General features: G+C 38.2%; 1 pseudogene; it reads right to left on the bottom strand.

The window, feature by feature from the left end:
* Window positions 1-28,802: 28,802 nt before the first annotated feature.
* LOC149153196 (putative pentatricopeptide repeat-containing protein At3g23330 pseudogene) lies at window positions 28,803-31,724 on the bottom strand (annotated as a pseudogene).
* Window positions 31,725-72,089: the final 40,365 nt, after the last annotated feature.

The following is a 72,089-nucleotide window of genomic DNA, read 5'->3' as shown; positions in this document are numbered from 1 at the left end:
CATCAGATCATGCACTACCTACGCCATCGTCAAACTGACCATCAAGAAACAAGGCCTCTATACTCCACTACCCACCCCTATTCGACCTTGGTAATCCATCTCCATGGATTACATGTCGAGCCTTCCTTCTACTAAGCATGGAAATGACTGTGTTTTTGCGTTCGTCGACAAGTTCTCAAAGATCGTCATTATGGCAACCTGCAAGAAGAATATCACAGAAGAAGCCATTGTTAAACTCTTCTTTGAATGAGTGTGGGTACACTTTCAGATCCCACAATCTATTATCTCAGGTTGGGACAGTAGGTTCCTCAGTACATTTTGGTCCAGTCTTTGGTCGATGCTAGACACCAAACTCACTAAGTCCACAACCTTCCATCCCCAAATTGATGCCCAGATAGAGGTTGTCAACAGGATGATCGTACACATTCTGCGAATGTACAACTCAAAGCATCCACGCACATGGGATGAGAGCCTCCCCTATGTTCATCACAGTTATAACTAGGCTCTCCACACCTCACCTGCCCACAACCCTTTTGAGGTGGGCTTGGGATTCCAGCCACTATGTCCCATTGATGTGGCCATGCCATTTGCAGCTACTCAAGAAGATTCGACTCATGTCCAGTCCGAAACAGGTAAGGCAAACATATTCATTAAGCACATCCAACATATCCACCAGCAGGTCCAAGACATTCTAGAGAAATCAAATGCCAAGTACAAGAAGAGACATGATCAACATCGGGTGCCACACAAGTTTCAGGTGGGCGACAAAGTCTAGTTGCATTTGCAAAAGGAATGCCTTACCGGAGCCTATCTGAAACTCATACCACTCTGATATGGTCCTTATACCATTATGAAGGTTGTGGGAGACAATTCATTTGAGAACAACATTCCCCCATTCCTTGGCCTGCACCCAGTGTTCAATTTGGATCGCCATTGGCCATACTTTCCACCATTACTAGACACATCCGACATTGCAAAACAACTCACACCAACAGAGTTAAATCGAGATTGCATGGAACAAGTTGCAACTAATTGGATCTTGGAAACGCAGATCAAGAACACTCACCAGCAGAAGATCCAACTATATCAAGTTGTCAAAGCAAGTCAACTCCTTCACCAGGGCAAGTGGCTCACTAGGGACCAAGTTCAGCAAAAGTTTCCTCATCTCATGGAGGAACTTAACGCAATAGGGACCATCACTTCCTAAGGGGGGAGGAATGATCCAGGTGGATATTGGTGGCCACCAGCCAATTCCACTTGGACCCCCACCATTATTTCTTTCATTTTTTCAGTTTCCTTATTTGTAGCACAATTTACTATTTTTGGCAGTTTTTCGAGTCCTGAACTTCCATAGCCGTTTTGAGGCCCTAAATGACGTATTTTTGCGAAAACTAGGAGAAACATGGGTCAATGGACCAATGTTGCTCATCCTAAAGTTGTAGTCCTCGGATAGATCTTTCTGACAAGGTATTGTGCGCATCAAACGGAGATCGTATGCCAAAGTTACGACCCCGGGAAGTTGATGTACCAATTTACCCAAAACGGGGCCCATAGTTTGGCGCTTCATCTCCTAGGGTTAGGGTTTTGGATGTTTAGGGTTTTCCATTGTTTCTCAACAATAAATAGGCCTTCGAGCCTCATTGTAAGATAGTTCAGAGGCATGTTGCTGCCACATCTCTCCTTAGAGATAAGCTGCCATCCCCCAAGTTAGTTTATTTCCATTGTTGTTTGTAAGCATATTTCAGTATTTTATATTAATAAAATGAAGTATTATTTATGTTGTATCCCTGTATTTATGGTTATATCTGTAATTTTTTGCATTCCTGTTTAAATACAGGTTGTCAATGGAGCGTCGATAGATTGGTCCATTGGGCAGCGGCACACCTGGTGTTAGATCGATGGAGTGTTTGACCTGACGGTGCAGAGAAACCCCTACGGGGGAGGTGAAGATGTCCTTGTACTCCTCCATGATCTTGTCCATCTATAGTTGTCGTGTGGAGGGGCCCTGTCTGTAGGTCATGGCCACCATCTTCTTCTTTCCTTGAGGGCATATCATTAGGAAAACAAATTTCCCGATTTTGGAAATGAGCTTATTGCATTGTTTTGCAGTAACCAAAGAGATGGTGGTAGGCGGTGCTACCTCCGGTATCCTGTATAACTTATTTCCCAAAGTAAAAATAACAGCACGAGGCCTTGACTCATATATAGCATGTCTCTTCCACAAGTATCGTTGGCCTAATAATACGTCACAAACATCAAGGGGAGCAATGTCACACAATACCTCATCTGTGAAGGTTTTATGTTGTATGGAAGGTGACCCTGCTGGCTCACGCGAAGATCCTGTCTTTAGTGAAGCCACCCGATGGTGTACGGTTTTGGATGTACTGTGGTTAGTAAGCCCAGTCGCTTCATGACCTCTACCAAAATGAGGTTCTTTTGGCTCCCACTGTCGATAATGAACTGTAGCGGCTACATGCTATTAATATTCAGTGGTTCTATTAAGTCGTGGGCATGTTTTATTGAGAGGTTTTACTAGATGTTGAATCTAATTCAGTGGTTTTTCTCTAGCTCATCAATTTTGAAGGATTTTACTACAAGAGTTTTACTGGATGTCAAGTCCATGAGAGTGAGTCTACTCTGGTTAATATGTTGCAGTGTAATTTATGAATGAACAATATGTGAAAGCAATTCAAACCTAGGCCATTACTTATCTTAAGGTATGCCTCTGGTTGTTTCTTTCTTCTTTTGTTTGTATGTATTTGTTTGTTTTCAAAAATATGATATGAGTAAATAGTCTGACATTTCTACAAATTTAGTTAGTAGGTGTAACATCCCTAATCAAAATTCCATGTAAAAATTTAATAAAAGAAAAATATATAAGACCAAGGTCATGGGAAATGTATTCCAAGTTGAATGTTGGGAAAGGCATCCTAGTGTGGGTGTTCATAGGTTTATTATGGCTAAAGAAATTGGCAAAGGCAATGACAAAGGCTTTGGAAAGGCAAAATGGAATTTTTGGCAATTTATTTATGAAAATAATGGAAATTAGGAGAAAAGGAAGGTGAAAGGTCATAGGTTGCATGTGAAGAGGAAAATGAAGTAAAATAATGGAAATTTAAGAAAATAGAGGCCTCATTAATAAAAGGCTTCTACAGATCAGTGGACAGGCTTGGTCAGTGTAGGCTCGGTCAATGTAACCTTTTGTCATTTCAGTTTTGGACCTCTCTCATTATTCTCTCTCTCTCTTACTCTTGGACACTTAGTTTTCAAGAAAGGCAAAGAAGGCAACAGGAAGGAAGGAGCCAACAAGGAAGAGCAGGATCAAGCTATTATAGCAAGATTCTTTGTGGGTATCAATTTGCATGTGTGATTTCCTTGCTATATTTTGCATGCATGGTATTGCATGTGGTTCTCTATTGTCATGGCATGGGTTTTTCCAAGTGTGGCAGTGTTTTCAACCTAGCCTTACCATTTCTAGATAGTCATGATGTGATGGGATTCTCATGCTTTGGTTGAGCTAGATTGTCGGATGGATTCGAATCTAAGTGAGGTGGATCTCTGAAAGAAAGAATGCATGGCCTTGTGATCCCTGGCTGAGACTGTGGATTGTGATAAATTCATTGGTCTGTTGACCCATGAACCAGACTGTGGGTTGTGGTAAATCCAAGTATTGTGCGCCTCAGTGGGCCTAGGAATCCTTGACCGGTTAATGGCGGGATATACGATAAATCCTAGAGGTGGTTACCCTTGATTAGGCCTAGGAATCCTTACCGGTGAATGGCGAGATATATAGTAAAGCTTAAAGGGTGGAGTCCGGTGTGGATTATGGTAAAGCCCAGAGGTCGGTGTCTCGGTTATGGCCTAGTGATCCCTCGATCAGACTGTGGATTGTGGTAAATCCTAGAGAATAGGAGACAGGAAAATTCCTCACAGTGTAGGTGGAGAAATCCAGTGGCATCCATGCTTGCTTTCGCCTAGTGAACCATTGGGGATTGCGGTAAGGTCGGGTATTGTATTTTTATGGTTTATGGCCTAGTGATCTAGTGTGTATTACGTTAAATCCTAGTTCTATTGATGAGATGAGGTGATGTAGCCTCAAGAAGCCATGGTTGAGTTTGGTTTTAAGTCCCACATTCATGCTTGGAATATGACACAGGGGTGAGTGGCTGAAAGAAAGATTTGATTCAACCAATCTATGGTCGGGTGGTTTGTGGAAGTCCCAAACCTAGTTTCATTAATATGAGGCCATTCTCCTTATTATTTCATGAGTATTATACTGTTTCAAATGTGGATTATATGGCTATTGTTTCCTCGGTATTTCTATTTTTATTATGTTGGTTATAAATATGTATTATGATAGTGGTGATGTATGGAGCTCATCATGTTTTTACTTGTAAATGAATTAACAATGTACCTATGACCTAATAGATGATAATGTAGCTAATGGGATAAGGAAACAATGCCTCGTAGCGGATCTCAGATAAGTATGAGACCCCTATGCTCAACTCTATTGTTAAGACTTATAGATTTTATATTTTTATATGTTTTATGAAATCCTTATCATGGCTAGTAGGGGTCAAGTCTAGTCCTTGTTGATGTTTTTGCAAATTTATCTTTGTTATGCTGTGAAATTTCATTTCTGAATCTGTCATTGAGTTCTTGGCAGTGACCTGAGCTCTGAGCTTGAAAAAGTGGCACAAATCTCGGAGTCACAAGCACATGACTGAGGAGAAAAGTCCCCAAACACACCCATCCCTTGTTGTGGGAGAAGCTAGAGCCTCCTAGATCCACCCTTTTCCATATTAAGAGTCCAAGGGTTTAATGGTCTAAAAAATCAGTGGAACCCAGGGACTAGTCATGGGGATGACTGGGAAGGCTTTTGGGATTCCTATAGCAGGCATAAAAGGTATCTATTGTGGGTTTCCATCGATTCCAATTTATTAAGGTCACCTAGGAGGTTGAATCCCATGATAGTGGCCTTTCATCGCATATTTACCCTGATTGGACGGTTACTTGGGTAGATGTGGGATGAGGGTGTTACTGTTGAAATATGGCAACAAGAATATTCCAATTTAATTTGTCCTTGAATTAAATTGTGAATTAAAATTAAATTTAGTCTTAACAGCTACTTGGAAATAATTAATTAATTTATTTTAAATTAAATAGTTGGAGAAATTCAAGTTAGAAGTCTTTCTGAAGTCATGCAAGAGTTATCCCTTAAATTAAGGAGATAAGATTGAGTTATATTTCAGTTGTAATTAGTTAACTCAGTTTACTGAGTTAAGTCCAGTTAAATTCGTTCCAAACTGTTTGAAGAACTAATAGAGAGTTAACAGTGAGTTGATGCATGCATGCACTCAACTAGTGCTACTCTAGTTAACTGAAGATTCCCTCATCAGAAACTCATGCATGTTTATTCTGATAAATACCCAGTTGAGATAGAGTCAAGGATAGTCTACTATCAATTGCATGTGTTTTCTCATGGAGAAAACTCATGCATGCAGTCAAGGATTTTTCCTTGAGGATTGCGCAGTTTTGGAGGTTCTCCACTTAGTAACAGGAAAATCATCCACAAGGAACAACGCAAGGAAATAGGAGCTTGGAGGGTAGAGAGGAAGGCTAGAGAGAAGCCAAGATTTCTTGTGAGCATCTGTGAGAATTGTACTGAGAGTTGGCTAGTTGTGAGAGCTAAGGCTTTGTATAATTCCTATGTATTTCCACCATGTATGATAATACAATAGTGTGGGGTTTTTAGCTGAGGCTTTCCCCAAAGCATTTTCATGTGTATTATGCCATTGATTCTTATTCTTTTGGTTATATTGTTCAGCTCGATCTTTAAGCTTCCGCAAATTGATAGTAGAAGTAGGTTGTAGTATTCTGCTTTGATTTATATTGCATTATCGGGTTAACCTACCATCAGATTTTCTACATGGTATTGGAGCTAGATTTGTAGAGATTTTCTACATGGTATCAGAGCTATGAACAGTATACTGAGAAGAGAATTCGAAGTTTGAAGTTCGGGGTTGTAGGTGCAAATCGAATTCATATCATACTTCAAGGTTGGCCAATGGCATTCTATGGCTTGAGACTTGAGTATGCCTTGGAAGGTAGCTCGAATTACATAGCATGGAAAGATAGAATGGAGGCTATATTAGAAGACAATGGCTTGAAGGAATTCATTGATCAAGAAATCCCAAAGCCAGCTTCAACTAATGCACAAGAGTTGGCTGAGTGGAAGAAGTGTGTGGCGAAGGCGAGATGGATCATCCTTGAGGAAGTTTGAGACCATATTGTCTCGAGTCTCCATGGGAAGGATACTGCATTTTCAATGTGGAATACATTGAAGGACCTCTACCAGAACAATAGTGACCAGAGGAAATTGGTGCTCAAGGAGAAGCTTCAAAGAATCAAGATGGAGAAGGGCGATACTATTTCCACATATCTGAACAAGCTCACCACCTACAGAGATGAGCTTGGCAGTGTGGGAATAACAATTGTCGATGATGATATGGTCAACCTCGCTCTCCTTGGCCTTCTAAAGAGTTGGAATAGCTACCAGGACTCTGTGAATGGAAGGAAGAAACTGTCGGATTGGGAACGACTGTGGTCGGATCATATGTAGGAGGAGATTAGGAGGAGCACACGAGATGGTTCTTCATCCAAGAATGATGAAGAAGAAAATCTGGCCTTAGCAAGTAAGGTAAGGAAAGGGAAGGGGAAGGCTTCCCATTCCAAATCGAATTCTTCTCATGGAGGGAAGAAAGGTGACATGTCTAAAGTAAGATGCTTTAATTTTCACGAGATGGGACATTATGCGATTAATTGCCCATCAAAGAAGTCCAAGAAGGGATCCTCAGAAGGATCAGAAGGTGAGGCATTAGCCTCTCAGTTCGAAATGGACTTTACCCTCATCGCATGCATGGTGTCATCGATGATGGGTTGTGTTTGGTATCTCGAAAGTGGAGCATCATTCCACATGACCGGTGATAAAAACTTCTCCAGTGCCTTGGGGGAGAAAGACCTCAAGATGCGCATAGAGATGGGTGACGATGGAAGGTATAGTGTTTCAAGAGTGGGCACGGTTGCTTTTTAGAGGGAGCATGGAGCTCCTCTCACCTTAACAGATATGAAGTATGTGCATGGACTAAAGAAGAACTTGGTATTGGTCACGATGTTGGAGGAAAAAGGCTACGATGTTGTCTTCAGTAAAAGAAAGGTGTTCTTAAGACACATAGCCACAGGTCAGACCAAGAGGATAGGGATTCGGGTGAAGAATCTCTATAAACTAGAGGTAGATGATTGTGCAGCATTGGATATGAAAGCAGAATTGGTGCAAAGCCAAGACATTGGCGAGTTGTGGCACAGGTGGTTGGGCCATTTGCGTCATGGGGCTTTGAAGATAATGCAGCAGATATCTACAGGATTTCCCAAAGGTAAACTTGAGCAAGTTGACACATGCAAAGGTTGTACCTTGGGAAAGTACACCAAGTCTTCCTTTCATGGTCGAGACAGTCGAGCAAAGGCTATCTTATAGCGAGTTCATATTGATTTGTGTGGACCATTCTTGACAGCATGCACAGCGAAGCAAAGGTATTATGTGATTTTCATTGATGACTATTCTCGTAAATGCTGGATTTATTTCATGCAAAAGAAGGACCAAACCTTCACAAATTTTTGTGAGTTCAAAGCTTTGGTCGAGAAAGAGTCAGGGAAGAAGATCAAGGCCTTGAGAAGTGACAATAGTGGAGAATATGTCTCTCAAGAGTTTAAGGACTTCTGTGCAGTGGAAGGAGTTAAACGAGAGTTAATGGCACCTCATAACCCACGACAAAATGGGGTGGTCGAGAGAAAGAACAGAACTATTGTAGGGGCAGCACGGGCAATGTTACATGACCAAGGCCTACCACTTCACTTGTGGGCTGAGGCATGCAACACATTGATCTATTTGAAGAATAGAAGCCCGCATTGCATACTTGGGATGAAGACACTAGAGGAATCTTTCTCCGGTAAGAGACTAGATGTGGGTCACTTCAAGATATTTGGCTCATCGGTATACTGCCATGTGACAAAGGATGCACGGAAGAAGCTTGAGATGACAGCAAAGTTGGGAATATTTGTGGGGTACACTGATGCACCTCACAAATATTGGATGTACTTGCCTACCAGTCGGAGGACAGTGGTTCACAAAGATCTCAAGTTCGATGAGCAAAAGGCCATGTGAGTTTTCCTTGAGAGGAAACTCCAACTACAGGTTATGGAGGAACTGTTGGTTCCTAAGGAGGAGGAGCCTCAGACTGATGCAGAGCAGCCGCATGCAGAGGTTCCAGGAGTGGAGACATCTACTCAAGCAGAGTCTTCCAGAGATGGACGGAAGCGCACAAGAGAAGCTGACAGATTGTTGGAGGATGCAAGAGAGAATGTGGGAGCACCATCTTCTCAGCACAGACAGAGGAGGTCACCTAAGAGGTACACTGAATACATGGACCTTACTGGGGAATGTGTTGAGACCAAGCCATCTTCCTTTGAGGAAGCAGTGCAGCAGCCAATTTGGGTTGATGCTATGGTGGAGGAATATGACTCCATAGTTCGTAACAGTGTTTGGGACGTAGTTCCGAGACCGAAGAACAAGTCAGTTGTGAGTTCCTGTTGGCTTTACAAGGTAAATCAAGCTGCTGATGGTAGTGTGGACAAGCATAATGCAAGATTTGTTTCCTGTGGCTTTTCACAGGTCGAGAGGATCATGTTGCTGTAGTATATTTCAACAGAGGAGCAATATGTTGACATTTTGACAAAGGCATTGTCAAAGTGTAAATTCGAGTTCCATAGAGACAATATTGGGGTGGCAGATAATCCCTTTCTTATTGAAAGGGAGTGTTGAAATATGGCAACAATAAAATTCCAATTTAATTTGTCCTTGAATTAAATTGTGAATTAAAATCGAATTTAGTCTTAACAGCTACTTGGAAATAATTAATTAATTAATTTTAAATTAATTAGTTAGAGAAATTCAAGTTAGAAGTCTTTCTGAAGTCATGCAAGAGTTATCCCTTAAATTAAGGAGATAAGATTGAGTTATATTTGAGTTGTAATTAGTTAACTCATTTTACTGAGTTAAATCTAGTTAAATTAGTTCCAAACTGTTTGAGGAACTAATAGAGAGTTAACAATCAGTTGATGCATGCATGCACTCAACTAATGCTACTCCAGTTAACTGAAGATTCCCTCACCAGAAACTCATGCATGTCTATTCTGAGAAAGACCCAGTTGAGATTAAAGTCAAGGATAGTGTACTATCAGTTGCATGTGTTTTCTCATGGAGAAAACTCATGCATGCAGTCAAGGATTTTTCCTTAAGGATTGCGTAGTTTTAAGGAAGTTCTCCACTTGGTAACAGGAAAATAATCCACAAGGAACAACGCAAGGAAATAGGAGCTTGGAGGGTAGAGAGGAAGGCTGGAGAGAAGCAAAGATGTCCTGTGAGCATCTGTGAGGATTGTATTGAGAGCTGGCTAGCTATGAGAGCTAAGGCTTTGTATAATTCCTATGTATTTCCACCATGTATGATAATACAACAATGTGGGGTTTTCCGCTGAGGCTTTCCCCAAAGTATTTTCATGTGTATTGTGCCACTATTTCTTCTTCTTCTAGTTATATTGTTCAGCTCGATATTTAAGCTTCCGCAAATTGATAGTAGAAGTAGGTTACAGTATTCTGCTTTGATTTATATTGCATTATCACGTTAACCTACCATCAGATTTTCTACAGTTACAGAGTGGTATCAGAGTGGGTTGCACTCTCTTTGGGTCATATCTGATACCACATAGTGGTATCAGAGCGAGGTAGCGGGTTCCATTCTCTTTGATTGGTTTCTAATTTTTGTCCTCCTTGTGTGATATCTGATACCACAGAGTGGTATCAGAGCATGGTTTTGTTCTCCTTTGTGATGTCTGATTTCTATTCTCCTTGTGTGATATCTGATACTGCAGACTAGTATCAGAGCATGGTTTAACCCTTGTACTGGATGGGATGAATGTGTTTTTCATGCATGCATGTCAGTTGCATATGTTTTCTTTATGTTTTAGGACAATGTGTTTGCTGTGTATGCATGGTGGTGGTAATTGTTGTCCTTTTGTTGCCATGTTGGAGTTTATGATGTTTTTGTTGGGATATGTTTGTCATGAATGCATGTTAATTGTAAATGCATTTGATATGCATGATAGTGTCTATAGGTTGTTGTGCATGCATTGTTATGGTTATTGTTATGCATGCATAATAGGTAAGATATGAATTGTGAGTTCATTATATGTAGTTATTTCATCATGACGTAGTTGTTATGTTATGATTATAATGTGTTGACTGAGATAGAGTAGGAGATGCAAACCATCAGAGTGGACTTTGGGATAAGAGAAAATTGTCATACAAGTATTGTATGTTTGGCATGCAGGTATGTTAGTTAATGGATTGTTATATGCATTAGGGTTATATACATGTTTGTCATTTTATTGTTGTTGTGGTTACATGCATGGTAGATGCTAGTGAATCAGTGTGGTCATATAGTCATGAATGATAGTAAATTGTTGTTATATGCATTGTTGTTGTTGTTTTATGTTAGTTAACTTGATGATTATGTTATATTTTAACTTGTTGATTATTATATGATAGTTAACTTGATGATTATGTTATGTGTTGTTGATGAGCATGTTATATGTTAACTTATTGTTGTTATATGTTAGTTAACTTTATGATTAGGGTTATAGAATTAATATCTTAATGTTATATTTATCATTCTAAATTGGATTGGCCTATGCAAATGGTTAGGGTTATGACATTCAGGTATGAGTCAATTTATTTGTGACATTGTGTTGTACTAATCTAGATTGATCATACATATGTGATTGTTATACATGAGTGACAAACGTTTATGAGCTTATGATGTGAACATATTAATGTATGAGCTTGATGGTGTCATCTACTTTGTGCTTGAATGTTTGATTATGTTTTTTATTTGATGTTTGAGTGTTGGTTTCTATTATGTCGTCTATATGTTGTTGAATGTTTGATTAATCGCATGATATGAGTACGTGTCTATAAGATTGCATCAAGAAATGATCTTGTTTTAAGATGGTTTTTCTTACACATATGTGTTGAGATAGTTGACATGTACTTAATTCTAATAGGTGACCATTGTAGCATTATGTCTAATGTCTATGAGTTGAATATGGATTATGACATGATTGTTAGCCTTGGTAAAGGTTTGTTGTCGCATAGAATGATTGTCTTGATATTTACTTATGCACTTACAATTATGTGTTTATGGCAGTATGATGTAGGGGATTGCATGGAAAAAGAGATTTCCATGAAATATTAAAGAAGGTTCGGGTTGACCTTTCACTTAGACACACTGTGAACCATGGGGATGGAGTCATGGTGTTTGTTGCTATTTTTGTGTTTTTAGTATTTTTGATTTGGTTGCACTTGATTGCATCTTTGTTATGTCTGGTGCAAGGTGTTGCCACTTTGTTTGTAGTGTCATATTGTTATTGATTTTCATGGCTTTCTTCTTGTTTGTTTCTTGTCTTGCCTTTTATGTTTTGAGTCTTGCGAATTCGTTGAGAAAAGAGGAAAGTTAGTGGAGCTCGGGGAGAGTTGAATGAAATCTAGTAGGTGATGTAAGGCCTGGATGAAGCTCAGTGCATGTATAACGGTAGTTGAAGGCAAGAGTATGATAGCTAGTTCAATTGGTTGGGTCCATTGAGGCAAATGGATGGTGATAGGACAATCATGAGAAGGTAACAGAAAGGGTAAAGTAAATCAATTTGAAGTTTCAGACGTCTTGGCTATGTTGGGAATTGTTGTTCTCAATGTTTTGCATGTTGTGCATGAATAAAGGAAGTTCTCTTAACCTTGACCTTGAAATCTATAATTATGGTGTGATCATGATTGCTTTATGCTAATGTTTATATGCATATATGTATGTACGACGTTGTTATATGGCAGGTTCATCAGGGATCATGATTGTTTTATGTTGATATTTATATGTATACATGTATACATGTATGTCATTGTCTGACAAGGTCACCAGTGACCAATCTTATGGGAAAATGATTTCTTATGCAAGTGAATGGCATTAAGAGGTCCCCGCTTTATGAGGATTCAAGTGGGAAGAGTAGTCATGACAAATATATGAGGTTAGTATCATGTGGATATGAATTGATATTGTATGCTTGTATTATGTCTATGCTTATGTTATGAAAGGTAGTGCTAAAGGATACATCAGTGGAATGAAAACAATGTGTTTTGTGGCACGTTATGATAAGCATGGATGGCAGAGAGACACTCAAAGCAAGGTTGCTTCGTAGACGTAGTATGGTTTTGGATGTGCAATTCTATTGTTGTGTATATGTTGTGCGTGTTTTATATTCAATGATTATACCTATGGTGATGTGTAATGTTGTATTTGTAGTATTGTGTACATATGATGTTGTATGCCTGTTGTATATATGGTGTTGTGTGTATATACATATGTAGTGCTGGGTATAGATGGTGCTATGTACATGTTGGATATGTGGTGTTGTGTACATATCGTACTGTGCACATTTTGTATATGCAGTGTTGTGTGCGTATGGTGTTGTGTGCATGTTGGATATGCGATGTTGTGTACATATCATACTGTGCACATTTTTTATATGCGATGTTGTGTGCATGTTGGATATGCAATGTTATGTACAAATGATTCTATGTACATGTTGTATATGTAGTGCTATGTACATATGATGTTGTGTGTATGTTTTACATATGGTACTATGTACATGTGGTGTTGTATGCATGATAGTACATGTGGTGTTGTGTACATGTTATACATGTGGTGTTGTGTGCAGGTGGTGTGGTGTGCATGTCGTGCATGTGGCGTTGTGTACATGTGGTGTCGTGTACATGTCGTGTATGTGGTGATATATACATGTGGTATTGTGTACACATTGTACAGGTGGTGTAATGTACATATGGTGTTGTCTACATGTTTTGTAGGTGGTGTCGTGTACATGTGATGTTGTGTACAACTTGTGAAGGTGGTGTTGTGTACAGGTGGTACTGTGTACATGTTGTAGATATATTATTGGTGTAAATGTGGTATTGTGCATATGTCATACATGTTGTGTTATAGGCATGCAGTACTATGTATGTGCATTGTGTAGTCGTGATATCATGACATGTGTATCCGTTGTGTTGTACTATGTGTACGTATATGTATTTTGTTGTACATCGTGTGTAGGTGTATGTATTGTGCGGTGGTGTACACCAATTGTAGGCATATGCATTGTGTTATGTTGTACACTGGGTGTAAGTGTATGTGTTGTATGTTAGGTGTAGGTGCATGTATTTCATGTATGTCTTGTGTGGTTGTATGTGTGTGATGCACGCTATGTGTATGTGCACATGGTTGAGGAGAAAGCAATGAGCATTTTTCAGATGTGGCAACCAATCTGGAGTGTGTACACAATAAGAACAAAGGTAGAAGCTAAAGATTGATTAAAGGATAACTATCAATATTTTATTTCAATTTTATTATGCATCTAATTTATGATTATAGTTTATGATGATTAGATGTAATCTATGATAATGGTTTATGATGGTTACATGTGATTTATGATTTTGATCTATGATGGTTGTGTTTTGAGCTAACATGATGTGATATGTTTATACATGATGATTTGGTCAAAGATGCTAGTTTGACTTGTTATAACAAGAAGTGAACAAAATTGCAAGTATACCATATTGACGGGCCACCAATGAGGTATGATTTGAAGTTATTTCAATTTATTTTGAATCTAATGGAAATTATGTGCTTTGTACAGGAAAGCATGAAAATGCCTGGTTGGATGATTGAAACCTATTGCAAGCATTAGCAACAACAGCAAAAGGAATTGGAATAGGCAACATTATGCTGGTAAAACATTTAGGAGCAGGGCCATTGTGGGACACTAGTACCCAATAGTGTCCATTGATTTCCATGAGTATGATATGACCAATATGATGGGATTAAGGCAGGGATATGCCTTGGTTTCTATACCTTCCGATACAGGGAAACCTTGTCGAGGGATGGACTACCCGGGATGGGGTTGCCAGCGAAACTTGGAAGGTGTGTGACTGCACAAAAGGGGGTGACCAAATTGCCCGAGGGAATGTGTAGAAAAGAAGGGAAGGTCAGGGATATATTTGTTTTGGTCATTAGCATTTCCAGATGGAATCAAATTCTTATTGGAAGTGTTCCTTGGAACAATGAGACAGTAACTATTCACTGAGAGGACAAGTGGCACAGGATTATAGCACTAGACATTAGATGCAAATTTGACCTTGCAGTGGATTCTGGACTTCCTTGGAAGGAGGTGAATCCTGGTATTACTTTGAGGGTGGAGGTGTGAGCCTCTGGATTCCCTTGTTGCAGATGCAAGCATCGTATCCTTTTATTTGTTGTTTTAAAAAATGTGCATATGTGTATATATGGTTATTGTAAATATCGTAATGAGCTATGTTATAAAGCTCCAGTAAATGGTATGTTTGCCATGTTTCAGCAATGGTCATTGTAAATATGGTAACGCATTATGTTATAAAGCTCCATGGGAAGTATGTTTTTCTTACAACAGTCTTGTTGGTTGTAGGTGTCATTGAACATCGAGGACGGTATTCCCCCAAGTGGAAGGGTTCTGTCATAGCCCTGGTCAAAATTCCATGTAAAAAGTTAATAAAGGAAAAATATATAAGACCAAGGTCATGGAACATGTATTCCAATCTGAATGTTGGGCAAGACATCCTAGTGTGGGTGTTCATTGGTTTATTATGGCTAAAGAAATTGGAAAATGCAATGACAAAGGCTTTGGAAAGGAAAAATGGCATTTTTGGCAATTTATTTATAAAAATAATGGAAATTAGGAGAAAAGGAAGGTGTAAGGTCATGAGTTGCATTTGAGGAGGAATGAAGGAAAATAATGGAAATTGAAGAAAGTAGAGACCTCATGGATAAAAAAATCTTTTGAGTATCACTAGGCAGGCTTGGTCAGTGTAGGCTTGGTCGATGTAACATTTTGTCAGTTCAGTTTTGGAGTTGTCTCATTATTCTCTCTCTCTCTCACTCTTGGACACTTAGAGTTTTCTTGAAGCAATTTGGCAATGGATCAAGAAAGGCAAAGAAGGCCAGAGGAAGGAAGGAGCCAGCAAGGAAGAGTAGGATCAAGCAGCTACAACAGGATTCATTGCAGGTATCGATTTGCATGTGTGATTTCTTGCTAGATTTGGCATGAATGGTATTGCATGTGGTTCTTTGTTGTCATGGCATGGTCTTTTCAAGGTGTGACAGTGTTTTCCACCTAGCCTTACCATTTCTGGATAGCCATGGTGTGATGGGGTTCTCATGTTTTGGTTGAGTTGGATTGCTGGATGGATTCAAATTTAAGTGAGGTGGATCTCCGAAAGAAAGAACACATGGCCTAGTGATCCTTGGATCGGAATGTGGATTGTGGTAAAGCCACTGGCCTAGTAACCCCTGAACTGGACTGTGGGTTGTGGTAAATCCGAGTATTTTGTGCCTCGATGGGCCTAGGAATCCTTGACCAATTAATGGCGAGATATACAGTAAATCCTAGAGGTGGTTACCCTTGATTAGGTCTAGGAATCCTTGTCGGTGAATGGTGGGATATATGGTAAATCCTAGAGGGCGGAGCCTTGGTTAGGGCCTAGTGATCTAGTGTGGATTAAGGTAAGGCGTAGAGAGTGGTATCTCGGTTATGGCCTAGTGATCCTTGTATCTGACTGTGGATTGCAGTAAAGCCTAGAGATTAGGAGACAGGAAATTCCTCATGGTTCTTGTAGCGAAATCCAGTTTTGACCTAGTGATCCAGTGGGGATTACAGTAAAGCCTGGTATTGTATGTTTATGGTTGATAGCCTAGTGATCCAGTGTGTATTACGAAAAATAATGGTTCTATTAATGAGGGTGAGGTGGTGTAGCCTCGGGAAGCCTGATCTATAGTTTAATGTTAGTTTTTTTGTGCTAATTTCATTTACATATTTTAAAACACATACTTGTCTATTGCTTCATGTGTAGGGTTCTCTTATGATGTTTGTGATTGGAAATAGGTAAATTTTATGTCAAGTTTTATGTGAAATCATGAGCATAATAGCATGAAATTAATTACTGAATAGCAGTAAGAAAATGAATAGAAAACCATCAAGAAAAACACTCAACACAATGTTTTGATAAAGGAGTTCACCCCTCCGGAGCTACATCTCCTTAGTCCAGCTTCCATGGCTTGGGCCTCTGTATTTGCTCAAAAAGGAAAAAAGTACAGTTTTCAATGCTCTTGAGCTCCTGAAATCTACTTCAATGGACTCAAAGTATCCCAAAACCCCTAAGTTGACTCTCCAATCTCTGAAAATGGACCATTGCTATTCTAGGCATGACCTCCTCCCTGGTGGCCCTAAGCTTCATAAAACTTCAATGTGGAAAAAATCACATACAAAAGTGTCCCATTGCTCCTAAAACCTATTCCATTGTGTTCATAGGATCAAAAAACCCCAAAAATGACTATTAGATCTCTGAAAACTAACTTTGGTTGATCTGAGCATAACTTCTTTCCCTGGTGGCCCCAAGCTTCCTTAAACTTCCTTGTGGAAAAATCACTTGTAGAAGTCTTTTATTGTCTCTGCAACCTGCACCAATGAGTTCAGGATGTCCAAATTAGCCAAGAAGACCTCTTTTTGAGCTCAATTTGGTCAAAAATTGCTCAAGATATGCTTCATTCAATTTTTCCCTAGGAAACCCCACTAAAACTAGAGAAGACTCCAGTTAGCACCACCAAACTTGGTAGTCCCACCAAATTTGGCGCGCCTCCAAAACTGTCACCATCTTAAATTCGGATTAATTAAGGCTAAAACAGGATTAGCAGCGCTAAGCGCGCTTATCCCTTTAGCACTAGCCCTTGGTTTTAAAACGTGGTCGTATGGAGAGGGGGTTGGCCCACAGGGTTGGCTCCCTCCTCTCCCGCTGTTAGCTCTGCTATCGGCATTAAATGACATATCGTGGGCACCTTTTAACAAGTCTGTGCTTTGGTCCATTGGTAAGCATTGGAGTTTGGGAGGGTGAGGTCATGGGTTCGACCTACCCTCCGCCCATCCCTTAATACATTTTGCCCACCATAAATAAAACATTTTGATGTCAATACTTCGTTGACTTTGATATACCATATTAAAATGCGCCATTTGATATGTATATGCGGATTTTGGAATTATATATAAGGTTTAAATATATAATATTTATATATAATATAATATATGAATTTAAAATCATATAAAATAATATATATATATATATATATATTTCTAAAAAAATACAATTTCCACATAATATTCATCATGAACCAATAATTCCACCTTGGAGGACATTGGGAAATTTCACCTTCACACAACCAAACTAGCGAATCCTGAAGTGACACTTGTCACAACCTCATTGGGAAAAAACTGAAGAAGATTCCCATCATGCTAACTGTATTGCCATGTCATCATTCTCTCATGCTTTGTAATTTTTTTAGTTGTTTAGGAAAATTAACAGTAGGCCTTTTCTTACTCATCCAGATTCGGTTTTCAATGAAACAAATTGTGTTGCGATCGTCTTGACGAGACGAACGCAGTCGTTCAGGTTTAGAATGATTATGGACACTTTCATCTTTTAGCAAATTTTGGCCCCTAATCAAGATTTCGATCACTCCTTCCCACTTACGGGCTTTTGGACCCACAAAATCTGGTTATCTAATGAGATTTAAACAATCTTCTCCTTCCAAAATTCTATCAAATAATTCTACTTGAAGAAATCTCCATGACAACCACTTGAGTACATGGACATGCCTTGCATTGCAAATGGCTATGTCCCTCAACCATTGTTCTCCCTTTTGTTGCTGACCCTATCCAACACTTATTAGCTTCTTGTTGACTGATTACACACCATATTGTACCAAAGTGATCCCTCGATGCTTGGAAAACTAATTGACAGCCTTCCCACTGAGAATCATGTTCCTCCTTTGCAACACATGCATTTGATGCAAGCTTCTTCTTGGAAACCACTTTTCCAAGTTAAGCCCATCTTAGTGAACTACAGTAATGAGTTCCAATATCAGTAACAACAAGAAAAGAAATGACCATTCTTTTACCTCCACGGTTCCAAATTCCACTTCTGGAATAATGCATTTGTCATCTCTTTTGCTTCTTGGCGTCAACACAAAACAACGATCTTCTATGGCTGCAAACTTTTTGGCATCTCGTCCACTTTTTGCTTCTTGCCTCTATTATCCTCCAGTTCAACATGTTGCTCATGTCATTAATTTGAGAATGAACAATAAGCATGAGCATCTTGCTCAAGAATGGACCTTCCACAATCCTATAACATCTTGTCACAAAAAACACCCATTAAATGGAAAAACACATTATGCAATAAATTGTAAATCAGTGATCTCTTCTTTTGTTCCTTCAAAGCAACAATTGTCACATCATGTAACATCGCCATGTACTCTTGCATATTGGTGTACAAATCACCGATTAAACACAAATCGACAAAACATCATTGACCAAACATAAGTCGATAAACATACTCTAACAATTGACTTGACTTAAGAGCCAAACATAAGCATATACAAAAACTTGACGATTCTTTGCATAAACAACAAGAATTTCACATCTCATGCAATAACATGTTAACAACTCCCTTTCATCTTCGAAGATAAAATCAACTCTTCCAAGTAGATATAACATACATGTAACAACAATCAACACAAGTCGACACTCATGCATGTATCTAGTTTCAGTGTTCACACACACAAACTCTCATGTATGTGTACAATTCTTCAAATCTCCTTCAAGTACAAACACAAGTACAATATGACCAAAAACATGTATGGGTATATAAGAGCTGAAATGACAAATTTGCTGCAAATGGAGTAACAACCCAACTTTTGCACACCTTCTTGGTGAAATTATGAAAGATCAAGAATGCTTTCAAAATAAATTCATTCACATACAAACTTGTAACCACAAATTGCCTTCTTGGCTGCATTTAAGTGAGTCAAACAAAACTCCACTTTCAACATTTTGCATCATACAAGTTGCAGCATACTTTCAACAAAAAAGTAATGCATTCATAAGGCAAAGAAATGCATTTTTAAGGCAAAGAATTGCATCTCAACAAAATAAATGCAAGCCTTATTTGGATAAGAAATCAAACCACTTCGGATAGGAAATCAAACCACTTCTTACCAAACCATTTCAATGGTGATTCTTTCAGCTGCACATCATCTTGTGAATCATCTTAACCTACATCAATTATGGAATCTTCTTTTCCATCATTTCCAAAGTCTCTCTCCACCTTCTTCACATGTCGTGGATGAGTTGTTGGACTCAAATTCCAACATTTGTCTATGAGATGACCTTGCTTATGGCAATGAGTGAAAAACAATTACATCTTCTTTGCACATGGTTTCATTATCCAATGGACCTCTGGTTTTCTGTCGCTTTTGCTTTGAAAGTTCTATGTATGTGGCCATTTTCTTCCAACATCTTGAAACATTATGGTTATTCAAACCACAAAAGGAACATGAACTTTTTCTCCAATTCTTACATGAAGATTTACCATGTTCAACATAATCAAAAGAAACTTGATTAAAGGAAGATTTATACCTTGAACATTCACCTTTGTCGCCTTCTTGAGGAGGTGAATTTGAAGAGGTAGTAGTTCTCTTTGGAATACCAACAATGGCGTTAATAACCTTAGATCTTTCATCATTATCTTGTTTTCCCTTCACTAGTTGTATGCTTATGAGCATCTTCTTGCAAAGTGGGTATACAACTTTTGCATTCCTCATGAACACAATCTTCACAAGCTTGAGGGTATGAACATGTAATGAAATTCCCTCTTGGAACACTTCCATGTGCCTCAATTCTCCATCATGTTGTTCATAACCAAGACCCAAATACCTAGGCCTTTCCTCAACAACAATTGGCTCAACTATGCCTTGTGCATGTGTGCCTAACTCTTTACCTTCATAGCCCATCTTCATCAATAATTTGGATCCTATTCCTCTAGTGTGTCTCTAAAAAGCACCAAAACATTCATTTTAAGAGGAAATTGAAGATAAAATTGTATTTCATACCTTATGTTCATGCACATGATTTTAAATTCGTATATTATATTATAAAACTGAAAAAGATTCCCATCATGCTAACTGTACTACCATACATCATCATTCTGTCATGTTCTGCATTTTTTTTAGCTGTTTAGGAAACAAACAACAGGCATTTTCTCCCTCATTTGGACTCGGTTTTTAGTGATAAGATTGCATTGCGATCATCTTGATGAGATGGACGCAATCATTCAGGTTTCGAACGATTCCGGACACTTTCATTTTTGAGCAAATTTCGGCCCCTAATCTATATTTTGATCAATGCCCTAGTTGAGTTTGGCTTTAAGTCCCACATTCATGCTTGAAATATGGCACAGGGGTGATTAGCTGAAAAAAATATTTGGTTCATCCAATCTATGGTTGGGTGGTTCGTGGAAGTCCCAAACCTGGTTGGTCGTTGCATTCATTAATATGAAGTTATTTCATGAGTATTATACCGGTTCATATGTGGATTATATGGTTGTTGTTTCCTTGGAATTTCTATTGTTATTATTTTGGTTATGAATATGTATTATGACAGTGGTGATGTATGCCTCTCATCATGTTTTTACTTGTAAATGAATGAACAATGTACCTATGACGTAATAGATGATAATGCAACTAATAGGATAAGGAAACAATGCCTCATAGCGAATCTCAAATAAGTATGAGACCCCTATGCTCAGTTCTGTTGTTAAAACCTGTAGATTTCATATTTGTGATATTTTTAACGAAATGTTTGTCATGGTTAGTAGGGGTTTAGTCTAGTCCTTGTTGATGTTTTTGCAAATGTATCTTTGTTCCGTTGTGAAATTTCATTTCTGAACCTGTCATTGAGTTTTGGGCAGTGACCTGGAATCTGAGCTTGAAAAAGGGCACAAATCCCAGAGTCATAGGCACAAGATTGAGGAGAAAAGTCCCTAGACGCACCCATGCCTTGTTGTGGGAGCGATTGGAGCCTCTCAAACACACCCTTGTCCATATCAAGGGAGCGTCCAGGGGTTTAATGGTCTAAAAACTCAGTGGGACCCAGGGACTGGTCATGGGGATGATTGGGAAGGCTTTTGGGAGTCCTGTAGCAGGTATAGAAGGTCTATGTTGTGGGTTTCCGTCGATTCCACTTCCTTAAGGTCACCTAGGAGGTTGAATCCCATTATAGTGGCCTCTCGTCGCATATTTACCCCGGTTGGTCGGTTACTTGGGTAGATGTGGGATGAGGGTGTTACAGTAGGGTTTGATCGATAGTTAAGGCATTTGTCATTTAATTAATGGGGATTTAATCCATTGTTGTATCTATGTGGTTGAAACCTTACACCTCTCTATCTCCCTACTCAATATTAATCTTCTACCTTTTTATTTAGTTTCACACAACAATTTCTTATATTTTCTTTATCTCCCCACTCAATATTAATCTTATACTTTTTATTTAGTTTCACACAATAATTTCCTATATTTTATAAATTTTGTTTGTTGTTAAGAAACTTTGTTTGAATATATAATTTTAGAAACGTATGAGACAATATATCCAATAATGAAAATGCAACTTTGTATATGAATAAACTGAGCTTTAAAATTATGATGTAACATAACCCACACACATTAATATATATAAGTCATCACTCTATGAAAGTTCACTCTATGAAAGTTGAATTTCACAAAAGTAGGAGAACCATAAGTAAGGGAGGATTATGGGCATGCTTGTCAAGGGGAGTATTAATACTCGAAATAGTAACCGGGAACACCAATAAGAATCTTTTAAAAGTCAAGATAGAAGATGCGCACTAGGAGAGTATGAGGGCCTTAAAAAATCACAAGAAACATCAAGGGGCATTTAGTTAAAAGTCATGATAAAATATGTCCACGGCGAGGAACACCACCGAAATGAAATCATGCCTAGCGCTCACATTATAAAGGAAAAGTAAAAGTTCAATGTTTTTCATTCACTCCTTGTCATAATGTGCATAAGGCACATTACAAAATAATCATTTTATATAAGTCTTACGATATAATAATCCATATTATTTTGTCCTTCAACTTCTGTGATGTGAATATTCTTCACAAGTGCGTTTAAGCATTAATTATGTCAATTGTACGATCCGACCACCCTCCCTTCCCCAGCTTTAGAGGTAAAGTGTTAATATTGCATAGTGGAAACTAGTTGTCGTCATTTACCTCAGATATTTCGATTGTAAATGTTGGTAGGTTGACTTAACTACATGCTCATTGAATGGTTAAAAACTAAAATCAATATAGGATAAACATTATAATATATTATTTTATTTTTAATAAATTTTAATTTTTTTAATAATTAAAATATTTATATATATATAAAATATCCTAACACATGAAAATTTATGATAGTGAAATTTATATATAAAAATACAAAATAATTTGACATTTAAAGATATGTTTAAAATTTAAAATGATAGATATGGAAAAGAAATAAATGCAATCAAATTTTCAATTGATAGAAAAATTAAATTTGAAATTATAAATTTGAATGGAGGAGAAGAATATATGAAACCAATTCATCCCACTAACATAATATCATGAGAAATGAGATCAACAACGTTTAACAATAACCATGGCTACACCATCATCCTACTCACAGCTCTTAAGCTCCATGGTATATATATATATATATATATAGTAGTGTCATATGGAATATCCATAAGATTCATGGGTCACATCAATACCAACATTTATGAAATCATCAAACTCTCATGGTTATCTCTCTTCATCACCCATATATAATCCCAAATTTAATATGTTATAAAAAAAATATTCACCCAATCATTCATTGACTTATTCTACAGCGAATTCCAATCTGAATCATAATTTTGGGCAAAATGGTTTTGGTCATGATGACATTGCCTTGAAAATGCAATGTTGAATTCAACAATTTAAATAATAAAAGAGCCCATCTTGGAGCAAACGTGTAGGAATTTAGGTATGCTAACCCCATGAATGTAATCCTTGATAATAGCTAGTTACAAATTGAATATTTTATGTATTTTTTGGACGTAGTAAATCATTTATGTAATTTTTATTGGACCTAGTCACTCATTGACTTGTTCTATAGTCAACTCAAATCTGAAATCCGAATCATAATTATGGGAAAAATGATTATAGTAAATGATAACGTTACTATGAAGAATGCAAGGCGGAATTCAACAATTTGACACTGATGTGGATAAATACTAAAAAACACATCTTGTTGTGGACATCAAGGAGTAGGAGTGTAGTTGCACTGACCCTGTGAGTGTCATCCTCGAATATAACTCTGCAAACCTAAATCTTTGGGTTCAAGATTGTAAAGCAAAAACCTTATTCATCCAAAACGTCACTACAATGTGTCACCCATATGATTTAAAATACCTTGCAGAAAGGGGGAGTATTATGGAGTGCCACATTAAAACACTCAACTGAAAGGGAGGGATTATCGTACAGTTTTGCATCAACCGCGTTCAAACTAGCTTGATTAATCATGACTTGCCTCTCTACTTTTGAGACAATTTATGAAACCAATCATATTTATCAAACTTCATTAGGTTTTTCTTTGAGATTTCATTACATTGAGATGATATTTACAATGCCCCCAACCACTTGCTAGGACATATCAATACCCATGTCACCTTAGCCCCCTTTTTCCTTGTAATTTTCTCGTTAAGTTGTTTTTTGTAACAATGGTTGAATATGGTTAATGCACTCATTTACAGGAATATAATTGCATGATAACACCATTTAAATTACTATACACACACAACACATGAAGATCATATGTATAATTATAACATAAGCATATAAATATTAAGAATAAATACTTATTTTTTAAGAAAGCACCAACCAGTTCCAAAACTCAAGCATTCAACCTAGCCATAGATCATCTTGCTTATATTCTCTTAGTAGTAGGTCATCCCCGAGACAAGGCCTTGACTCCAGATGGACAATAGATTACCTAACCTAGGTACATAACCAGGTCAAGAAACCAAACCCAACAACCTCGTACTAATAGTCTCATATCCCCCACAACCCCACAACTGGGTAGTGCACCCCATTTTCTGCACCTGCAATCCATCGAGCTATGCCACTACCTGACGTAGGAAAAATCCATCATCCTACAACTCTTCAATCCAAACGTAAATAAGTCTTTAAAAATCCAAGTCTACTACTTGCTCTTTGGCTTTACTCACATTGAAATCCATAATCCATCACTAGATTCGTCTAAGTCATGGAGACTTCTACAAAATTGGAACCTATGTAGGTTCTACCCAAATTCTATCTTGATTTAATTGAATTCTAACTTGCAATTCTATGAAGCCCTGATTTTAAAAAAAATAACACTTTGTTATTTACCGTACAATCATTCACACTAATTTGATCGCCTTCTATCAGGATTCGTGTACAATAATAAGTAATCATTCACATTAAGTAAACATCCACCAGATATCCATGTATTTCATGCATAAACACACAGAATCAAAACACAACAATTAATGAATTCCTCCTCATTAATAAACACCAAAATTGTACATACATAGTAAAAGTCTTGATCTATTCTCCTATGGCCTAATTCTACATGCATTTGGCCATTAGCTTTTCCCTTAAGCTTACAATGATTAAATGCAAATTTAAAAGAAAAGTATATTTTCCTAGATCCCTAAATCACTCAACAAATATGATATTTCTAAATCCTAAAATAACTTAATATATCCCTAGAATCTCCCATTCTTTACAAGGAAGATTTGCTTTTAACATATCAATAAAATATTTCTTATCCATAGCTTTTCTAAACTTATGACTCATACTTCCTATAATAATAACAGATACTAAGAATATTTACAAATAAGGAATTAAAATTCCCTTTAAACGTTGAAACCTAATTTGGAGCTTTGTCTCCAAAAAGCTTAATGGCTTGGAAACTCTAATGCTCCTGCATGAGAGTCCCAAGGTAGAAAAAATTCATGACCTCCTAGTCATGTGTCATTGATTCCAAGGTCCCATACTTCGCATTGTAGTTGATCATCCATCTCAACATGTTGTTGCTCAAAGACTTCTGCCTTTTTCACCTTCACCTCTCCCGATTTCCAAACCTTATATTGTTGTTGTCCACTTGCTTTACTAATGCAAAGTCTTGCAATCAGCTTTTCCTTGTTATTGGTTGTCCTTTTCCTCTTGATGTACCTTCTTCGGTTCATCTTGTTCATCAACATCCACGACACGTCTATTTCCTCATCCAACTTTGTCTTTGGTTGTTGCAACTTGCTTGCATCTCTCACTTGTTGTTGCATTACCATTTGCATAAGAATCACAGAATTCGTATGCACCTCTGATTCAAAAAATTTATGCTGACCATACCTTATAGTATCATTCACCTTAGTATCTTTCAAGACAACTTCCTCCTCGAGTTCTAGTTCTCCATGTTGGATATGCACCTTTGGATCTAATAGTTTCTCTTCCAAATAAGCTAATTCTTCATCTAAATTAGCAAACCAAACTTGACTTGGTTTTATAAACTCTTTGCAACATTCATTACCAGTGTCCTTTGCCAACCACTATTCCAAGAGAATTACTTCTTCTTCGAAGTCCACATCTACTTCCTTTAGTAGAATACTTTCATGTTCAATCCCATTTCTTGGAATCTCCTTGAGTATGCCTTCATGAGGAAATTCTCCATCTTCAATACCTACATTCACAACAAATTCATTAGTTTTAAATTACAAGATCCTTGGATCTCATCATTTCCTTCATCCTCTCCTTCACCAAGAATTGGTCCATGTTCCAGTTGACAAATGCAAACCTCCATCTCTGCTACCCTGTGCTCTTCTTACCTCTGTTGAATGCTCAACCTACGCTTCAGCTTCACTTGCAACGTGTGCCATTTCACTTTCTTTCGTAGCACCCATCCACATCTCTAATCTTCAACTTCTTTTTGTAGTAGCTCCATAAGCACATTCAATTGTGCCTTCATCTCAGTCATCTCTTTCTCGAATTCTTCATCCATCATCTTCCTCATGCCAACTGCTTTGACATTTTCTTTCATCCACTTGTGACTTCTCACTGAACCCTTGAAATGACTATCAGTAGTCATTCCCACTTCCTTCTTCTGTGAACTCTCATTGTCCACTTGTGAGTTGCAATCTAGCTGACACCTCACCAAGCTATCTCTTCTAAACTTGGCCAATGGTTCACTTCACTTGAACATTCATTTTGAGCACTCCTTTCTCTCTGGGACGTTGCATATACCTTACTCACTTATTGAGTACTTCTACTTGTCCTTTTCCTCTTCAGCAATGTTAATTTGCTGCTAGGGTTTTGTCACAAGTTTCTTCACCTAAGAGCTTTGTATGCTCCTTCTCCCTTTGTCATAACTTTACTGTTGTAATTGCTGCTACCTGCACATTAATTGATTGTCAAAAAAAACACAAGGCCAATAACCTGTCAGATCTCAATAGATCTACTCGTCCATCATTTACATAAGCATTTATGTGTTATGTTCTTGCAAAAAACCTTCTCACTCAAATATATGTTTCCCAAAGAGCATATCCTGTTCTGATACCACTTGATGCAAGAAAAATCCATCATCTTGCAACCCTCCAATCCACATAGAGATAATTCTTTAAAAAAACAAGTCTATTACTTGTTCTCTGGATTTACTCACATTGAAATCCATAACTTATCACCAGATTTTTCTAAGTCTTGGAGACTTCTACAAAATTTGGAACCTATGTAGGTTCTACCCAAATTCTATCTTGATTCTAATTGGAATTTTACGAAGCTCTACTCTAAACAAGTTAGCACTTCGTTATTTCTCTTACAATCATTCACACTAATTTGACTCCCTTCTATCGGGATTCTTGTACAATAATAAGTAATCATTCACACTAAATAAACATCCACCAGATATCCATGTATTCATGCATAAACACACAGAATCAAAACACGACAATTAATGAATTCCTCTTCTCATTAATAAGCACCAAAATTGCACATACATAATAAAAATCATGATCTATTCTCCTATGCCTTGATTCTACATGCATTTAGCCATTAGCTTTGCCCTTAGGCTTACAATGATTAAATACAAATTCATAAGAAAATATATTTTCCTAGACTCGTAAATCACTCCATAAAATCATCCATAAATCACTCCACGACTCTGATTTTTCTAAATCCTAAAATCGTTCAATCTATCCCTAGAATCTCTCATGCTTTACAAGGAAGATTTACTTTTAGCATATCAACAAAATCTTTCATATCCATAGTTTTTCTAAATCTATGACTCATACTTCCTATAATAATAAAAAATACTAAGAATATTTACAAATAAAGAATTAGAATTCCTTTCAAATGTTGAAACCTCGTTTGGAGCTTTGTCTACAAAAAGCTTGATGGCTTGGAAGCTCTAATGCTCCTGCATCACTACCCTTCAAGGGTGTACAACTCAATCATCCAGGGGATGTGCCATAGTCTTGTGGTTTCTAGGAGTTCCAACTACCCCATGGCTCTCCAGGTACCTTTGACCTCATACCAAGGAACTTATCTCATTTTTCCTGAATCCTCCTCAGATTTTACTCATGGTCCATCATGTCAAAGGGTTGTCCCTAATTTCCCTTCAAGAAGTCCAGCGACCTCTTCACAGTTAAATGATGTAAAATGTGTACAATGACATTGATAACTTTCACTTTTTATGTGCATGTCACTCTTTTGACACATGGCACTCCCTAAAATCACTTTATGGACTTAAAATAAAACATGTGCACTTTTTGACTTAAGCATATTTTAATAATATTTTAGCCATCTAAATTTAAGCCCTTCATCACTTAGCCCATTTTCACACTTATGAAGTCTTAGCCACCTATACTCTTTTGTTTGTCTTGGTCTACAGTGGTGTATTTTATTCTCATGCATGTGATTCCCTATTTACAAAATTAGGTTCTTTGGCCCAAAATATATAAACACGGACACACTGACCTAAAAACACATATGCACATAGGCACACTGACCCCAATATTGTCCCCAACTCACCAACCTAATTATCATATGTACATATTTATTCACAATTCAGGGATCGAGTCAGGGGTATTACAATATCTATGCATATGTATATGCTTGTATCTGTGTGCCTAGGTGTGTCCTAATGTCACTGTGGAGAGAAAGAGGAGAGAGAATGAATCATAATTGATGCATATCAAGAAAGAGGAGAGAGAATGAATCATAATTGATGCATATCATAACCTCTTGAGGCTCAAGCCTTTGAAGCAGGCACATTATACTGATGCCATAAAAGTATAACCACAATGCCTAATGTCCAACAATATTGTCATAATGGAGTTCTCAATTTCATTTGAAAATCACCGCGAAATCTTCTAATTATGGGAGGTTGTTGAGACGCTCCTATAATCATTTGAGCATCAGTGGTTAGATTTTACAATATAACGTCATATGCTGCTTCGTGGAGTCTACCCCAAAGGACAATAGAGATAAAGGCTTTAGAGATTGCTAGGACTGTAAAATTGTTACAAGTTTCAGCTTTTAAAAATGTAGTGTTTAGCAAGGAAAATATTGTTACAAGTTTCAGCTTTTAAAAATGTAGTGTTTAGCAAGGAAAATATTGTTACAAGTTTCAGCTTTTAAAAATGTAGTGTTTAGCAAGGAAAATAAACAGATTCTGTACCTGCGAACAAAATATATCTGGACATTTTTTTATAAAAAACACTAGGCTATTTGTCTCCATTCAAATCACCAATAATCCCCACAAGAACACCGTCCATCCTTGAAATGATGGAAACGGTTTGTATCTCTCACAATGATTTCTTGTCCAGATATCTTTGAGATAAATTTGGTGGCAGTGTGACAGTCACCACATACTCGTAGGTTTTTTGTGACCCGGATAGGTGTCCCAGGGCTTATGTTGATAAGTCCAAAAGCAATGGCCAGCTTCTCGCTGTGGCAAAAGAGGATGTTTTCTTTTTCCTCCACATCGACATCGTGAAGCACAAAGTTTGTGTCAGGCACATACCCTGCCTTTTCCATCTGTCTTCTCAGATTCTCCAACATTGCATAGATTCTTGCTGACTGTGGGTGTGATTTGTCTCCAACAGAAAAAGTATGAACCATGTTCTTGAACTCAATCCAACTACAACCTGGAAGTTTCTTCATCCCTCTGTCTTTCATCATTGTTCTCACCTTTGCTACATCATCCCATCTGCCTGCTGCAGCATAGATATTTGATAATAGCACATAGTTTCCAGTATTTTGAGGCTCTAGTTCAAGAAGGTGTTCTGCTACTTGTTCTCCAAGCTGTATGTTCAAATGAACTCTGCAAGCACTGAGCAACGCTCCCCAGACACCAGCATTAGGTTCCATTGGCATCTTTTTAATGAAGTTTTGTGCCTCTTCCAAGCACCCAGCACGACCAAGCAGGTCAACCATACATGCATAATGTTCAACTTTAGGTGTGATATGATAAGTTTGACTCATGCTATTAAAGTATTGCCATCCTTCTTTCACCAAACCTGCATGGCTGCAAGCAGATAAAACAGAAACAAAGGTGACATGGTCTGGCTTCATGCCTGATTGTTGCATCTGGTCAAAAACAGCGAGGGCATTTTCACCAAGCCCATGAATTCCATACCCTGCAATCATCGAGGTCCATGAGACCAAATCTTTTTTAGATATAGTATTGAAAGTTTGTTTTGCAAGTTCTATGGTCCCACACTTGGCATACATGTCTATGAGAGCACTTCCCACAAATGCATCCGTGTCGAGTCCACTTCTGATTAAGTAATTATGGATCTCCTTGCCCTGACGCAGAGCTGCTAAGTTGGCACATGCAGGGAGAACACTAGTGATGGTAGCCGAGTCAGGTTTTACTCGTGTTAATAGCATATCACGAAAAAGCTTTAAGGTCTCATTAGATTGCCCATTTTGAATAAGTCCTGTGATCATAGAATTCCATGAAACCACATTTCTACAAGACAAGTTATCGAAAACTCTGCGCGCAGACTCAATGCTCCCACATTTTGCATACATGTCTATGAGAGCACTCCCCACAAAGACATCAGATTCAAGATGGTTTTGTATTATGTATTTATGAATTTCCTTGCCCCGTTTTAGAGCGTCTAGTTGAGCACATGCTGGGAGAACACTGGCAATGGTAAATGAGTCTGGTTTTACAACCACCAGCTGGATTTGGCGAAAGAGTTTTAAGGCTTCATCAGCAAACCCATTACTGGCATATGTCCTTATAATTGTATTCCATGAGACCAAATCTTTGTGAGGCATTCCATCAAACACGCAACGTGCAGCCTCTATAGCATCACATTCTGCATACATGGATATCAGTGCATTTCCCACCAAAACATCTAAATCAAATCCACTTATGCTTATCTGATTATGGATCTCCTTGCCCAGCTGGAGATTCGCTAATTTAGCGCATAGGGCCAAAACGCTTGCAAAAGTAACTGGATTGGGTTCCACACCATCCTGTTGCATTTCACAGAAGAGCTGCAGCGCCTCCTCGCCTTGGCCATTCTCGGTGTAGCCAGTGATCATTGCAGTCCATGAAACAACATCTCTTTTAGGCATTCTGCCAAACACTTGGCGCGCAATCTCCATACTTCCACACTTGCCATACATAGCTACAAGAGCATTTCCAACATGAACATCAGAGTCAAACCCGTTTCGGATTACGCGGGCATGGATGGCCTTACCTTGCCACAGAGCCGATATGCTGCCACATGCCTTGAGTACACAGGGAAAGGTGAACCTGTCTGGTTGTATCCCATCCTCCTGCATTTGATGAAATATTGAAAGGGCTGCCCCATAGAATCCATTCCTGGCATATCCCCTAATCAAAGCATTTATTAAAAACACATTTTTTGGTGAAATTTTTTCAAATACTTGGCGTGCATCCGCCATATTACCACACAAAGCATACATATTTACAAGTTTTGTACCAAAAAATGCGTTTTGGGCTACTCGGCTTGCCTCCATCAGGGCGTGTACTTTCCTGCCTTCTGACAGAGCTTTTTTATTGGCACATACCTCTATAAGGGTAGAATATACATGAGTTCCCACAGAAATGCCTACTTCGTTCATATAAGCCACAACGTCCAATGCCTCATTCAATTTACCTCGTTTACACAGTGCGGTTATGTCTGCGGACAAGTTCCGTTGGGTTTGTTCTGTTGAATCGTGTGTGGGCAGTGTTTTCATGGCAGCAGTGGTACCGCTGATTGTACTGGCATGCTTGTTATGCATCTCTGTAGGATGAAAGGTAAAACTTCGCAATTGCATATGATAATTCTTGTGATCTGTGAAAAAAAGACCAGAAGAGTAATAATTGTGGTGAAATGAGTTTGAAGGAAATACGGCAGTTGCCATTGTAGGACATGAAAAGATCAGCATCGGGAGAAAAGAAGTACGTGAAATCTAAATGGCTCCACAGTTCGTGGATGTAGCTGGTATGTTCCGTGTTCCCTCTGCTACATTTACTTCAATTTGAAAGGCTGTAAGAGATACATTGATTTTTTTAAATGTGTTCAATCGTGCGGCTCATCTTGCGTGTTGTGTGCATGATGTCATTGTGTGGCTAAGGCTTAGTCTAGGGGTTATGAAGTGGGAACAAATGCACCAATTTCATGATTAACTAGCATTTGCACCAAATGTTGCAAAGAAAACGCCGTAAGGTATAAATTCGAAAAGAATAGTGAGATATAGAAGATCATTGAATATAAAAAATAGTAAACAAAATATAATAAATTGTCGAGGCAATTCTGTAAAGTCTTTACAAACAAATTCATTGTTTTTGTAAGCCATAATCACCCTCTTCAGGTAAGGTATGAAATATTTTTTATGAGGAGAGGGACACTGAAAATTTTGAAGAGACATCTATGAAATTGCCTAATGTAATTGCAGTGAGCCAGACACCGAATTATATAATACAAATACTCTTCCCAGTTAAAAAAATAAGAGCGGCAATGTGTGCTCCTACAGACTTTTGTAACAACCTTGCACAATTTTAATTGAAGAAGGATGAAATGCAACTTTACAAGGAGTAAGTTGAGGGTAAAACAATAGCATGCCCTTATGACCTATGGCATCAAATTTGCAAAGGAAGCGAATTAATACCAATGAATTACTATCAAGATTTCCCAAAATATTTACTGATTTGCAAAAATGAAGGATCACAAGAAATGAAATTGATTAGCACACCATTAAAATGCAGAACTAAGTAAACTGTGAATTCAAGAAAATTGATATGTGCTTTAATATCTCAATGCTACTGCGTGTCAAACCAAAAATACAGTGCAAGAAAGATAGCAATAACACCCGACACAGAAACAAAAATTTACCCCTTGAAACTAAATGCTAGAAAACCAACAACAATAGAAGGGTTGTTCAGCTCTTCGTGAATTCAGAAAATGTAGACTACATGATTTGTCTATATCTATAGCTACTCCTTAGTGGGAACTTGAACAACTACCTTACTCCTTAGTGGGAACTTGAACAACTACCTGGTGTATGATCTCTTTCACTCTTATTGAATTGAGGCTTCTGTGATCCATAATAGTTGTTGAAAGCAGAACTTCGGCGGAAATCACATGAGGAAAGACCTTTGTCGACGCGTTTCGAACCAACCACTGTGGTTCATCGTCCTGACGATGAACCACAGTGGTTGGTTCGAAACGCGTCGACAAAGGTCTTTCCTCATGTGATTTCCGCCGAATCTCTTTCACTCTGCTGGTGAAACTCTTGTCCTTTTGGATCAATCGATCTAGGTTAGGTTCATCATGTCCAGAACAATACACTTGGTAGTGTTTGTTGGGCTAACGGAATTCAAAAGCATCAAAATACTTGTCGCATCGAGGGAATCAAGAGAAATCAACTAACATAGTGAATAAAAAAGAAGCAAACTAAACAACTGGCAAAGATTTCAATTTTAGAGCACCTACCTAGTTTTTTTATAAATTAATTTAATTGGGCGTTCAGGCTCTCTCTTTATATATATATGAAGTGCATACACACATACACAATGAGTTCTGTAAGTGTCATTTTTCTATAAAATGTGCGATGTACCTATTGAAAATCCTGGGTAGATGATGAAACTGTCCCAGGATCGAAATCTCAACCCATCTCGTAAAGGGTACCACAAAAATTTTATTTTGATTCTAACACATCTTAATCCATACCAAGTGCATTTGGATCCGTCGTTTAGCACTGGAAGCCAAGGGCACGCAAAATCCGGAAATGATGGAGTCATGAAAGGCATGAAGCAACCCTTACAATCGCAGCTATCAAAGCAGTACCAGAAAAACAATATGTATATTTACTAAGAAATTAGTAAGTACCAGTGTGTGTGGTAAAGGGTGTCATTGAGAGCCCATCTAGCAATAGCACCCACAACAAGAAACATGTAGAAATTCAACAACAACAGAAAACTTGCAAGAGACTTCACCACTTTGAATGCCATTATAATTATAAAACTATGACTGCTTAACAAACTATAAGTACCGACCAAATGGGGCTTAATTTGGAAATGACAAATTACCAATCTATACCATACACTAAATTCTTAATTTGTAGAGGATGAGATCAAGGTGACAACAATGGTGGCTGGAGATTTTCCGGACTGCCTATTAGTGTGAGAACATGTGAAAATGGTCATGAACTTTCTGGCATTGTAGATTCCATTAGAAGTGATGTCTGTGTCCAACATTTGCCAGAAAGTCAATAGTTTTCCTCCACATTAGCTGCAAAAATAAATATGAAGAAATGATGAAACTCATATTTCCTTTGTAGTAAAAATCAATCAGCTTGTGAAGTTAATTTTGACACTTTGAATAATCCAGACAAAAGCTTGAAAACAAACTTCAATGAGAATGGCTATCTCAGGCTAATTCTCAAGAACAATTTGACATTTGGGTACCAACCTGCAGTAGGGAATTTAGGTCCCCACATGAGTTTTGCATGTTCTTTTGGGCATTGGGTTTCATTCAAGATTGTCATCTAGTGGGAAGTTTCATGCCCCTTTGCTGAATTTGGAGATTATGTTGTTTTCAATTGATAGGAATGGCAGTTTTGCTTTAGTTTAAGAAGTTTTGGGTACCCTTTAGGCTCACTATTGTGATGGAAATGGATGGGCTGGGGAGCTGCATGCAATTAAAACAAGCGTGCATTATGCCCTTGAGTTTGAGTGCTACTGTTCAAAAGAATGCTAATATACTCATTGCGTATTTAGATATAGATGGGCTTGTCTTAAAATCAGGAAGGGCAAATTAGTATGATTTAGAAAGTGATATTACAGTCACTGAAGCAGGGGCTCCACCATTCCTAGCGTTGATCAAAACGTTTTTTGGAAAAATAAGGTATAGGTTAAGCTTAACATTAGTAGTTAATGCATCAGAAGATGACAAGGCAAGGAAGAATATACTTCAATGTGGGGTTGTCCAGGAGACAAATGCTAAGTTGTTTTTTTCATCTCATCACAATACAGTGAAGGAGTCCACTGTTACTGCGGTTACAAACCAGTGTGAAGATATGGGTCTTGCAAGAGGCATGGATACCCTTTCTGGATGTTCGGAGAAGGAAAATGATGGGAATGTAAACAGTAACCTGAAATCCAGTTGGAAAAAACCTCCAAGGCCTCTAAGAAGAGCATGTTCACCAAATCTTATTCTCTAGTCAATTGTGTCATAGCTTGAAATAGGATTTGGCAATCCTACCAAAATCTTTAGGTAAATTTTGCTATAAGGATTGAAATTTTGCAAGACCTATTTTTACTTATGTTATGTTAGCTTGATGAATTGGATTAGTGGGAGAAGCGTATGTTTGCTTCCCTGGTTTCTTTTCAGGTATGTTTTCACAAGGCACCGGTACCCTGCAAAATTTATCACCAAAATCAGGACAAACAAGTCAATTGTCTATGCACAAATTCACAAGTCATGTCTCAAATAATGAATCAACACCGGCCAGTGTAAGCCTCTCCTACCTGGCATTGCTTTAATTCCTCAAATTCCTATTTTGTTGATATCAAAATAACTAGGGCCAGAGATTAAACTAGGACTAGGCCAAGGACAATAATTTTTTTATGCTACTAGAGATTCAGTGATCCTTAATATGGGAATTCTCATACCCGTTACTTTTAGGTAGTATTCTTACAGTAAACATATTATGTTAGAAAAACTGAAGACATTCTCTCAGAAATTGGAGGCTATCAAATTCATAATCAATGAACCACCTATAGTTGGTTGTTCTTATGAGGTCTGTAGTTTTGGTTAGCTCTTATAGTTTGCATCATTAATTGGTTAAAATACATGGAACCTGTTGTTTGTTTTTCTTCTTGAAATAATACATAATAATCCAATTTTCCACATTAATGATGACGTGGACAATTTAGGTGGGCAGTGGTGATTCCTGCAAGTCTGGCCAATCTTACACAGTTCACACTTTCTCAAGAGCATCAACAGTGATTTATTATCATATGTCCCAACTATAGTATCCAACTATTGAGACCACATTTCATTGATAATCACATAAGCAACCATATCAACATCATTCATTCCATGCATTCTAATTAGTTCGACAGACAAGATTACAAACAATATCTCATCATAACACACATGTATATATACATAAGTAGTATGTTCAATAGCCAAAACAGTGCATAGAATTATTAGTTCCCATGCCATAGATAAGACAAGTCATCATGCTGACTTATCAACCCTAGTCAGGGTGCCTCACCTAGGCTCACCTACCTAAAATTATTAGCATGAGTAATCTCCATATATATGAGGCTCATAACATCCATGAACTAAAAGATGCAATTATTAACCCAGGCATACCCACTTAACTATCTCCAGAACAAGGACCTGACTATATTGTCTTTACCAAAGAACCCACAAAGAAAATTAAAATTCTAGCCAAATGCAGATGACGATTTGGCTCATCATAACAGCCCCGAACTTAAAGATGCAGTTATAAAACCATGCATAGCCACTTTACTATCTCCAGAACAAGGACCTGACTATATTGTCTAAATATTTGAATGTAAAGTGTCGCAAAGAATAAAGTCCTGTAGAATTGCGAAAGTTGGCGTTTTGTCCTGCTTGTTCATTCTCTATGTTACCGGATCCGTTGGACCTAATGGCTGGATCTGCGGATCCCCGGATCGGAGACGGATCCGGATCCGGATCCACAGAGATCCGCCTATCTTCTTTTCGTGGGTAAAAAATCATCAACATATGGGAGCACAAAATTCCAAAACGAGATATTCAATGCAAGTCAATGGAATGGTAAGAAATAGATTAATGAATCTGCTAGCGGAAATAAACTAAGGAATTGCTGGGTGACATAAAATTTATTATTTTTATGTCGAACATATTATAAATTTTAATACAAGATGCTATAAACCTTAATGCAAGTTCGTGGCGACATACAAGACGCTATAAAACTTAATGCAAGTTTTATTTCTATGTTGACCATGTTATAAACTTTAATAGTATTAAAGAGATTATAAACTTTATTATAAACTTTAATACACGTGACTGACGTGAACTCATATTTATTAAACTTTAATAGTATTAAAGACATTATAAACTTTAATACATGTGACATGAACTCTTATTTATTTAGAAGATATTTTAAAGTTCATAAAGTAAGTTTATATTTTAATCAATTTTAAAGTTCCTTTTCAAGTTTAAAAGTAACTTTTCTAAAATAACTATAAGTTTAATAATTTGCTTAATATAAATAATTATAACTTAGTGTTTATGATGCATTAATTATATTATGATTAATTTAATAATTATTTTTAAAGTATTAAATTGGAGTTATATATTTAAAAAATCACATATGCTTTTTTCTTTTTATATAAATTTAATTAATGTTTAATTAATATTTATAAATGATACATTAAGAATTATTTATAAAATAATTATTTATTATATGTAAAAATTATATATTAAAAAATTAGTATATGTTTTTATTTTTAATATTTGTATAAATTTAGTTTTTATTTTTATATTTATATAAATTTTAATTTTAAAAATTACAAAATATTTTATATTTGCTTGTACTTGCCGTTTCTTTGCCGTTTCCGGATCCTGGATTTTCAAAAAACTGGCGGATCCGTATCCGAATCCGGATCCGGATCCGAATCCGAATTCGAATCCTGGTAACTTAGTTCATTCTACAAGGAAACCATCTAATCCAATTTCAAATATGGTTAGCAGAAAACACGAGGCCATGAAATTTTGGCTAGTAGATCACCCCGTCATACGTTTGAAATCTAGGGCAGAGTGAAATTTGGAAGAAAGTATTAAAACAAATAACAATAATCTAATAATCTAATAGTTATGAGGACTGCCTATTAGTGTGAGAACATGTGAAAATGGTCATGAACTTTCTGGCATTGTAGATTCCATTAGAAGTGATGTTTGTGTCCAACATTTACCAGAAAGTCAATATTTTTCCTCCACATTAGCTGCAAAAATAAATATGAAGAAATGATGAAACTCATATTTCCTTTGTAGATCGAACCCCATCATAGGACACGGTTTGAAATTCGAGGTAGAGCGAAACTCGGAAGCAAGGTTATTACAATACAAACAAAGCGAGTTGACTGCGTACACCAGCAAAAGCAACAGAAATAATCACAATTGTTATGAACCGGCCCAGCACCCAGTCTCATAGGAGATCCCGCGGAATTTTTGTAGTGTGGTAGTGAAAAGGACAACACCTTTGTTGAAATGCAAAAGCTAGCGTTATAAATACAAAACTATCATTATGGTGCTTTGCCAACTGTATAAGAGAATCCGCTAATCTCATTCGAAATCTGGTTTGAAGAAGACATATGAGGCCATGAAATTTTTGGCTGAAGACATATGAGGCTAGAAATCCGAGGAAGGAAGCCCATTAAAATTATGTCCAAAGAAGACACATAATAGAAATACTCGACTTCTGTAAACCATCAACTTATCTTCTGCACTACCATGCTTAATACCCAATGGCACACTGAACCTAATCATTTCAACATCTTATAATTCAATGTATATAGACAAACCTGAATTTCATTATTTCATTTTACAGTTAATGTATGTATATAGACCAACCAGAATTAGGACCAACCAGAATCGGGTCAGCCTCATCAAAAACTTCGAACTCAAACAGAACCTAATCATTTCAACATCTCATAATTCTATGTATATAGACAAGCCTCATCAAAATCATCAAAAACTTAGAACTCAAACCGAACCTCATCATTTCAACACCTCATAATTGTATGTATATAGACAAACCTGAAAACTTCGAACTCAAACCGAACCTCATCATTTCAACATCTCATAATTCTATGTATATAGACAAACCTGAATCAGGTCAGCCTCATAAAAACTTCGAACTCAAACCAAACCTAATCATTTCAACATCTCATATTGACATCCAACCTAATCATTTCAACATCTCATATTGAAATCCAGAAACATCCAGAATCATAATAAATCCAAATAACAAATCCAAATATTCTCAAATAACAAATAACAAATCCAAATCATAACAAATCCAAATAACAAATCCAAATATTCTCAGGCAGAAATTAAAGACAGCTGGTACACAAGTAATATTCGCCCCTTCACTGCTTCTAATTTCAGCTTGAATGATACATTTTTATGCTGTATAACAAAGCTAAGTTCATTTGCAAAATACACAGTAGTAACATAAAATCCACTGTTAGTAACATAAAATCTGGCAACAAACCAGTTTATCACACCAAACAGTGCAACTACGATAAGCGGTGGAAGTGCCTGACAATAAATTCATGAACTGGCAAATTTAATCCAGCAAAATTATTTTACCACTAAAAAAAGGATCACAATGCTCAACAACTTCGGTTTACTTGTCAAACCACAAAATATAGGCTATTCACTAGCTTAAAACTACATTCATACAGAAAAGCCAGTAAAGCCGTTCAGTGCTGTTGAGTTGTGCAAATCTCCATGATTCATCCACAAAACTTGATCGCGAACAAGCAAGGTAGAATACATTATGGATGTTTCATTTCTTATGTTCTCTGGGTCTAGGTTGCAAATCTACCAGAAGCAATATTCCCGCTGCATTTTTTGAAAATATTCCAGAAAGACCTATAGACAATCTTCCTTCAATCTTTTGAGTTTCCCTGGTCATTTTGTTCACTTTTGCTAGTCAATTAAGCAGATTTCATAAAGCATAATGCCCCAACTATTGTTCATTGCAACTTTGCGACTCATTACAACTTTGCAACTTATTGTTGAGTAATTTTATTAAACCCAGTTACAACATCAAAAGAACATAAGACTGACAGAGACTCATTGCAACTTTGCGACTCTTTGCAACTCATTGTTGAGTAATTTTATCAACCCAGTTACAACATCCACAGAGCATATCATGTCCAGCATAATCCGCCTTCAGCCACATACTCTGGAAAGCAGTGACATCTGCGTCCATGTAACAAAATAGACCAGCCAATCTGCACAACTTTTTTTAAAAGCCATCCAAGGCATTCCCCATGCTCTACCTGTCTGGGAAGAATGCTTCAAGTAAAATCCCATTCTTCATGCTCTGTCTATTACATACCCATCATCAAGCAAACAACTATACTGTAAAGAAATTCTCCGAAAACATCTAAATCCTTCCATACACTATTGTACCATGGTCGGTTGACCAGACTTATTTAGCTTAACTATATACAAACTACAAACTACACTACATCTTATATTACAGTAGCAGGATACACAAGTCCTTATATCCCAATTTGATCCTGATTGGGCCAAACTCTCCCGTCAAAAAAATGGAAGGTTTAAGTCGTTGTGCAACTTTCCCGCAGCATCAATATCCTACTATACCCTCCAACATGAAAAGAAATGAATACCATCAAAATGCTTCTGTATGAACATACACCTAGTATACCATATTATCAGAGTAGTTAGTTAGTCCAGACCCAACAAGCGTCTCATATCTTTTGTTGCAGAGGTATCAACTCCAAACTGTGCGGCTCATCTTGCGTGTTGTGTGCATGATGTCATTGTGTGGCTAAGGCTTAGTCTAGGGGTTACGAAGTGGGAACAAATGCACCAATTTCATGATTAATTAGTGGATGATTATATGGAGGAGTTCAACATTATAAGTCTCATTTGTGCATAATGGAAGAGGGGTTAAATTGTGTTTTCAAGTACAAGTGGACCACATTAGTATATAGACCAAGCACTAAAATCCTTAACCATCTAAACAGTTGTAAACAACCGAGATTTATATAGTGAGTTGACTAAGAACATAAAGTGAAGCGACATCTAATATCTCAATTCTAATACTGAGAAATGCACCTCTGACATATCACATGCATTTGTGGCATATTAAACAATACCTTTAATTTGACTACATATTGGAAAATCTCTCTAAAAATCACATTATTTAACCCCATATCAATATGAACCCAATACAACTTCCTAATTTAAAAAACCCCTACTTTCACTAGATATTGTAGGTATCTATTTTTTCATTACTAATTTTTATATCCCTTTATATTTTTTCACTCACTCTAAGCTCCATTTTTTATATTTGTCAATATAAAAACCCTTTACCCCTTCTATATACCCCAATATATTATGTCATGTTTTCTCAATATATATCCCCCAATATGAACCCACGTGGTATGATATTGATCCCCTAGTGAAGCCCCCGTGGAGAAATGTGACCAACAATGCAATGTTGAGAAGAATGACAAGAAAATGTTGAAGAAATGAACTTGTTGTAGTCCAAACAACATTGCGTAGTCTAACAACTCCTTTGTGCCTATAAAGGAAGGCATCATGAGTAAATGTCGACAATAGGGAAGAAAGAAATAGGAATGTGCTATGACATTCATCAAAGATCCAACCAAGACAATAAGGATTATCATGTTAGCCCCAAAATGGCATGTCGAAAATTTAGGGCTTTTCATGTGAAAATGTTGGAAAATTTATTCATTCAAACATAAAGTTCGAGAATTAGGAAGTAATAGAGTTAAGGCTTCTGTGATCCATATCAATTTAGAGAAAGATTCTTCAGCGAAAATCACATGGAATCTTAATTAGGAAGTAATTAATTTGGGTCGACTTTTCGAACAATATGAATCACGGAAGCTTGAGCTCATAGAAATTAAGAAGTGGTGCCTAATTTGATTCACTAGGTTATGGAGATCATCCTATCACAATTTGGCACCAAATTTTGTATTGTTGTGGGTAAGGTGTGCATTTAACATATTTCAATAGTTATAGGGTCTAATGTTTACCTAACAACAAATTATTGAGTATAAATCAAATATTTGAATATGTTATAGAGAAAATATTCATCTACTTACCACAAAAATTTCATTATAAAATATTAAGTTCAAGGGGCATGCCCAAGTCCCCAACCAAACATGCAAGAAAAAAAACAAGGCACAATTTATCTACAATGACATGGGAGCAATATCTAACCTAGTGTAGGCTACAATCTTCAAGCCTAACTCTGAAATTTGGATATGTTTTAGAGGACATATTCCTTTACCTATCTACAGAATTATATCAAAAAATATTGAGTTTAAAGGGGCATGTCCTAGTACCTAATTAAGCACAATATAAAACTCGAAATTCTTTCCATATGTTTGTTTTCTGAATTTGACATTGGTTATTCAAACCACAAAGCTTAATATGCATATAGAACTTGGATAAATGAGTCTTAAGCTTTAGTTATGTGAAAATTGGATTAGTCAAAGGAATACCCAAAATAACACCTTAAAATAGTGGAAAACCCCAAGAATTACGGACATATCCATAAAAATAGGCTGTTAAATGATATAGCACCATGTTTCAAGGAACAGGGAGATTGGTTTTACAACATTGGGGCTGAAAATAATGAGGGTCATTTTTGACTTTTTATCAAATTTGCAAGGCTTGGAGGTTATATCTTCAATGTTTTAGTGCATGGAATGAGGAAATTAAGTTAGACTAAAAGTGGAGTGTGGAGTTGGCTTCAAGGAATTGATCACTCATTTCTATAATGATTGAATGTGTTGTTGAATAATCATCTATGCCTTTCTCAAAGATGATCAATATTGAATGATATTATAGATCTATAAATTGAATTAAGAAATTTTTCCAAAAGGTGGTTTTTTAGAGATTATGTCCTAGGATAATTGCAACATCTTAGATGGGTATTGAAGACCTTGTATCTACATGATTTCCTTCACTTTTATTTCTCTCTATGTGGATCAAGGCACTATATTTTATGTTATAAAGAAAGGTTTGTGAGCCAGTGTATATCTTTTTTCATAAAGATTTACATTTCCTTTTGGAAGGTGTTAAGTTGAGGTTGGAATAGGAGTGGGACCTTTTATCGATTTTTTAGTATTCTATGTGAAGTTGAAGAATTAAAAATTTTGTACTAAAATTTTGTATCTTCCTCTTATTTTGATCCATAATTGATTTGATTATTTTGCTTATCTAATTGATGCAATGTTTGTGATTATATGTGGAATTTTGTTAAGTTGAAAACTTCCATTCAACATTAATTTGGTAATTGTATTGATATACTTAGTAGTTTGAATTTATGTGTCATATTATCCTGTTAACTTTCTCCAAATTCATTTGAATCCTCTATATACGAACTAAACATTGATAGCCCTTAGAACAAGCATTGGTTTATGAATCCATCTTACCTTCATTAATTATACATCATAAAATTATTAGGTCGGTTATCTATCATACATTTATATAGTTCAAATGCATATCAAAAGAAACACTTAGATAATCCCCTTATAGTTGGAAAACCACTAGCTGTGAAGTGAGAAAGGTATTATCAAGATGATAATAGGCATTGCTTCTAACACTGCACCAAAATTGCTCTGATTCATGTGCTAAACTTCACATTTGCAAAGTGCAAGCTTTGGGAATAACAATTGGCAGCATTATCAAAGACAAAGTCCAATTCTCAAATATTTCTGATTTGGACTTAAATAATTTGATGAGACATGATGTATGTTGAGGAACATTATTCTCATTTGGTAATTCCACAAAACAAAAATATGTAGGTTGAAAATGCCAAAAGATCAACTTGCTTGGATTCCTATAACATTATTCCACCAATAAATGACCCAACAAAGATTCTATTGAGAATAAAAGTGGACAATCAATATTAGGTTCTTCAAAATTCAAGTACCCTAGAAAATCACTTAATTTTAGAAGTTTTAAAAAAATTATTTCTTGATCCATCAATGCAATTGTAAGGTGTACCTCACATCCCTACATCAAACCAATCAATCTAAGTAGTGTCCATTTTCACAATCACTTCATCCAACAAATCAATAAGCATGCTTGAACAAAGGTGGAAAGTAGAAAAGTATACACCATTAGACTTTATTGTTATACTGGGGCATCCTCATGGTGTATGCATTAGTTAAAGAACCTTCTAAATTTCCAAGGTAATAATGCTATATTTATTGAAAAGTGTTCGTTGCATTTTTTGGATATTATTGAGGTCAAACATGAAAATATGGTTATGAAGCTATTTGCAAAATAATGGGAAAAATATGTTGGAACATTGGCATCAAAATTTGGCAAGAAATAGAATAGGAGGTTAGTACAACAAGCCCTTAAGGATCAAAGGGATCAAATGAAGGACAATATATTCTTATTAGTGTAGTTCACATAGATTAAGAAGAAGGAGAATGAAATTTTCCAATAATCTAACAACAAATTCAATAAGATCCATGGGAAGATGCCACAAGGAATAAGGTGTGATGATGTCATGGCCCTATTACTATACAATGCAGTGGCTGGTGCTAATTTTAGTGTAAATCTAAGAGAAAAGAATCCAAAACACCTAAAGGAAACTCAAGATTATTTCATTAATATAAAATGCAACTTGAAGGCTTAGGAAAAAGTGTGTCTTGAGATAATGCTTAAGATACATTTTAGGTAGGATTGAAAGCAAAATAAATGGATATAGGCAATTTGTAACATATCCAACCCTTCTATGCCTAATGAGGTTATGGGGTACTAATTTTTTTCTTCACCACTATAATGATTATTCCTAATAACACAAATTCATATCAATAACCAAAATTAGAGTTACTAATCTATAATTTTCATATTGTTTGGACTTATTGATAAGTTAGTAGCTATAGATAGTGTTGGCTTGTCGGGGCCTAACCCAGGTTCAGAAGAGTTATTAGCCAAACAAATCTCGCACTATCGGCCCTTTCGGGAATAGTCAGTGGAGCGCGGACTGAAGTCTCACCCGAGGTAGTAGGGGAGGGTGCTGGAACCAAGTTTCCGCACCCTTGGGATGTCTTGATGTGATCTGGAGGGGTCGCGAACCATTCTGCGGCCTTGCGCCACTCTGTACCGCTGTCGGGCTTCCGCGTAGATCCATACAGATGCACTTTCTTATTAATGAAATTATTACAGATCTGATCTTCTTCTTACAGTCTTTAAGAAAACATTTAACAATAAAACCCAGTGCGCGTAATCACAATTCTTAAAGACAGTGCATAATTTCAAAACATAAACAACAGATAGATTCGCGATAAAGCACACAATGATTCAGAAATTCTTATCTTTATTTATCTTTTGTCAATACAACCAGATCCGCCCTGCGCACTCAATTGCAGGAATCTGTGCACACAGCTGCGGACTCTACCAGGCCTCTGCGCACATAGCTGCAGAGCCTCTACCTGTCTACCAACACCCTTGACTCCGACTTATAGACGCAGAGAGAATATTGCCTTCATAAACCCATAACATTCAAGATCCAAAATAAAAACCACTTCTAACCATAAAGCCTTGCTCTATTTATACATTTCCATGGTTCGTGGACCATGGGCAGGCCGACTCACTTTCTATTTTCTTACATTATTTTCGGGCGGACAACCCTTTGAATTGACTCATTACAATTCGCGCTCCGCGCACTTCACGGAGCCTCTACCATACTTTACCCAAAATTGTGGGATTTAAGCCCCAAAATTATGGGCTTTGAGCCCCAAAACCGTTACGCAGGGCCTCCGCTACCCAACAGGCCCCCAACACAATCATCGTGACTCGTCCCGAGTCACTCGGCTGGTGCAGCAATCTTCGCGTGGAGGTCATTCAGCAACTTCTATGATTCGTTTACGTTCGCAACCAAATTTTCCGCCATCTGTTATACCCGTTCTACGCAAGCCATCGATGCATCAGTATCAGTTTTCGTCGCTTTTCCAAGTTCATATACTGCCTGCATGTGTGCTAACTTTCCCTCGATGTTGGTGGAGACCACGAATGCCTCATCAAGCCACGGTTGGATGCGTTCTTTAAGCACTACTTCCTTCTACCGGGCGACGTCAACTTGTGCCTTGAGAACCTGGGCCTCCCTCATTTTGGCCAATCACTGCGTGACGGCGACGGTTTGCGCAATTCCCTGGACCTTGTCATAAGCCTGCTGTAACTCCCACGCTTCTGCCTCTACCTGCTGTAGCGTTGGATCTTCTTGGAGAGATGTGAGCGTCAGGAGGGACTGATCCAACAATTCCGAGCAAGCTTGGATAGCGCGCTTTATCACTTCCAGTCCTGCTTGAATTTCCCCACGGCGCTACTCTCAAACTTTCGGGGGTGTGGATGGCTACGCCTTCAGTCTTAGCTCCGCAATTTGTAAATTTAATTCCCACTGGGCTTTCGAGGCCTCCTCTTGGACTGTACAGACTCCTGCGGCCATGTGATGAATCTTTTCAGCTATAGGAAGTTCTGCTGGGACAGCCAATTATGGTACCTTGCTGCAGGCCTCCACCACGGCCTGTTCCACTTCCTGGTTGTGTGCGATCAAGTCATCGCGTTGTATATTGACCTGCTCCATATTTTCCTTGTGCTCCATTAAGATTTGGAGGGCACGACCTTCCCTGGCACGAAGCTCAACGATTACCCCATCCTGCAGTTGGTATAGGGTTTCTCTAGGAAGGGTGGCCAAATTCAACCCCCAACTTCTCATGTTACCTTCGGCTTCTGCTAAGACAGCGCCTGCTGGCAACACTAAAGTGTTCATTGTGTGGGTGTGCACCATCTACTCGGCTGCGGTTGTGTCATCTTCTAGGTTTGATATCATCCCTCTCGGGGGTCACACCTGTAAGGCCTGCAACTGTGCTCTGAGCTCCCCCAACACAGTTGTTTACTCTATCATCAGCTCCTCCAAGGCACCGGAAGTTACATTGCGTGCCGGTTTGTTGCTGTCAAGAAATTCTTTCTCCAAAGTCTTTGTTGTGTTTGACTTTTTGCGTGTATGTGGTGATTTCTTGATGCGCGACCTCTTGCCTTGGGTCGATTTTGTGGGAAATTCCATGTGTTCCCGTGTCTCTGTTTCCCTCTAGATGTCTTGTTCCGATGACATTCCCTAATCTTCTGTGATCTCCTTGGTTATTACTTCCTTGGTTGCCTCCTGCTACAAAGCTGCCTGTTGTCCCTGACGCGTCCTTTCCGTCAGTTCAGTGAGTCGCAGCTGGATTTCCTTCTTTCACTGTTGTGCTACCATCCTTTCTAATAGGGCCACATTCGGGGTGTGCCACTTCGGGGCCATGCTACTAGTACCTCGTAGATTGCATCGTCCGTTGCAATGAATAGAAGCTTTACCCATGTTCGTTTAGGATCCTTCCGCGCCTGGATATATAGGTTATGCATGTCCGCTTTAAACTCAGTCATGCTTTGCAAATTGTTGTATACTTTCGGAGACAATCGCAGTCTACGAGCGATCCATGTCTGGATACTCACCTCCATGAATATCCAAAATACCTTGATGTCACGAACCCTCATGGCATCCTTTGTAGCCCAAAGCGAGTTATACCGCACTGCTTTAGGTAGGTCCTTTTTTATGTTGGGAAACTGGCTACCCTGTAGCAGTTCTCCTGCAACTAGAAGGATTGATAGTAGCAACCATGCATAATGGAAAGTCTTACCTTTCTCCTGTGCTTCCTTACAATTGGTCAAAAATTTGTCGCATAGAAATTGTGCCCAGTTGAACTGAACCCCTTCTGCACACTATTCCGCAAGCGCAATGACAGGGGCTGGAACCTCGTCTACATGGCATTTCCTCATGAGTTTACTGGCTAGTAGCTAGGTGGCGACTTGCACCCCTCGGTCTTTGATGCTCACTATGGCATACCCACACTTCCGCTTCTCCAGCTTATATTTAACCTTCATTGCTTCGGCGAGACCCACATCGCTACTAGAGCTTGCTATGTCTGCAGGATCGTTCCCTTTAGTAGGCAGATGGGTAAGTCGGTGTACTAAATCGGTCGTGATGGGAATTGGTTCCTCCAACCAGAGTTACCCATCATGTACCAGACATGGTAACTGTCGAATAACAAAAATGGTGATGTCCGCGCGGTGATTGTGGGGTATCCACCTCAGATTGATTAATCCCGCCTTTTCCACACCCCTTAGCCACTTCTGCTACAATAATTTATCCTCGGACAACTGAGGGAACTTCTCGCTATCCACAAGATCCCAATCTTTGAACTTGATACTTGGTATTCGACCCAGCGGCAAACCATCAAACCTTATCTCATCCGGGAGAAGCGGGGTCTGGAGCGTACTCTTTGCGGTGTCCAGGTCCTTCGGTATCTTGGCCGTCCCATGCCATGGAGGGAGATATGGTGGTAGGGACAGTATTTAGACAGCATCCTCTGCTTCCTCATCCTCGTCGATTTCAGTGGTGATTGCTTTGCCTTTTTCTGCCACTGGAAATTTACTAAATCTCGGTGATACCTGGACTGGCCCCATAGTCTACTTGTCTTTTCGAGGTCGCGGTGTGCAAGGGGACTTTGGAACCTCGGGGCCAGCAGCTGCTTCTTCCAGGCCCTCCTAGGCTGGATGCAACTCTTCCGCGAACCTTGCTCGTGTTCTAGCCATGGTACTCATCGTAGGCCTAATAGCTGGGTGGTTACTGTTCTGTACCGGTTCAAATCTCAAATATCCCAGTGTTGGCCAAGGGTTTTTGTAGGACCGCGTGAGTTTGAATGTAATCCTTCCCCCTACTTTCAACTCATTAATGTCTTCTTGGCGGCCGAAATTTCTGTATCTATCTCGAAACCCCTGCCTTAATGGCCCGCCGCCCGCTCCTCTCTGTCGTAATCCGAACTTCTTACCGTGAATAGTGATATTAATGGTCACTTCCTAACCTTCCCACGCTGCGGCACAACCCCTTCTGCACGACCGCGGTCTTGCTGACCGACTGGCCCTGTATGGACCCTTCTTTCCGCGCAGGCATCTCGCAGACTTGTTTATAGTCCCTTGCCTTCTTTCAACTGCTTGGGGCGCTGAGACTGTGCTTTCCACAGCTAGTCAGGTGGTCGTACCCCAGGTGCGAGATTTTCGCTTCCCCATGAGCCTGGGCTACGGGCACCTTTTGAGTGCCTTCGTATCCATTATCCCCTTGTTCACTTCTGTACATTCCTCTATTGGTGCGGTCGCAACCATGCTAGCAGGGTCGCGGCGCGTACTAGTACCATGGTAGATGTGGCCAGGCCTGGTTTCCTTATTTGCAGATTTACGTGGCCCACTTGTGCGACACCAGTTTTCATTTTGCTAATGCCTTCGTCCATCCTCACACTTTTCCTTCTCAACCGCACCCCTTTTTCATTGATTTCACGAAACTTGCAGCTACCCTGCTCGTTCTTGATTCCCTCTTGTCTTACCATTGATAAAATCACCTTTGCCCCCCTCCTTCTGTAGATGGTCTCATAGGCCCATCGTACCCTTGGTATCCGCAGATTCCCAGTGGGTCGTCTTATGAGACGGACGTTGTTTATTCTCCCCCCTGTTTTCCTGCTAGCTTCATCACGAACAGCTGGCGAAATGCATCGTTGTGGTGAATCCGGATATTTTATTCTTAGTCGATTAGGCGTTTTCACCACATACATCTGCACCCTACGCCTCCAATGGACGCTCACCCTGCTTTGTCCTCCAACCCGTACGTGCACCGACCTTCTACATTCGTGCCACTTTCTCCTAATCTTTTGGCGCATATTCCACCCTTGTGCAGTTGTGGCGCCCAGCGGCCCTGTTTGCGCACCATGCTGCTTCTATTCCAAGCTTGCCATTTCGCAGCGGTCGACCAATTCCTCCGCTTTCATTGCACCCCCATATGTTGGCAGCTCCCTTGCTTCTATCATTACATGGTGTAGTGATCTAACCATCATATTACAATTTAGTTTTGTTACCTCATGTAATCGGTTCTGCCATCGCTCAATCTCTTCATCTGATTCCGACATACAGGAACTGTCTCGTTCCCACGATATTCTCTCGTCCGCTGTCGGATTCACCTGATCCTGATCTTGTGTTGTGATCTAGTAAATACATTCTAGTTCATCGTCACTATTCTCATTGCATATAGGCTCAGTATAGCTCGCCCCTTCAGTTGGGTCCAACGGAGCCACGACACAGAGAGACTTTTTCTCGAATATCATTTTTCGTCGCTTTAGGTTGATGACTCCATTCATATCCGTGGCTCAGTCTATCCCTAACAATGCAAGATATGGGTTATTGTCATCCACAATTTCTATTACTTCAAAATCTGTTTGTGTGCTCTCACCTTCAATATCTACTGTGACTCCTTGTAGTCTCCCCATAGGCAAGATCTTCTGTTGGTTCGCCATTTGTAATTGAATAGGAGACCATTATAGCGCGGGCCTGCCCATACGCTCCCAGTTCTGCTTAGGTAGAACATTTGCATCTGACCCCAAATCCAGAACGACTTGATCCATCTCATAGTCACTAATTTGGGCAGTCAACCGCATTTCCCGCCTGATGTGCAAAGCATGCTTGCCTAGTTTCCAGACCATGCATGGTTCACCCGACCCTGCAGACCTAGTTATCAACTCCTGCAACCCCTTAACTGCTTTATTGTCCTGCAGTAGCTTCATGCATGTCTCTAAAAAGGTAGTTAACATAGAAGGATCCATTTCTGGCTCAGGTTGATCCTTGCTACCCAAAGTAGAAGCCTCCACGAAGCTCTTCTTAGCCTACATAAATGTTTCCTTCGTGTGTTCCAAATCAAACTCAGGTTGCTTTGTAGGGGCCTTGCAAACCCATGTATCCTCCGCGGGTTGCTTCCCCTTATCCTCTCCTGTAGTGGCACCACTTCTTAGCACCATGTTCACGTTAGGATCCTCTTCGTGTGGTTCAACCTTCATCATTTGGACGTTCTGAGTGGGAGTAGTCTAAAGCACCCCTTTTTCATGCATCTGTGCAATTAGTGTGGGGCAATATACTGCTTCATGGTCAAATTGGTAACAGTACGGGAAACATGTCCTGGTCAGGTTCGTGCAATCACGCGCGTAGTGCCTAGGTCCTCCATAATTGTAGCAAATTAATTGTCTACGCCCTCGTCCAGGTCCCATTCCTCGTCCCCGCCTGTGTCCCTGGAATCCACTGCGCACTGTTGCTGCAACTAGATCCTGTCCTCACACCTCAATCTGCATCCTGTAAGCAGGTGCCCAATCCATCAGTAACTCATAACTTCGGCAATTTCATTCGTCATGGCCCATCGATCTACAAAAATTGCAAAACAACTGCTGGGGGGCTATATAAGTTTCTGCAATAGATGACAGTTGTCTGTAGTGTGCATTCCTCCCACCTGACAGATCATGCACCAGAGTGCGAGCACCGCGCTTGGCCCGACTTGTGCCTCTGGTCACAATGGCATTGGTCCCCCCCTTGCCACATAGTTTGCGAATACGCGGCAGTGGTCCTTGTCGTGACCTTGGCCTTTGCATTTGATACACCATAATTTTTCATATGCCTCCGGTCGGGGCGCCCTATCTTGCTTCAAATTTTGCATCTCCAAGCATAGGTTTTGTAGTTGTGCGTGGATTTGCTGAACTCCCAACCCCGGATCCTGTATTGGAGTTTCATGCAACCTCATCGCTATCTCTAATGCTTCAGCTTGGGTTGAGATCTTTTGTTGTGACAGCACCATCCTCAGATGTGGTGTCAAAGACACCACAAACCACGTGCAGTGCTATGCATCTATCAATGTCATTTTAGCCTCACGGATTGTACTCTTCAACCTCTAATCCAGATCCCACGGGATTTCACCAGGCAGCATCGCAATTTCCTTGAACCTGTTAATCGACTGCGTTTCTGATTTTCGCCGGCTAAATTCTTTGTTCAATGCATCCTGGATCGCCGCTATTCCCGCATTCGGGTGATCGCTCGAGTACTTTATATACCACGTCAATGCACGGTCCTGCATCACGCTAACTAGAGTAGCCTTTTTTATGTTATCATCCATTACACCTTAGGCTTCCCACACAGCCTTTACCATGAGCTAGAACTGATCTAGTTCCTCATTTCCCACGCCTCTAAATACCAGCAACTTGATCACACTCACCATTCCGACCCTAGTTGGTGGTGGAGGTGGGGTAGGCAAAGATGGGTTCGATGTAGGTGAAGTGGGGGATGGCGTGGATGGTGGTGGTACCCATGGAAAGCACTACTTTATCAGTCAGACTGCGCTTCTTGGAGAGAATCCTGCGAGCTCCTCCTCGCTTTCTCGCGAAATAGAAATCAGAGGACTATTCTCTAATCCTTTGGTCCCTCGGTAGCCTCTTCTGCTCCGCGTCACCCCAGACATCAATGGATGCGCATAACCCGTTTTTCACATAACAACATTTTAATCCAATTATTCAACGATTTGATGTACTTACCCCACGGTCCTTGGAGAAAGCGCCTTTCGGCTTCGTTGTAACTCACAGTTGTGTCTATCATGAACTCAGTGATAAACCCTCCTATTATTCAATCCAACCAGTGATCTACTGCCCATGTGATTTTATCTTTAGATGCTTCCAGCCTACGCACCAACTCTTGAGTCCACACGATGGTCCAATCCAGTCTGCACCTTCCTTGATTATCAGCTAGCCTCACGATCCACTCATATAGTTCTGTCGAGAAGGACGCGAAGAAGACCTCGTGGATCTCTTTGTATATGTAGCAATCCAGCCACCTTTCCTTAGATATCCATGGATTTCTGTTTTCCTGTACCACGAACTCGTGAAGCTTCTGATCCAACCAATATTCAAGCTCTTTCTTCCTAGGGTTCCAGTGTTTCGACATCAGATATCCCTTAGGCAGATCCTAGTCCTGGCAACGAAACCATTTGTTGGCTTGTTGGGGCCTGACCCAGGTTTGGAAGAGTTATTAGCCAAACAAATCCCACACTACCGGCCCTTTCAGCAACAGTCCGTGGAGCGCGGACTGAAGTCTCACCCGAGGTAGTAGGGGAGGGTACTGGAACCAGGTTTCCGCACCCTTGGGATGTCTTGATGTGGTCTGGAGGGGTCGTGAACCGTTCTACGACCTTGCGCCACTCTGTACCGCTATCGAGATTCCGCGTAGATCCATATAGATGCACTTTCTTATTAATGAAATTATTACAGATCTGATCTTCTTCTTACAGTATTTAAGCAAACATTTAACAATAAAACCCAGTGCACGCAATCACAATTCTTAAAGATAGTGCATAATTTCATAACATAAACAACAGATAGATTCGTGATAAAGCACACAATGATTAAGAAATTCTTATCTTTATTTATCTTCTGTCAATACAACCAGATCCGCCCTATGCACTCAGCTGTAAGGATCCGCGCACACAACTGCGGACTCTACCAGGCCTCTGTGCACACAACTATAGAGCCTCTACCTATCTACCAACACCCTTGACTCTGATTTACAGATGTAGAGAGAATATTGCCTTCATAAACCCATAACATTCAAGATCCAAAACAAAAATTCATTTCTAACCATAGAGCCTTGCTCTATTTATACATTTCCATGGTCCGCGGACCATGGGCAGGCCAACTCACTTTCTATTTTCTTACAATATTTTCGGGCGAACAACCCTTTGACTTGACTCATTACAATTCGTGCTCTGCACACTTCGTGGAGCCTCTACCATACTTTTACCCAAAATTTTGGGCTTTGATCCCCAAAACCGTTACGCGGGGCCTTCGCTACCCAATAGATAGTTCCTGCAACTATAAGCAACTACACAACCATTTTCTACAACAACATCTACATGTTTGATAAATAGATTATATCTATCAAAGCACAAACAGGCATTTATTATTTCTAATGGATGTATCCATTTCAACATAGGGCACATGTAGACAAACAATCAGCCTAACCTTGACTATAGAATTGGACTTATGGGAAATTCTACATCTACAGGTGTTTTCTACAACGATGCCCTGCCGATTTCATAAAAAAATATCATTTCATCATGCTCATTTAAAAAATAATAAATACCAATTTAATAAGTTCATGCAAACTAAAAAAATTTTCCTTAAATCTCAAATTCTCACATTTAGATTTAGAACTAAAGTTCTTAATGTAGGCACACAACCTTCATACAGCTTTCATCATAGGAGATCACACCATTCTTTACAGAAAATGATCTCAAAATCCAAATGGCATATCTTCTTTATGAACTTAATGCAAATATGCACACATTAGTACATCTAGGTAGAATTTATATGAATTATGTGGTCATACTGTAAATATGCAACCATTATTATGACAACAAGGTGCCAACTCTATGCTCTCCTTCCAACTAAGCTCCTAGTTTTCCAAGAAACAACAATGCAAAAATTACTAACAACATGTAACTTTTTTTAACTACAACTTTACTCCATAAAGACATTCATAGGAAATTCTTATAATATATTCTATGATTGCATATAAAGATGCCAATATGATTATCCATGTGAAATTGCGTTCCCATATATCATACTTATGCCTTTTTACTTACATAATTCTTGTAAATTTAAAAACTTTGTTGTAACAAAAAATCTTTTCTTTTTAGAGGGGCTAATGGTAAATGTGGAACTTTCCTATAGCACTATCATAACATCAAATAACTCTTAATTTTCATTTGAATCTTCAACCACACATTAATAAATACATCTACTCAACATATTTGTACAATAAATAACCATTTATTTATTTATCCTATAACTCATGAATTTATGAGTTAACATCCAAACAATCCTTTAGGTTTTGTTCGGTTAGGTGTGTTATACACCTTATGATATTGTAGGGAATAATTGCTATGTTATAGAGAATATTAGAATGTTACAAAGAGTATTACAAATAGAATACCATAGTGCTACAAAAATTATTATAGTGCTACAAAGAATATTTTCAGAATTTTATTTTCCATATAAGCCATACACATGATTCAACAATCATTTTTCTTACAACTTAGCAAGTAACATTTGTTCAAATAACCATAAGCATCACTTCCATAATAATTAATAAGCATCACATTACACATGTAAACAAAAAAAAAAAAAAAAACTTATTAGTATAACTAGATGCTACTTGCAACTAAAGAAGAGTGAGATCATTTCCAATCAACCATAGGGTCAACCATCCATTAAGTATTTTGTAGATGACCACCCCATATCCAAACTATGATGCCATTAACGGAACTCGTTTCACTCAGAAAAAAAGGGTGAAAAATGAAGGTAACTCTCCTTCATAACCAAAAAGAAACAAAGTTGGCCCTTCAACCCTCTAATCCTAGAGTCTACTCACACCACATATGCTTTCTCAATTGAATTGCATAGAAAAAGTGATTCCCTTCACTATCCCAACAGTCCCTTGCTAAACTCCCCTCTCAATGCCTCCCTTCATGCCCAATGAACACCCAAAAATGAAAATCTCTATTTCTATCTTGGGTCAATGTCATTTCTACCCAATTTTATCCATCTAAAATAGGTATAAAATGTTGAAGGAAATGTAACTAGGTTCGGTCTTCATAAATATACTTTTGATATTTGTATTTATTAAAGAAAAGAAGTATTATTTTTACAATATATGTCAATGAGTTTCTTGCTCATTGAAATAGGTCTACACATGTTAAAGTGTCATAGGTGAGTCAAATAGTCAAAATAAAGTGTTGAAGACCCTTAAGGGCATGTTACACCATGTATATATTTGTATAAGAGTCAAAGAATATCTCTCCAAGAAAAGTCAAATTACTCTCCATGCAATGACATCATCAAAGAGAAAAAACGATGCAAAGGAAGTCAAGTCGGCCCACTATCCTCAAGTCAGCCTAAAACAAGGGACAATCCTCTATGTATAGAGGTTGTCCACTCCATTACAATGACAAGCAAGTACCTCTAAAATCAGCAAGCAAGTGAAGTCAAATAAAAGGTGGAAAAATAAAGTTTAAAGGAGCCTCTAGTGCAACGAAGAAGGAGGAGATATAACCGAAGTCTAAAGGACTATTTTAGGGTGAATTGCAGTCACACGTACAAGGAAAAGGAGGGTTATGTGCATTCACTGCAGCAGCAACATCAAATTTTCTCATCTCTCATTATTTGGGCTAGAAACTAAGGCATATCAGGCCTCCCACTATAGTGAAGAAGAGACTCTCTCAAGTGAAGAAGAAAAGGGTCAAAACCTAGGGGAAACCTCCCACACGTGCAAAAAACTAGGGTTGAAATGTTGTCACATCAACACTGCAACTTCACATCAAGAAGGAGCTCGGTTGGTTAAGAGAAGGAAGGCATCATCTTATGTGAAAGAGTTCACTAAGGATCAGCGAGAAATATCTCTTCTAGAACCAAGAATAACAAGGTCTATCACCAATTACCGAAAGAAGTAGGAGGACGAAGTGTCGGGGAACGAAGTGTCTGAAGAAGGAGGACGAAGCACCAGGAAAACAAAGTGCAAGAAGAAGGAAGAACTTGAATTGTGCTTGGAGGATATTCTTGTCAAGGGTCTAGGGTTTGCATTGATGAATAAGAAGCTTCAATAAGAGCAAATTACTAAAGGGTTTTCCTCTCAAGAGAAGAGAGGTTTTGGCCCTGGCACAGAGTCAACATCTTGTGTTCTTTTTCTTATGTTTTTGGTAGCAGTTTGATGAAGTACACACACATGCATTAATAATAATAAGAAGAAGATTAAGCTAACAAGAAAAAGTAAAAAGACTCCACAAATTGTTATCAAGCAAACAAGAATCACACTACACAGAATTTACCTAGATTCTTCAACATGGTATTAGAGCTAAGGTGACACATCAAGGAAAAGGCATCTCAAGAACACTCATAAGGTGACTCATCAAGGAAGGACATCCAAAAAGTTGAAGCATCAAGCCAAGAAGTCTCAATCACTTCAAGAACAAGGAGTTCTACCATTGATATTTCATCAAGAAAGGCTACAAAGAAAAAGGAGAAGCCTTTTGTACAAAGACACCTACAAGAAGAGCAGATCAAGAAGGGATCTACACCTCAAGCCAAGCCATCAATAAAGTCTACTTGAAGCAAGCCCACTTGGGAGAAAGCAACTTGAAGAACATCAAGATCTAAGGAAGGCAAGTGATCAGGAGCTCAGGACCAAGTGTCGTAAAATGGTCAAAAGTGAAAGTGCTTAGAACCGGTTTGAACCTGAATGACCGGATAGAGCTCATCTTCCTGATTCCTGCGCCATGAACGGTTCGGAAAATGGTTGTTGTATGAGAAAGTTATGCCAAAAAGAAGAATTGCCCAATAACATTGAAATTTTGAATTTTTTCCAAAAAATTTAAAATAGAATATTCCTTGGAATATTTTGTTCTGGGCAACGAATGGCAGGCTGCCACGTGGCCAGGGTGACATCAGTAAGTTCAGATGGCATATATCAAAACTTTTGAGTTGCGGAGAGGTTCAATCCCGCGACCTCTAGGACACTAACGGGACGCCTTACCGTTAGGCCAAATAGGTGGTTCGTGTTTGTGTAGCGGATCATATGACATAAGAGCTTTGTATTATGCTTGGGTGGGGTCCGAAGGGGGCCAGCCCCTAAGGGCCAACCCCCTCATATATGTGACCACCGCCCAGAAAACCGGGTGCTAACTTCCTTAAAATGCGTGGGTAACTCTAAACAGTCACCGTTATATGTTGGTTACGTGGGCACAAGGCCACATTCAATGCTAGGTTAATGTTAGTCTAACTGCCCGTTCCCAATGTTTGGGCACGAAAACCAAGGAAAACTGCCAGATGTTAAATCCGTTCACATGCAGTTGCAACTAACCGTTTAATGCGTGGTCTGTCTGGCGGTATTTTTGGCAGACCGCCAAATTTGGGCGGTCCCGCCATAATTGGCGGGCCTATCTGGACTTCCACTACAGTTAGCTGGAGTGATTCTAGGCCAAACTGGAGGAAATCTTCAATGAGCCATAACTTTGGCTAGGAAAGTCCTTTTTGGAAGAATTTTTTTTTATTTTGGGTCTCTTTGACCTTCTGAAGCCATTGGCATAGGTTTCATGGCCATCTAAGGTCATTTATAGGTGTTTTTGCTTCGTGAAATTTCTAGGAGCCACTAAAGCCAAATCAGTTTGGGAGCTGCATTGGGTATTTTGCAGCCAATGAATGTGGAACGAAGATCATTCCTGAAGGCTTCCAGTATTCTGAATCCATTTCTAATGAAGGTCCATTCTAAGGGTTTTCAGCCTTCTGAGTCCATTTCTACAACTCGTTTTGCCTTTTGAGGCATTCTTCTCACTGTTTAGCTTTAGGGAAGCTTTCAGGGCCACCAGGGCCATTTTAGTGCTTGAGCTATTTGGGGGCTATGTTCATCCATTTTTGGTGATTCAAAAGCATATGTCTACTATTTTCTACCTTATGAGTCTAATGGTAGAGGTTTCAGAACCAATTGAGGTCATCTTCACCTCGAAATTCTCCATGCAAGTTTAAATGGCCACCAGGGCCAATTGGGGAAAGTACCGTATAAGGTACAATTTCATTGTTTAGTGTTTGGAAAAGAGCATGTTTAGCTAATTCCTATCTTTTGATTCTGTATTTACAGTCAGATCTATCTTTCGAGACACTCATATTCTTGTATTAGCCTTTGTAGCATTTTTAATACAAGAGGACCAACCTAGTTTGAGAGGCTTGGTCCAGCAGATGTAGCCCAGGAGGGGTGAACTGCTTCATCATTTTGATGTCTTTATTTGCTGAAGATGATATGCTAAACAAAACTGATATAAAGTGTTAAACAACAAATATACATAACTTGCATACACACATAATCACCTATTCAGCTGCAGAAAGTTATTTGTCTTATTCCGCAAGACATCAAACTTCAAGTATGTGTATGTCAAAGACTTCTAAGTGTTTACTTTGTTATTTCTTTAGGCAGAGCCTATAGAGGGCCAGGTAGCCTCTGGAACTCATCCTCTCTTTAGAGGTGACATGTCCGGTGAATGCCCCTACAGTCTATCTCTGTATAAGAAATAAGAAGTTTTCACATTTTCAGAGGTCACTTGGAGTGTATAGCTCACATTTGAATTTATGGGAAATGGATACCTTGCACCCTTAAACAAGTACATTCCATTTTCAGATCAGATGGTATCAGAGCACTAGGTTTGCTTGACTGACATCACTAGCTTGATTGTGTAGCTTGAGAGGTGTCTTAAGCAGTGTTGAAGATTGACTGCTTTATTATTCTACAAACTACTTGTTGTTTGAGCTTGCTGAAGCTCTTTTGTTCATTTTTATAATGACAACTTCCATAAGTGAGTTCTCAAAATCGTCCTCCTTCACAAGATTTTTTGATGAAGGCTTGAAGCAAGAATTTTTCATAATGATGAATATGGTGAGAGAAATGTATGAGGATGAAAGAAAGAGCTCTAGACTTCAAGAGCAGTTGAATTCCATGAGGGAAGAGAAGCAGTTGCTTTTTGACCAATTGCAGGAAACGGAAGGCCAACTTCATATTGCAAACATGAATCTAGAAAGGATGCATGAGTTGGAGACACAACTCCTTGTTTCCAAAGAAGCCTTAGCCAAGTATCAGCTTGAAGAAGAGGTAAACAATTCTAGTTTGTCTTCAAATTCTTATAAGAATGTTTATGTTAGTTCTTTTGAGAAACATACCAGAGGCATAGGGTCCAATATGATGTCCAAAATGGGATATGAAGGAAAAGGATTGGGCAAACATGCACAGGGTATAGTTGAGCCAATAATGGTTGAGGTAAGGCCTAAGTATTTGGGTCTTGGCTATGGACAATCTTATGGAGAAAGTTCCAAAGTAGCCACGAAGGCAATTGAAACAGTTCCCAAAAGGAGTTTCATTTTAGGTTCTTTATCTCAAGGTTGTAAAGGTTGTATCCTTGAGGACTACAATAGTTTGAAACATGCTTTGCAGGAAGAAGGTGTGCATAAGCATGCACTTGAACAAGAAAGTGGTGAAAGCTCTAAAACCATTGAAGGGATTGATAGTGTTCCAAAGGGAGCTTCTTCTTCTTTTGATTCACCTCCTTATGAAGGTAATGAAGGTGAACGAGAAAGGTATAAATCTGATTTCCATCACCCTTCCTTTGATCATGTAAAGCATAGAAAATTTCCACATAAGCATTGGAAAATAATTGCATGTTCTTTTTGTGGTTTGGTTAACCATAGTGTTTCTAGATGTTGGAAAAGAATGGCAACATACAGGAAACTTTTGAAGGAAAGGAGGCAAGAAGCCAAAGTTCTATTGAACAATGCAAATCATGCCGTCAAGAAGATGAACATGTGTTGCACTTATTGCCATAAGCAAGGACATACTGCTGAAAGGTGTTGGACTCTGAATCCAACAATGCTTCCAGGAAAGTTGAAGAAATTGGAGAAAGGGTATGGCAAGAATGGGAAGGAAGTTTCCAACATTGATATGTGTCAGGATGATACACATGTTGATATTGATGTGCAGTTAAAGGAAGCGCCTTTGAAATGGATTGGTAAGAAATGGTTAGAATTCTTATCCAATTAAAGTTGCATGTCTTTTGATTGAATGAATTTTCTTGGTTAAGGGAATGCAAGTTGCAGGATGGAAAAGCTGAGTATGAGACTCACTTTATCGTAGTGAGAGTTATATTCATTTCAGCTTTGAAATTACATGCACATGTGATCGAGGATATTGTACTTATGATTGTACTTAAGAGAAAGTTGAAGGATAAACCGCATGCATGAGAATGATATGCATGAGCACAGGGATCATGATGGTTTCCTTGTATTTTAAACATGTATGAGTGATTAACTTGAAGGGTTGATTACTTTGTTTTTAACCATGCATGTAATGTAATATTGACTTGGAAAAAAGTTAATTTGATCTCCAAGATTGTAAAGAGGAGAAATGATGAAGGGTCAAATGTTTGAAAGGCTGAAGAGAAGAGGATGTTCATTCTCTCATTGTCTATACTACAGTTCATTTCAGCATTTCAGTAAGCTTTTGGGGACCAAAAGCCTCTCATTTGGGAGGTGTGATCAGGAGCTCAGGACCAAGTGTCATAAAATGGTCAAAAATGAAAGTGCTCAGAACTGGTTTGAACCTAAATGAATGGATAGAGCTTGTCTTCCTGATTCTGGCGCTGTAAACGGTTTGGAAAACAGTCGCCGTATGAGAAAGTTATGCCAAAAAGAAGAATTGCCCAATAAAATTGAAATTTTGAATTTTTTTCAAAAAATTTAAAATAGAATATTCCTTGGAATATTCCGTTCTGGGCAACGAATGGCAAGCTGCCACGTGGCCAGGGTGACATCAGCAAGTTTGGATGGACACTAACGGGACCCCTTACCATTAGGCCAAATAGGTGGTTCATGTTTGTGTTGCGGATCATATGACATAAGAGCTTTGTATTATGCTTGGGTGGGGTCCGAAGGGGGCCAGCCCCTAAGGGACAACCCCCTCATATATGTGACCACCGCCCAGAAAACTGGGTGCTCACTTCCCTAAACTGTGCAGGTAACTCTAAACATTCACCGTTATATGCTGGTTATGTGGGCACAAGGCCACATTCAACGCTGGGTTAATGTTAGTCTAACTGCCCGTTCCCAACGTTTGGGCACAAAAACCAAGGAAAACTGCCAGATGTTAAATCCGTTCACATGTAGTTGCAACTAACAATTTAATGTGTGGTCTGTCTGGCAGTATTTTTGGCGGACCGCCAAATTTGGGCGGTCCCACCAATTACTATCTGGACTTCCACTACAGTTAGCTGGAGTGATTCTAGGCCAAACTGGAGGAAATCTTCAATGAGCCATAACTTTGGCTAGGAAAGTCCTTTTTGGACGAATTTTTTTTTGATTTGGGTCTCTTCGACCTTCTGAAGCCATTGGCACATGTTTCACAGCCATATGAGGTCATTTGCAGGTGTTTTTTCTTTGTGGAAGTTCCAGGAGCCACTAGAGCCAAATCAGTTTGGGAGCTGCATTGGGAATTGTGCAACCAGTGAATGTGGAACGAAGATCATTCCTGAAGGCTTCTAGTATTCTGAATCCATTTCTAACGAAGGACCATTCTAAGGGTTTTCAACCTTCTGAGTCCATTTCTACAGCTCGTTTTGCCTTTTGAGGCATTCTTCTCACTGTTTAGCTTCAGGGAAGCTTTCAGGGCCACCAGGGCCATTTCAGTGCTTGAGCTATTTGGGGCCTATGTTTATCCATTTTTGGTGATTCAAAAGCCTATGTCTGCTATTTTCTACCTTCTGAGTCTAATGGCAGAGGTTTCAGAACCAATTGAGGTCATCTTCACCTCGAAATTCTCCATGCAAGTTTAAAGGGCCACCAGGGCCAATTGGGGAAAGTACTGTATAAGGTACAATTTCACTGTTTATTGTTTGGAAAAGAGCATGTTTAGCTAATTCCTATCTTTTGATTCTGTATTTACAATCATATCTATCTTTCGAGACACTCATATTCTTGTATTAGCCTTTGTAGCATTTTTAATACAAGAGGACCAACATAGTTTGAGAGGCTTGGTCCAGCAGATGTAGCCCAGGAGGGGTGAACTGATTCATCATTTTGATGTCTTTATTTGCTGAAGATGATATGCTAAAGAAAACTGATATAAAGTGTTAAACAGCAAATATACATAACTTGCATACACACATAATCACCTATTCAGCTGCAGAAAGTTATTTGTCTTATTTCGCAAGACATCAAACTTCAATTATGTGTATGTCAAAGACTTCTAAGTGTTTACATCGTTATTTCTTTAGGCAGAGCCTATAGCGGGCCGGGTAGCCTCTGGAACTCATCCTCTCTTTAGAGGTGACATGTCCAGTGAATGCCCCTACAGTCTATCTCTGTATAAGAAATAAGAAGTTTTCACATTTTCAGAGGTCACTTGGAGTGTATAGCTCACATTTGAATTTATGGGAAATGGATATCTTGCACCCTTAAACAAGTACATTCCATTTTCAGATCAGCAAGCCATCAAGTCTTTAAGGAGAAAGCAAGTCTACTACATCTCAAAATCTATCAAGTAAGTATATGTCCCCTTATGAACATACATCAATGTATTTTTGCAAGTAAAGCAACAAATTGGTAGGTACCAATAACTTTCTTGCATGGAAGAAGAGAACTGATTTACTTCTCAAGGAGAATGAACTCCTAGAACACATCAAATGGAATGTTACTATTCATGCTAAGGACCAAACTCAAGCCTGAGCCAAGTATAATAAGGATGAGACAAGAGCTCAAAGGATTCTAATAGAATCTATCAAAGACTCTCATTCCTTATGTCTCTAAATTTGAAACATCAAAATAAATCTTTGATAAACTAGTAGAGTTATTCTCGATAACCACAACTGGAGAAGTAATATCTCTAAGAAATGAATTGTACAAGATGAAGATATCAAAGGAAGGAATAGCTCCCTAATTCATGAAGATCTCTGAGATGAGAGATTGACTTCAAGAGCTATGGGAAGTCATGTCCGATAAAGAAATGACAACTGTAGTACTCGATGCTCTACTTGAGGATTGGGGCAACTTCACATCAAGCATATGTGCCAAGAAGGAAGCTACCACACTAAGTGAAATGTGGTCTCTATGAAAAATAGAGGAAACCAGACTCAAAGCCAAGGAAGATGTGGGATCAAAGGAGCAAGAATTTTCTACCATGGCCAAGAAAAAGGGAAAATTTGGCAAATTTGGTCCACGAAGAACAAACAATAAAGATATGTCCAAAATCCAATGCTATGGATGCCAAGAATATGGACACTATAAAAGGAATTGTCCAAAACTAAAGAAGGACAACAACAACAAAAGAAAAAGGGAGTAATCTCACATGACTCAAGAGGCGAAAGAAGAAGAAAAGAAGCAAAAGAAGGAAGATCCTTTGGATCTCTACTATGACTAATTCAAACTCTTTACTTAAAGTCTTCTTTCAAATTTTTGAGTAGGATAGGAGCATGTAGGAATAGAATAAAATTTCATAGCTAGAAACATCTTCTAGAATATCGCAGAATGAAGTACATAGAGTTCTAGATACTCATGTAGAAAGAGAATTTATAAATGAGAACAAAATGCATGGTTAGAAATATCTTCTAGAATATAGAAGCATGGTAGATATAGCTCAAGATATTTATGTAGAAGGAGCATACCTAGTATAGGACCTCATCCACTATGAAAGAAAATTGATCATGATTAAGAATCTTAGAAGACCTCCTCATCAAAAGGAAAGAAACATTTGCAGGGTAAGGGTCTTTAAGATCCTATGATGGAATCTTCAAAAGAATATTCATAAACAAAATAATATGTCTCATTGGGAATCCATGAGATTCAAGAAAAGGATGATATGCAGGCAAGCTAAGATGAAGCAATAAGGGCCACACCAAGTACAACCAAATGAAGCCAAGATGGTCAAAGGAGAATCAAGATGAGGTATGTATGCATCAAAGTTTAGTCATGTTATCATATGTATATTATTAAGTCATGGGAATAGTTCTATGACATAATCAAGTATAAAAGAATCTATTTCACCAATGACATGCTTGAAGGCATGTACTACAATGAAATGAAGGTAAACAAAAGAAATACTCACATATGGAGTAAAAGATTGCTGACTAAAAAGCAAGTGAAGAAGGAATGTTGACTAGTCCTAGAAGCAAGCAATGAAGAAGTGCTCTCACAAGGAGCATAAGGTGGTTGACCAATCTATTCAAGAAGAAGAAAATGAAGAAAGAGATCAAGCATGTGAAGAACACCATGATCACCAAGAATCACTATCTGACAATATACTTTGAAGAATTCTCCTGAAAGAAGGCATGACAACTTTGACAAAGGAAGAAAAAGATCAAAGGACCCTTGAAACCTGTGAAGGCCTTGGAGATATGCACGGGGGATTCACTGGGGAGCAATATCATACCACGTGAATTCATATTGGGGGATATATATTGAGGAAAAAATGACATAAAATATTGAGCATATAATAGGGGGTAAAGGGTTTCTATATTGGCAGGTATAAAAAATGGAGCTCAAAGTTAACGAAAAAATATAAAGGGGTATAAAAAATGTTAATGAAAAAATGGATACCTACAATATCTAGTGGAAGTAGGGGTGTTTTAAATTGGGAAGGTGTATTGGGTTCGTATTGGTAGGGGGTTGAATAATGTGATTTTTAGAGGAATTTTCCATTATGTAGTCAAATTAAGGGTATTGTTTAGTATGCCATTAACGCACGTTCTATGTCATAGGTTCATTGAGTGAAGCCCCCATGGAGATATGAAAGGTGAAGATAACTGATTCTACTCTACAAATATGTCGTAATGAAGAAATCCATCCAACAAAACTTAATGTTTAAGCAATAACAAGATGAAGTCATGAAGGGCTACTCGACCGAAACATGGGAACAAGCAAGTTCAATGAAGCATCCATGAGAAGAGAATTATGAAGCATGGACAAAATGACAAAGGAGTAGCCAAATGATAAGAGATCCTGATATATGACAAGAAGACCACTTTCCACAAAGGAAACAATGACATGACAAGCCAGGAAGGAAAGTGATCGATGGATGGTGCCCTACCAAAAGGAAGTTTGAACCAAGACTCCATGACATCGAAGGAAAGAATAATATCAAGAAGTTGAAGGACCCACGAAGAAGAAGTTTCTAGTGAATGGACAAGTCCCTAGCTAAGAGGGATTTATAACAAGTTCCCAATTACAAAGGAACTTGGGCAAGTACCTTGTCATAGGATACTTGGGCATGTCTTCCTCAATTGAGAGAAAGAGATAAACACAACATTCTTGTCTTCACTTGGGAAGAAATAATGGGAGGATTGGGTAATCATCTGGCATCCAATACTCTTTGATGACGTGTAGGGAATCCAAGACAAGAGTAGGCAAGAGGACTGATATTCTTTGAGGGTTGGGAACCCAAGACAAGAATAATCCTAGAAGCTCATACTCAATGAACACCCAGGTGGGTATGTACCTTAAGATACAATGATAAAGGTGTCTATAAATCATTGGTCTTGCCAACATTATATCTCATGGTATCATGGAGAGATGGAGTTGTTAGTCAAGGCCTTACACTATGACAATGTTGATTGATGTGATGCTATAACAGATGGATTGCCAATCTGGTTTCTCTTATGTGAATTCTTCAAGATTGAAATATAGTCAAACACCTTGTAATGTTGTATGAATACCTCCCTAGTTAAGAGGGAGTGTTGAAGGAAATGTAACTAGGTTCGGTTTTCATAAATGTACTTTTGATATTTGTATTTATTCAAGAAAAGAAATATTGTTTTTATAATATATGTCAATGAGTTTCTTGCTCATTGAAATAGTTCTAGCACATGTTAAATTGTTGTAGGTGAGTCAAATAGTCAAAATAAAATGTTGAAGACCCTTAGGGGCATGTTACACCATGTATATATTTGTATAAGAGTCAAATAATATATCTCGAAGCAAAGTCAAAGTCCTCTCCATGCAACGAAATCATCAAAAGAGAAAAACCAATGCAAAGGAAGTCAAGTTGACCCACTATCCTCAAGTCGGCCTCAAGTCGACCTAAAAGGAGGGACATTCTTCTATATATAGAGGTTTTTCACTCCATTACAATGACAAGTAAGTACCTATGAAATAAGCTAGCAATTGAAGTCAAATAAAATGTGGAAAAGTCGAGTTTAAAGGAGCCTCTAGTGCAGTGAAGAAGGTGGAGACATAACCAAAGTCTAAAGGATTGTTTTAGGGTGAATTGCAGTCATACATGTGAGGAAAAGGAGGGTTGTCTGTGGTCACTACAGTAGCAACGTCAAAGTTTCTCATCTCTCATTGTCTGGGCTAGAAACTAAGGCCTATAAGGCCTCCCACTATAGCGAAGAAGAGACTCTCTCAAGTGAAGAATAAAAGGGTTAAAACCTAAGGGAAAGCTCCCGCACGTGTGAAAAACTAGGGCTAAAGTGCTATCACATCAAGGCTGCAACTTCACATCAAGAAGGAGTTCGATTGGTTAAGAGAAGGAAGGCATCATCTTATGTGAAAGATTTCACTAAGGATCAGGGAGAAATATCTCTTCTAGAACTAAGCATAACAAGGTCTATCACCAGTTACCGAAAGAAGTAGGAGGATAAAATGCTAGGGAACGATGTGTCGGAAGAAGGAGGATGAAGTGCCGGGAAAACAAAGTGTAGGAAGAAGGAAGGACTTGACTTGTGCTTGGAGGATATTCTTATCAAGGGTCTAAGGTTTGGCATTGATCGATAATAAGCTTCAATAAGAGAAACTTACTAAAGGGTTTTCCTCTCAAGAGAAGAGAGGCTTTGGCCTTGGTAGAGAACCAACATCTTGTGTTCTTGTTCTTATGTTTTTGGTAGTAGTTTGATGAAGTACACACACATGCATTAATAATAAGAAGAAGAAGATTAAGCTAACAAGAAAAAGTAAAAAGACTCCACACATTGTTATCAAGCAAAGAAGAATCACAGTACATAGAATTGCCGTAAATTCTTCAACATAAAAGACCCTCACTCATTTTTCAACCAACTAGAATGTGTTTGTATCAAAATTCACTTACATTTTACCCCCATACTCACTTGTGCCCTTCCTTCTTTGTTGCACATGAATTGGAATTCCCCCCCTCAATGTGGGAGCTCATGGGTCAAGGTTTCAATTTCAAGATGTGTACTTTCCCACACCTTTTATTGACAATTTGTACCACTTTCAACTATCCTTCTAAAATTATCAGAAGTTGGTTGTGTTGTATATTTGTAGACAGTCCTCGACCAAAGAACTGTGCCAAAGCATCAATTGTGAGGTTTTTTGATTGAAATGGATGACCCAAAGATGCAAATACTTGTCTATGCTTGTAATTATTAATCCTTTAGATTAATCAAAGTGTCAGTGTTCCACTATGACAACATACAATCTCATAATTTCTTTGAAGGAAGAGCGAAGAAGAACTTAGAAGACTAAATATCCTTCCTAAAAATATAATCATCTGAGGTCAGAGGAAACGTATAGATGTATCTCTATATTGAACAAAATATGTTTAAGTATAGCATAAAAGTAATAATCTATTAATATATGAGTATCCAATTAAACAAATTATTTAATTATTACACAATCTAGAAATTAACCTTGCTAGGATGTCAGGGACACTGATATTCAACCCTACCCTTCCCAATCTCCTACAATATCTCAAAAATATGTAGAAATAGATTATGAAAATCACTAGAAAACACTCACAAGTACACAAATGTTGCATATATGGAAACTAGAATCCTTTGATTATCTTGAAAATGAAAGTATTACAATAGTTTTATCCAAAAATTCTCCAAGTATCATCCCTTCTCACTTCAAATTATTAGGGATATATAGAGTTTTTACAAAATATCCAATCTATTACAAATTCCACATGAAAATATAAATCTTTATCCAATACAATTTGGATATTCCTAATCAAAATAACTAAAAATAGAGGTCCTTGAATTGATTTTGTGACTCTGCACAATATTTAACGCTTCAGTTTCCAACTCATTTCTCCACATCAACTTCTTTTTTATTTTTCTCCTCAAATCTTTGCCTGTTGCTGAAATGTTTCCTAAAAAAATTGCTTCAACTAATAAGTTCAACAAACTTATCCCATTTCTCCTCACTTGGACATGAAAACTTGATTACTCTTTTGTAAGCCTCATCAACTTCAGTGTACTTTTCGAATGTTAGTCCATTAATTAAAAGGTGGTGAACTTCATGAGAGATAAACAAATCATCTGCTACTCCTTGAAGAAAAGTTTGACATTGATAGTTCCTTTAACTTTAGAAAACTTAGATCTATTTATTGCTATCTCATGTAATAATCTCTGATAATATTCGTCTTTAATTTATTCAACGTGAGAATTGTTAGGGATTTTATATGTCGTTGAATTCCCTAAATTTAAATTGTCGACTGAGATTCATAAACTTTGAGTTGCAATGCATTCCAGTTCAGATCCAAACTTATCCTATGCAGATTTAGTGCGAAATTAAGTACAAAATACTCACACTCTATTTTTGACAATCACACCATGAATTGATGAATTGAAGAAACCTATTTCATTATGCAATCTAAATCACTAATAATAAAATCTATTTCACGTTCATAACTCAAATTATTCTTAATTATATTGATCTCACTCAAAAACTCATCCAGAAATAAGATTGGAAACTATCACAAGCTATGTTCTCAAATCAATTGAACAACTACTTCATTCAAAAATAATTATGCAAAGCTAATCCCGAAGGTGCTATAATTCAAAAGTAAACTCAACAATACCTTACAAAATAACTCAGACTATTTCCTATGTAATATTCCACTCAAAGCATGCTAAGCATCAGGACACATAACTTATGGCTTCCTAACTCGAAATCAACCTGAGCAATTAAATAACACACAACTTCGATTTATGTAACTATTACCAAAAATAAATCTAAATTAAGTCTTACTATGAAATCAAATAGATGACAAGCTATCTATTAAAAATATCATTACACTACGATTCAATTAATCATCACACAGTAAATTGAGTAACTAACACACTGTAAATAACATGCAATTCACCAAGCATTAACACACCATCTACACCAAAGAATGGCACATTGTTCCTAATCAATTCTGAGCATTCAACTGAGCACAAGCTTCAGGAGTTTCTTGTCAACAATATATAGATCCACATGCGATTAAAACACTTTCATTCAGAACAAAGGATTCAAGCTTAAAATATAAGAATTTATTTCTCAGAAATTTGTTCTAAACCGAAACTTCCTTATTCAATGTTCACGAGATTGACAAATTAATCAAAGGAATTAATACATGCAGAGTATATTCATAATAATGATCCACAAGCCTGCAAAAAATCAGTGAACATTACACTATCTATCTTGACTCATATCTATGAAAGAATTAAAGGAAACTTAAGTACGATTTTAAGTACGGGAAATCTGGAAACCATCAACGAAAGAAAATGATTCATTAAGTATAGTTATGCCTAATGAATTCGAAACACACCTACTATCTAACGAAAATTGTTATAGGATTTGATCAAGGTTTATGGTGGGCCCTTGCCACAACCTAAAACAAGTCTACTTTAATTTAATAATTCACAGATCAAGTAAACATAAATTCTCATATATAAATAAAAGCTGAGACAATTATATTAAAATCCTTTAATAAAACATAAGTCTGAGAGTTTCAAAACAAAGTCAAGAGATATCATTCCACAATCCATTTGTCACCAGTTCAGTCTATGCGTATAGCTGTGTGTATGTGTGTAACCTCTCATACAAACACCAACCCTTTTTGAAGAACTCAAGCCTCCAAATAGTTACAACAATATGAATGAAGAAAGAAAATACATCTGTGATCTGTGCTAATTTAAGCTAGGATAAATCTCCATGATCACTTCACCAGATCATAACTGAATTATTCCATTCGTGACACTAATTTTGGATCAAGGAAACTAACACTATGCTTATGAAATAAAATAACTATCTTCGGGATGCTGACAATTGACTGGTTGCCTGTAATAGAGTACCAATTTAAGTACAAAACTGAGTACAGAATAGCTGCTCCAAAAATGGTCGCTTGATATATTCATTGGACTGGGTGTTGGACCTCTAATGACATGTCCACGTACTCAAGTGTCTTCCCTATATTTAAGAGTCCATCTGTAGATCAGTCAATTAAGTCAAGAATATAAATTTATTTAACATCTACCTAAACCAAACATGATACTTATTAGTAATTCTCACCTCCACTATAAAGTAACACAGTTTAACTAATGTGGAGTGTTTTTATGGTGTCAAAAAGGAGTGAAGTAGGATAAATGATAGTAAAAATAGTAGAATAGGGTGTGAAAAGGGTACAAAGGTAGGGCCCAACATCCCCCCATGCCAGAGGGGATGCATGTCCTCATGCAGTTGTCCTTTTCAAACTCAACCAGTCATCAAAATTAGGTCATCCCTTCCTTCAAAATCCCACTACACTGACTAGGACCTCCAAACCATGGTTTTTTTGCATTAATGGTCGTTGAAATCTCAGGGCTCATTCATGGGCGTTAAGCCTTTTGATAGGCTTCAGTTGCTTCAGCTTCCAACTAATAAGGCGCTTGTTCCTCATGACTAGCACATCATCATTGGATACTAGGGATAGATGTTGGTTCCAATATTGCTCATTGACCGATAGAACATGTAGATTTTCCTGTAGATTCATAACTCATGTACTATACTAAAACACAAGATAAGAATCTACTCTACTCTTTAAACAGGGGAAACCAATAGATCGATCAAAACAATAATCAAAAAGAGGAATATAATCAAAGACACATAACACAATTTTTTCTCTGGGGAAAGCCACTGCTCAAAACCCCAACTATCTATTGCATTAATAAAAAATTTGAGTGATAATACAAAGTTTGTTCTCACTAGAACAATTCATGAACAAGTATGATCAACTCTCTGCCCCGTAAGCCCGCTCTGGCCAACACTTAGCCCATTCTGCTTCCTTCCAAGCCCCTATTTGCTTGCGCAATTCTTGTGAGGGTCAGCCCATATTTAATTGGGAAATCCTTCCTTCATAACTGTGCACTCCAAACATAGGTCCTTCTCTGATTGCATGCATGATCTGTACAACTCGTTTCATCATACAGTTGATAGTACATTGTCCATGCACTCTAGTCTCAATTGGGTCTTTCTCTGAACTGACATGCATGATTTTCTCATGATGGAAACTTTAGTTAGCTGGAGTAGCACTGAGGATGCACTAGTGCACTAACTCACTACTAGACCTCTACTAGTTCCACAAACAGTTAGAATTATTTTAACTTTCTATAACTCAGTCAAACTGAGTTATCTAATTACAACTCAAATAAACTCATCCTAGACCCCTCAAATTTAGGGAGAACATATACATGACTACAAAAATACTTCCAAGTTGAAATTCCTAAGCTAATTAAGTTAATTAAACTTAATTAACTATTTACATGTTTCTATGAGAATAGAATTCAATTTTAATTCACAGTTTAATTCAAGGACAAATTAAACTGGAATTTATTATTGTCATTTCTCAACACTCCCTCTCAAAAAGAAATGGATTATCAGCTACCCCGATCATGTCTCTTTGAAACTCGAATTTACATATTGACAATGCCTTTGTCAAAATGTCAGCAACTTACTCCTCCGTGGGAATGTACTCCAATAACATAATCTGCCTCAATACATAATCTGGAAGATGATGATATCAATTATCAATATGCTTGGACTGATCATGAAAAATTGGATTTTCATAGAGTTTTATTCAACTCTGATTATCGCAGTAAATCACAGTTGGATCCATCTCCTGACCAAATAGACCAACCATAATCTTCCTCATCTAGATGGCCTCACATGTTGCCTGACTTGCAACCATGTACTACGCCTTGTCAAACTGAGTGCAACTAATATTTGTTTCACGTTGTACCAAGAAATTGTTGTTGAACCAATACTAAATATACCTCTTGATGTGCTCTTCCTGTTAGATGGACACCCTGCCCAATCTACATTGGTGAAGCCTTGAATTTTCACTCCCTTTGTCCATTTGTACCACAATCC

This window comes from Pinus tabuliformis, chromosome 9 (assembly GCF_031772625.1).
Source record: "Pinus tabuliformis cultivar Carrire ecotype Pingquan chromosome 9, CPIR1, whole genome shotgun sequence".
Taxonomy (NCBI): domain Eukaryota; kingdom Viridiplantae; phylum Streptophyta; class Pinopsida; order Pinales; family Pinaceae; genus Pinus; species Pinus tabuliformis.
Note: the sequence above shows the minus strand (reverse complement) of the source record. Positions and strands in the feature narration are given on the sequence as shown.